The 68684-nt window shown below is 50.3% G+C and overlaps 5 protein-coding genes across 13 annotated transcripts; 3 read left to right on the top strand and 2 right to left on the bottom strand.

The window, feature by feature from the left end:
- Positions 1 to 8991: 8991 nt before the first annotated feature.
- cd109 (CD109 molecule) lies at positions 8992 to 21810 on the bottom strand. Of its 3 annotated transcripts, none has more exons than XM_041069646.2 (34): positions 21658 to 21810; positions 20166 to 20294; positions 19890 to 20059; positions 19778 to 19806; positions 19204 to 19434; positions 18962 to 19087; positions 18830 to 18869; positions 18637 to 18718; positions 17185 to 17278; positions 16985 to 17114; positions 16799 to 16908; positions 16450 to 16716; positions 16221 to 16322; positions 16071 to 16133; positions 15799 to 15972; positions 14772 to 14921; positions 14414 to 14482; positions 14030 to 14102; positions 13865 to 13946; positions 13654 to 13777; positions 13460 to 13573; positions 12900 to 13118; positions 12490 to 12631; positions 12236 to 12412; positions 11827 to 11908; positions 11521 to 11749; positions 11017 to 11197; positions 10682 to 10872; positions 10307 to 10462; positions 9971 to 10036; positions 9747 to 9883; positions 9514 to 9670; positions 9341 to 9443; positions 8992 to 9243 (listed from the first exon to the last, which is right to left on the bottom strand). In XM_041069646.2, exons 2-34 carry the CDS (start codon positions 20234 to 20236, stop codon positions 9056 to 9058), a joined length of 4329 nt encoding a protein of 1442 aa, XP_040925580.1. In that variant the 5' UTR covers positions 20237 to 20294; positions 21658 to 21810; the 3' UTR covers positions 8992 to 9055. The 3 variants fall into 3 exon arrangements, 2 of the variants coding, with proteins under 2 accessions (XP_040925580.1, XP_028997654.1); XM_029141821.3 differs by having other exon boundaries at positions 13865 to 13949; XR_008693851.1 differs by lacking the exon at positions 9514 to 9670 and having other exon boundaries at positions 9212 to 9243; positions 13865 to 13949.
- A 225-nt stretch (positions 21811 to 22035) lies between these two features.
- On the top strand, positions 22036 to 24258 carry naa20 (N-alpha-acetyltransferase 20, NatB catalytic subunit). The gene is made up of 6 exons (XM_029141961.2): positions 22036 to 22176; positions 22735 to 22759; positions 23027 to 23117; positions 23329 to 23464; positions 23574 to 23719; positions 23923 to 24258. Exons 1-6 carry the CDS (start codon positions 22124 to 22126, stop codon positions 24006 to 24008), a joined length of 537 nt encoding a protein of 178 aa, XP_028997794.1. The 5' UTR covers positions 22036 to 22123; the 3' UTR covers positions 24009 to 24258.
- Positions 24191 to 29278, bottom strand: crnkl1 (crooked neck pre-mRNA splicing factor 1). The gene is made up of 14 exons (XM_029141860.3): positions 29094 to 29278; positions 28452 to 28604; positions 28156 to 28247; positions 27881 to 28039; positions 27578 to 27744; positions 27269 to 27447; positions 27008 to 27178; positions 26644 to 26835; positions 26271 to 26330; positions 26087 to 26167; positions 25571 to 25810; positions 25370 to 25471; positions 24990 to 25238; positions 24191 to 24716 (listed from the first exon to the last, which is right to left on the bottom strand). The coding sequence occupies exons 1-14, from the start codon at positions 29139 to 29141 to the stop codon at positions 24339 to 24341; spliced, it is 2271 nt and encodes a 756-aa protein (XP_028997693.1). The 5' UTR covers positions 29142 to 29278; the 3' UTR covers positions 24191 to 24338.
- Positions 29259 to 54247, top strand: cfap61 (cilia and flagella associated protein 61). Of its 7 annotated transcripts, XR_008693852.1 has the most exons (26): positions 29259 to 29319; positions 29592 to 29739; positions 30053 to 30203; positions 30324 to 30400; positions 30607 to 30674; positions 30755 to 30875; positions 31129 to 31261; positions 31849 to 32046; positions 32233 to 32330; positions 33043 to 33082; positions 33233 to 33369; positions 33588 to 33714; positions 34190 to 34267; positions 34411 to 34617; positions 35668 to 35796; positions 43258 to 43385; positions 46541 to 46633; positions 46947 to 47115; positions 47689 to 47866; positions 49575 to 49867; positions 50141 to 50468; positions 51259 to 51341; positions 51526 to 51737; positions 52705 to 52798; positions 53031 to 53240; positions 53358 to 54247. XR_008693852.1 is itself a non-coding variant. In XM_029141836.2 (25 exons), exons 1-25 carry the CDS (start codon positions 29271 to 29273, stop codon positions 53169 to 53171), a joined length of 3480 nt encoding a protein of 1159 aa, XP_028997669.1. In that variant the 5' UTR covers positions 29259 to 29270; the 3' UTR covers positions 53172 to 54247. The 7 variants fall into 7 exon arrangements, 5 of the variants coding, with proteins under 5 accessions (XP_028997669.1, XP_028997670.1, XP_055362343.1 ...); XM_029141836.2 differs by having other exon boundaries at positions 53031 to 54247; XM_029141837.2 differs by having other exon boundaries at positions 32236 to 32330; positions 53031 to 54247.
- Positions 54248 to 55503: 1256 nt separating this feature from the next.
- insm1a (insulinoma-associated 1a) lies at positions 55504 to 57983 on the top strand. The gene has a single exon (XM_029141898.3). It carries the CDS (start codon positions 55767 to 55769, stop codon positions 57084 to 57086), a length of 1320 nt encoding a protein of 439 aa, XP_028997731.1. The 5' UTR covers positions 55504 to 55766; the 3' UTR covers positions 57087 to 57983.
- Positions 57984 to 68684: the final 10701 nt, after the last annotated feature.

Raw genomic sequence — 68684 nt, forward strand, 5'->3', positions numbered from 1 at the left:
TTGGAGCCTACTCCCTCCTCACATAAGGAACGCTGTGTTGAAGCTACGTGGTCGTTCGGAGGAACCTGATCATTTATTATGTGGGTGAAGCACACATAATCAGCTGATCAGCTGATCCTGATCAGCTGATCAGCTGATCCTGCGCCAGCGCAGTGAAACGGGCCTCAGTGGTTGGAGAGTCACCTCCTAAACTAGTCCCTGCTCATCAATGGGCCTCAGGCACTGCACAGACCTCCAGCAGAACCAGGACCAGAGCCGCCTGAGGACCCATCAGCACTGAGCACGGAGCGGAGGAGAAAGGAGGAGGTTTGGAGGCTGCTGGTGTCTGTGGTGCAGAACAGCTTCGCCACTAACAGTGGTGCTTTAAATCTAATAAGAGTCAGGGAACATTTCATCTGTGAATCCAGTTAAAAATGAAACACGATGATCGACTCGAATCCTCCAATCAGCCTCCAATAACAAAGCTCCAGACAGACACCTCCACTGGTCCCACTGGTCCCACTGGTCCCACTGGTCCCAGCGGTGACAGCGGCTCAGCGTTTACATGCATACGTAGAGGCGTAGAGCAGTGTGTGAGTGAACAGCTGCCTCAGATGGTTCAGACGGTGTGATGTGAACACACGTACACAGACACGAGTCCCGATCGGAACCAGAACCAGAACCAGAACCAGAGCTCACCTCGCTCCACCTGATGATAGGAGCATCAGCCGAGCCCCGCATCAGCACCACAGCAGTCACAGCTCATATCAATACTGACCACAGACAAACAGATGAACGCCATCGCTTTCTAATAAAGCAGCGTCGCGATGACAGAGGAATTCGACTGACGTGTCGTTCATTTAGAGGCCAATCAGCTGAAAGCTGGTGCTTTCATCAGACACTGGAGCTTTTATTGTGTTTCAGCTGGTTTAATAAGAACACGTTGTTCCTGGGAACCCGCTGGCTGCAGCTCATGATGGTGAGACTGAAGCTCCTCCACTGCTGTGGAACCTGCGGGACGGGTCGGAACCAGCTGGAGGCTGAAGTGGACCGGCGTGAAGCGGTTCTGGAGCTGCAGGTCGCACTCAGACGCTCAGACCTGTGGCCCACACTTCATCCTGACCACGGAAGCGGAGGCTCCTTCTTCTACTTGTCTGGACGTGACTGACGTCTGTCAGCGCTGGTGGGGAGGTTCTGTTGCTGGCGTGGAGCATGTTTCAGGCCCACAGCGCTGGCGTCCTGTCTCCTGACCTCCTTTCAGAGCTATCGTCTTTCCAGATGCCGTCGCCCGGAGGTGAAGTGTGGTAGTGGAAAAGTCTTCCCCACCTCACCTCATCAGCTCCGAGCAGCGAGAGGCGAAGAGCTGGTGGAAAATGATATCGCCGCCCCACGCGCCTCAGAGAGAGCTCTGCCGACCCCTAACGGCCGAGCTCCCCCTCCTCCACTCGGACCTCGCTTCGTCCCCGCACTGACGGGCGGAGCCGCCAGACGCAACGCCGCAGGAAAGAGCAGCCACGGGAAAATGTACAGGAAAATGTGTGGCAGGAAAGGCTGTTTCCATGGAAACAAACAACGGATGCAGCTGCTGCTGTTATCTCAGGTACGGGTTCCCTCCGCTCTGGATCCAAGCGTTCTCCACATCCATGGGAGCGTGGGGGTGGTGGGGTGCAGCTCGTCCCCGTAACCATGACGACCACGCAACTAAATGTTAAGTGGAAAGCGTTTGAACACATGCACACGCATACGAGTGGGTCCCAGATGAAGCAGAGTCTGAACCGTCCTGCTTCAGTGGCTTCTGTTGAGTCAAGCCTCCACCTGCTCCACTGACTGGAGGCAGCCACGCATTCATTCATCCTGGATGAGCAGCCGGGCCGGAGGCCTGGAGGCCGTCATGAACATCCCAGAGTCACAGCTGGAGCATCTGTGATCAGCTGACTGTCCTTCTGCTGCGTGGAATCAGGTGCTGCTTTCTAGGAAATGCATATCTAAATATCACATCACGTAAAAGGAACTTTCATATAAATCAGATTACTGTGGAGTGTGTTGAAATGATCGACGGCCTCTGTGACAGAGACTAGAATGAATTCATCAGTTCTGTTAGGTCCTGGCTGGTGTCAGACGAGCCATAAAGACGTCAGAAGGTTCTGTTTGCTTCTGGTTCTGTACCCTGGACGCACAAAGCACCACAAACACTGCTCTCGGCCGTCTCCTCTGACCCTGGATCTCATGGCGTTGGGAATCAGCCGTTCCAGCTCCAGGAACCTGAACGCATCAGTCAGGCCCGGGTTCTGGGGAGCGACTGGGGCCCTGGAACCGTCCGATGCTGCTCCGCTTCCTCACCTTCTTGGTTTTAGAGCCTCAGTTCATTTTTCCTGACTTCTTCACGATCAGCTTTTACTTTTAAAGTTCCATTTTACAGTTCCAGCCGTCGTGTTGCCGTCAACATCTTTGCCTTTATAGGGTTTAAAAGCCCCAGAAACGTATTTTGTAACATAGTGGGAGATTAAAAACCAACAACAGGATTAGCAGCTCTTAAAAAGCAACGACAGGAAGATCTGGAAAATGTTAGAAAACAAATAGGTCTTAGTTTGAATGAGAAAACCGCCTTTGGAAGCAAACAATCAAGAAGTCGCTTGAATAGAGAAGAGCTGCAGCGTTAGAGGCATGAGATGATGCTGAGAACGGACCTGGCAACCATTTAACATCACCCAGCAGCCAAACTCAGTCTTTAAAACTTCACCCAAATCACGTCTGTGAGAAAGAATTCGTTGACTCCAGTATCATTAAAGGCCATGCAGGTTATAATAATGATGATGATGATAATAATAATAATAATAATGATAATAATAATAATAATAATAATAATAAAAATAATAATAATACCAATAATAATAATAATCATAATAATAATAATAATAATCATAATAGCACGTTTACAGCCTTTTGATCCTAAAAGGATGATTTGACTTGTTTTACTGTTGATGTGGTTTCTTCATTCAGAGGAACAGGAAGCAGACGCGTGATCGTGGCAGAGGAGGATCTTATGTGCGGTCGTTTATGATAATGAGCCGATTAGAAGGATTTCAGGCTTCCACTAAGTGGACATAACACAGTCCAGTGCTGTTTAGCAGAGCCGCTGAACGCTGACCAGGGTTATGAAGAGGATTAGGCACAGAACAGTGTTTATGGAGCTGGACTGGAAAATATTCCAACACCTCCGGCAGTTGGAAAACCCCAGCGTTAATAAAAAACATGGCTGGCGACGAGCGCAGCCTGAGGAAAACGTTTGTTCTGACACCATTATCTGCTGATCACAGGAGAGCGTGTCTGACATGTCACAACAGAGAGCGATCGGGCCGAGACGATGACACGTATTGACTGTCATCAGAGCTGCCTTCATGCCGGTCGTATCTGATCCCAGGCCGTTTCCAGTGAAGCAGAGCTCAGTGCAACCTGCAGCCTGACGTGGGCTCCACTCTGTGCCCTGAGCATCTTCTCCTCGTATGCAGCTGAGAGGAACAGGGTGAAGGTCCTCGGTGTCTGAGTCACGGAGCGGATGCTCGTTTCAGACGACTCTGAGCTCAGAGATGTTACACAAAGTGCAACGCAACCTTCACCATCAACACCAGTCACACCAGTAAGGGCTGCTTGTAGGTTTCCTCCCAGTCTGAGCCTGTTGTCAGATGTCATTAACAGGGTGAAGCCAGTGTTAAATGATGACGGCTCGTGAGCAGTGACGGCGTGTGTTTTCTGCAGCTCAGACTTCGTGAACGTTGTGGATCTGTGTGTTTGAAGGCAGCCATGAATTCCTCAGAGCTCATAACTCTGTCAGCTCTGGATCCTGATCCGTGCGCCACCTCCTGTAAAGACGCAAACCTGCTGGAAAAGCGGCGGCTCCAAAGTTCCGTCTTTGATTTCTGACAGTCAGTCATTTTGCGCTGAGTCAAAGCAGGTGGATGTTTGAAAATCATCACAAATCACCCGAAAACCAACACAAAGCTGCCAGCGTGACCGCTCACCTTGATCACATTCCTACGGGTCTGAACCCACGCTCGCCTGCAGACGGGTCTGAACCCACGCTCGCCTGCAGACGGCGGGTCAGACCCGTCTGCAGGTCCCACTGTACTGGGTTCAGGCCCGTCTGCAGGTCCCACTGTACTGGGTTCAGGCCCGTCTGCAGGTCCCACTGTACTGGGTTCAGGCCCGTTCCTCCACAGATGCTGCTTGTTGCAGCTGAAGGCTGCAGCACCGGCCCACGTTCCTCAGTGACAGACATCTACCTGCTGTGGTCCGGGCCTGTGGTTTAAATAGTTCTGGAGCTGACGTCAGTACTCAGGACATGCGAGCTCGTCCTCCTCAGACCCTTAAACTAACACGTGTCAGCTTATTGATACCATTTGTTTCCATTAGACTTTTAAAAGGTCACCAAACCAATGAAATCTAATTGCTTTCAACGCATGTTTGTTCCAACGAGCGCCTTGTTTCCACATTGCCTCACGTTTGATTCATAGAACGACCCTCGCCTCAGGTTCTTCACTCAGCATCTGTCGGTCCATCGCATTAACACGTGTGGGGGGGGTCCATCCCGACCCTCTCCCTGCACAGGCAGCGTCAGGCACCTGTCTGTGCAGAGCTCCAGGCTGAGTCTGATGGAGCTCGTCACGGTTCATCCTCCGGTGATGTTTAGAGAGCGTCTCATCAGATGAGAGCAGGTCCGACGCCGTGTTATATATTAGAGCTAAAGCAAACAGTGGAGCCGCTTCAGGCAGCGTCACTAAATCAGCCGGCTCCGTGTCCCGACTGGCTCTGACCCCCTGCGGAGCCGTGGCTCCAGGTCAGCGGTGACTAAACGCTCCTCGTTTTCTGCCGTGCGTCACTTTCAATAGGACGAGAGCAGCATGTTCACATCATACAGTCACACTGATTTATTGCTGTTGGGTTCGGACGAAGTAGGAACACTATTAATGCTGCTTCTGGGAAACCAGTAGCTCACCTACATGAAACCCTGTTTATTCAACTGCTCTGATTCAGCTCTGTAGCTTCTGCTGGGCCTCAAACCAGCTTTGGTCGGGTGGATTTTCTCAGTGAATGAGTGGAGCTGCAGCTGAGAATAGAGATTCTCCACATTGGTCCGTTTGTTTTCACACTCACACGTGTGCTGGTGACACGTGCCTGCAAACAGCGCCTGCTTCTCATTAGCAGCTGGTGATCTGGTAACTGTGCCAGCTGCCTGCATGTGGACCCATGCTGTGCTCAGGCCCAGCACCAGGCAGCTCTGCTGTTATTAGACATTTGGCCCGTGTTTCCACAAGACGACAGACGTTTGCACTGAAACAAGGTAAAGTGTAGGTTGTTCTCACAGGTAGAGGGACATCTGCTGCAGTATCACAGTGTTTACTGTTATATTTCTACCCATGTGACCTGGTGCTCAGCAGAGGTCGCTCCTAGGGCAGAACCCGCCCCATTCTCCATCCAGCATGTTCTGTACTCGTCTGGGCCCGAGAGAAGAATGAGCCAAAGGTTTGTGAAGCACCTGATTAACATCCGCCGGCATCGGGGGTAAAGAGCAGACGTGTGTGACATGACGTTGTCCTGTACTGGAGGTCAGACAGACCCGTGCTGCCGCCGAGGTCCAGTCACAGCCGTGGACGACGCAGACACTGGACCGGACTGCAGGGAGGCAGTCCGGTCCAGTGGAGGAGAGGCAGACAGCAGCGCCGACCAACCGTGGAGCAGCTGAAGCCTTGTGCTCCCAAAGAACGGGCAAATGTTCCTCTTGTAAAACGGCAGCAAACAGTAGCCTGAGCCTCCAAACCATTAAACAGCGTAATTAGAAGGAACACATTAGTAAATATTCCCTTTTTACCAGTTTTCCTGAGCACACTGTGGACGTCAGCACTAGATTCTCTTATATCACAGCACGACTTGGAGTTTTGAGAGCTGAGTTAAAGCTGGATGGTTCACTAGAACAGAATGCAGCAACTACAGACAGGCTTTTAAAGGTCTGGAAGATGTCCTTCCCACTCACAGACGTGGAACTGACAGCGCTGACAAACATGAAATGTCCTCATCTGTGTTAATCCAGCCAGCGGCGCCGAGCGATCGGCCTCCACTCACCTAGGCAGCGCTGGGTTCTCCTGTGGCCCTGAATGCAGCACGCAGTCAACACCACAAGTCAGTGAAATATCTCCCAGATTAATTACAACAGCTGTGTCCATCGTTCCAATGAGGCTGCTTCTTCCACTGATTGACACCAAATAAAACAAAGCGTGGAAATGAACGCTGGGAACAATCAGGCCGGGATCCCGGTCCTGATCGTTCAAACTCCCACCAACAGATCAGTGCACTGCGCTGGTCTGCTGGCGTTCCCTCTGAAAGGACGTCTACAGACTCACTCCCCAACGTGGAGCTTGGCCTCAGGCCTCCTCTGTCTGTGGCTCAGATCATGAACAAGTCACATTTGGAGATCGACTCCAGATATGACTCCAAAGTCATTCAAAGCATCAAATCAACTCTTTTCCCCAACAAACAGCAGGCATCCATCTGTTGCCATGGCGCCGCTGGCTGGAGCTCATCCCGACGCCCCGTGGACACACTGCCTGTGTGCTGCAGGCTCACACCAGGAGCAGAGCCACGCAGAGGGGGCGCCAGCCAAACAGACCGCTGGTCATTTATTTCTGTTGTCACGTTAACAAAACCCCACTCATTTACAGTCAGTCCAAATTGGCCGGGCCTGACGGATTCCAACATGCGCTGCTTTAGCTGTTTACCAACCTAGAGACAAACACCTGGCTGTGAGAGCGTTAGCGTTAGCATTAGCCCTGTTAGCCCGTGGCCCTAACAAGGTAGAACCTGCTCCAGGGGCCCCTCAGACAGGAGCCCAGAGGCTGAGTGTGTGACCGGAGGTGCTGCAGAGTTCTTGGTGCAGGACTTTGCAGGTTAAAGTGGTGCACGGTGGCTTTTCACTGCCTGTTTGCTGCTAAACAGTGAATTACATGGATAATTAGCTGTGCTGATTCATACAGATGATGGCAAATGGCTCATTGATCTGGTTTTTCAGGTGCTGAGCATTTTCACAGCAGTGGCGCAAATGGAAAGTTTAAAGGCTCATTGAAAGTCGATAGGTTTGATCCTGAGGGCAGCGTAAATGTCTGGAGCCTGTTTCACAGCCATTAATTGAGTTGATAGGATGAATCAGCCCAGACCCGGTACCACTTCCTGTTAGACAGTGATCCGAACCGTTCCAGCATGAACCGGGTTTTAAGACTTCAGCTGCGCTGGTTCCTGCGGTGACTGAACAGAAAACGGACCGTCTGGGTCTCTGTCGTCTGTCAATCCAGGGCTCGTGTTCTGGTTCTGGTTCTGGGTTCTGACCTCATCCTCTCTGGGGCCAGATTATGGACCTGTGCCCTGTCAATCGGACTCCGCATTCATTCTGTAATAAAGTCACTTCACACACAACCACCACACCTTAAAGCCATTGCTTCTTGGAAACTTGACGACGGTCCTGACAAAGAGCCTGTTGTTCTCAAAAGGAAGATTATCGCCTTTTATTATTCTGCAGCTTCACAACATTTTCATATTTTATTCTCCATGAATCCCTGAACCTCTTTTTCATAGGCTCTAAATGTCAAGCTGCATTATTCTGAGAGGAAAAACTGGCTCAGCTCCTCCTCCGTGTTTGACAGCGACACAGCAAAATATACAATCAGCATCCAGCCCTTTCTTGTGTGAAACCCCAGCTGATTCCATATTTCCCTCATTAGAGAGCGCGGTGCCGCCAGGTCCATCTGCCTCCCATTAACAGTGGCAGCCAGCGAGGCTCGACTCGCACACAGTCTGACGCAGCTCCGTGAAACCTTCCCGTTGTTACCTTGTGTCATGGAAAGTCGTCGTTTCAGGCAGCGTCTTTTCCCGGCGCGACAGTGACACCTACCGGTGGAGGTGGGAACTGCACCGGAGCTTTTCTAATCGATTCAACGTTGCTACCTGTAGTGATCCCAATGCGCGCATGGATACACAACTCCCATCAGAACTGAATGACAGCTTTGTAGTTTGGAAAGAAGACATTTAGACAGGGACGCGTTTATACCAGAGGATCTACGTGACAAACCCAAAGCGACAGGACTCAACAGTCAGGACGTCACGGACTCTAGCATTAGCTGCTAGCGGTTAGCAGCTAGCTACTCAGTGCTCCTTTCCCAGTGCCTCCTCTTCTCTCTGTGTAGCTGTAGTTTTTGCTGTAATTTTGCTGTTGTAGTAACAGTAAAATAGAATTTTACTAAACTTAACTGCACTAATGACAACGCTAAAGTTGCCGTTGACGCTGTGATTTAATTGGTTTCCCTTTTCTCTGGCTAATCACGGCTTGCCAGGCCCATGACGTCACACGAATTTGATTGGTGAATTGTTCGCTTTCGCCAATGGATGTCGGCCTCTACCTGCGTCCTCTTGGACCTTAAGTCGTGGACGGACTGCAGTACCGCGTTTGGCCACGTCTCGTGGGGGCGCTGTTTCGCGTTCAGACGTCTTCACCCTCAGGCGCTTTGTGCTTTAAACACAATACGGTAACACGTGACACTGCAGCAGCGTTTAGGTTCAGACAAGGTCTGTTTCACTGTCTCGAGCTGTGAGTCAATCCTAGATCCACTGCGTGTAAATCCTGCGTGGACAATGCGGATTACTAGGGATGAAATGTTCTGTTTTTATTGAAGCATTTCTCATTTGAAGTATGCGGCGCCTCTGGACCAGGTCTCAGTGTGACACAACTTCCCGTCCGGACTTTGGTGACCAACCAGTCCCACATGTTGGGAGGTTTCACAACTGTTTAACTGCGACCCGCGCTCCGTCAGCCGTGGACGCGGCCTTTCTTCCTCTCTGGCTGCTCGTCGCTCCAGACACGTGTGATTGATTTTACTGGAAGCAGCGTTCTCAGGCTCCTCGCTATCACAGTCCATGAGAACTGCTCCGACTTTGTTTGTGGCTTTCACACTTCGACAAAACACAGCATTTTACAACTTTAATTGATGCATGAACTCCACAGTAAATGAAGTCAATCACGCGTCAAGGACGTCTTCTAGGCGCTGAAGGCAGCGATGAGCAGCGCCGCTACTAACGCGCTCGGCGACAGGGTTCTGACGGCGTGCGACGCAGGGTAGAACCCGTCATCGTCCTCTCTACAGTCACTGCAGCGCTCGCCACAGAAGAAGCAGACCGACGCGTACCTCCTCCAGTAGGACTCATACGTCCTCACCGTTCGTCGCCCTGACAACAGGAAGGTCACAGGTCAACATCAGACCAGCGGGCAAAACCAGTAAGGTCCAGCTGCACTCACTGGTGCAGCCCCTGTAAAAGGACTCACTGGGTTCATAGTAGTCATAGAGGACAACAGCTGCTTCCTGGACTCGGGCCACCTTGAACTCCAGGAACAGAGGAACCGTCACACACGCCTCCTTGGTCGTCACCTGCAAACACGCTCATATTGTATCTCCTGACAAAGCAGCGGCGGCGTCAGGACACATTTGTGCGGCTCACAGAGTCCAGGTACACGATGACCCTCCCCGGCGGCGCCTCCACCCTCTTCACGCCGCCGCCCGCCCGCACGCCGCTCGGCGCCAGGCTGAAGCCGCTCTGCAGCCCCACCTCCAGCACGGCCATGCCCGTGGCGCTGAGGCCCACGGCCTCCGACAGGCTGCGGAGCAGAGGGAGCGTCACGCGCCCGTCGCCACCCCCCCCCCCCCCCCCCCACGGTCAACGCGCTTCATCACCTGTAGCAGACGAGCAGGCGACCTGAGCTCAGCTCTGCGTCTTCCAGCTGGACGTCCAGGTCGAAGGCTTCACCGGCAGTGGCCTCTCGCTTCCTCCTCATCAGCGTCTCATCCCTGATGTTGTAAAACACGTTGAGCTGAGGAGCGGAGGAAGAAGCTGAGTGGCTGCTCATGAACTAATGTAAACTCTGTGCAGTGCCTGGTTTCACCTGGTCTCAACACACCTGACACACGGCGAATCCATGACCCGACGCCTTCATCTGGAGCTGCAGCTCTTGCGCCGGCACGAGCTGAAACCAAACAGAACCACGTGACTCCTCCAGACCCCAGATCAGTCAGGTGAGTGGGACGTGGGGTGAATGACGCGGGAGCATTTCTTTTCCACGGTTTCAACACTGTCCTGACGTTTACTGCACTTTAGGGACACAAACCAGCTCCATTTGGACGCATCAATCATTTGTGGAGCCAATCAGCTCCCAGAGGATGAACCCTTTAACAGTGGCTGCGCTGCTGATTGGACTCCTGCATCAGTGTGAAGCTGAACCAGCCGGCGGTGGTACCTCCTGGCTCTGGGGGAGCAGGTAGTTGTCCGGCTGGATGTGGAAGGAGGCCACGGTGGTGGAGGCGTCGGCGTTGACCGTGAGGCTGACGTTGAGGCTGTTCGATTGTCCCAAAGCTGCCAACGTGGACAAGGCCTGCAGAGCCGTGACCGTGTCCTGGAGCAGAAACCAGAGTCACGACTCCACTCACATCTGCTCTGAGACTGTCTCACAGACTGATGATGGCGAGGAGCTTATGGCTCATTTCCTGTTTACAGCTGTATGATGAATGCGTCTGTTCATGCAGGTAAAAGGAAGGAAGGATACTGATGCTGATTGACTCCACTATGTGCTGTCAAGGTCATTGATGGTATGTGTTGTGGTTGACGGTGGGACCTGAGTGCTTCCGAATCCTCCCATGTGGTTTCGCTGTTGGCTGAGCCACTTCATGAGGGCGATGCCGTCGAGGATGCGGCCCAGTCTGTGCTCAGACAGCAGCACGTAGGACACCATTTCAATGTGTGCGGAGCGAGGCTGCCACGACGGCGACAGGCCGCGCTCTGGGAAGCGCCACACGGGCACCGCGTCTGAGGACCAAACAATGGAGACGGGAGAAGGCCTGAGCTGTGACGTCTGTGGAAAATCACAGGCGTCCTGCAGCCGGACACAGCGGAGGCGCCGGTGAGGCAGGCGGTTCCCTGAACGCTCACACAGGCCCCGCTGGTTCGTACCCGCCTCCGCCGCCGGCTCCGCCCGTCCCAGCAGGGTGCCGAGGGCCGCGTTGGCGTTGGCGCTGCCATGCAGCGCCAGCGCGTAGGTGAGCAGGCTGAGGCTGTAGTTACCGGACACGCCCAGAGCCAAGCGCGTCTCCAGGAAGAGCAGGCCCGATGACACCTGGCTCCGATACTGCGCCTGACAGACAGAGAGCAGGGCATCGTTCAGCTGCAAGGCATTCGTGAGCTCATAAAGATGCAATGTGATGAGGCAACAACTCTGGAACTGAAAATGTTTGTCTTGTTAGGATGATTTTTAAAACCCCATCTGTGGCCACTTTGGTCTGTCCACATTTCACTTTCATGTTTTCACAGAAAGCTCATTAAATCAAACTTTATTGATCCCTGTGGACAAACAGAGTGTAAGAAAACAGTCCAACAACTGCTCTTCCTTCATCCACGTGCTCAGACAGCGAGGATGTGGAAGGCTTCATGTTGTGTTGAATGTGCAGAGCCTCTGACCCTGATGTCGCTGTCCTCCAGCAGGGCGATGAGGACGTAGGCTGTGAGAGCGATGGGCCCATCTTGACCTCCCTGCAGCTCCGTGTGGATGACGCGGCCCGGCTCCTCGAACCTCCCGTCGCTGCCCTGCCTGGACGCCAGCCAGGCCGCCGCCCGCTGCAGCACGCGGGCGTCCACGCCGACGAAGGGCCGCGCCTGCAGGAAACACCTCAGCACGAAGGCGGTGAGCCTGCGGGAGGGAGGCGCTTAAAGCACAGCGTGCGTCTGAGGGGCGGAGACTGATCACGTGGCAGCGGCAGAACGCACCAGGTGCTTCCAGACGCGTCCTGCTCTCCGAACGCGCTGAAGGAGCCGTCTGCCCGCTGGTAGGAAAGCTCCCGCTCGTAGCCTGAGAGAAGACGAGAGGACGTCCCAGGTGGTTCATGAGGAACCCACGCTCTGAGCCATCGCATCCGTTCCCTCAGACTCCCTCTAATCAGGTGCCAGCTTCAGACCTGCACATCTAGACTCGACTCACTCTCACTGAAAAGGCGGCCATTTCTCCCATTTCTCCCTTGACATGAGCATACAGTATATCAGATGCTCCAGCTCCATCTGTGGAGCGGCACACGCTGGACACTAGGGGGCAGCGTCGCTGCACAGAAATAACAGCTGCAGCTGTTTAGATTTATAAACAGAAGCACTGCTGGTTATGACCAAGTGGTTCTGGTTCTACCTTTCATCATGTAGTCTATGGCCCTGGTCCTGATGTCCGCGTCCAGCTGTCCAGTGGCGCTCAGATACTGGAGGATGTAGATGTTTGGTGCAAAGTTGATCATGTTCTGTTCACCGCAGCCATGAGGCAACTGGATCAGAGAGTCCAGACCGTGGATGGACGGGCCCAGAATGTCCCCTGTGACCATGGAAGCCAGGCAAATCAGGCCCCGAGCATCAGAGAGGTGCACGTGGGACTTTGAGCTGTTTACGTACCGACGGCCGTCACTGAGACTCGGCTGCTGCCCTCCACAACGTCTGCAGGAAAGGAGAAGGCCACGTCTCTGGAGAGACTGGGCTGTGACGACGAAAGCTCCAGCAGCATGGAGGAGGAGAAGCTCTGCTCCAGTCCTTCAGCCTGCACACGATGGGAAGCGTGATTCTACATGATGATGAGGATCAGGAGGCTCAGAGGTCACCGAGCAGCAGCTCAGAGGTCACCGAGCAGCAGCTCAGAGGTCACCGAGCAGCAGCTGGAGCCACAACTGAACACAGGAGGCATCAGTCTGAATGTGGGAGGTTCTACAGTGGGACGGTTCCGTGTTCCAGGGGGCTCTAAAGCGTATCACACGTTCCCATCTCAACCCCTGGGTTTAAACCCGCTGGTGATGGTTTGTTTTCCTCACCTTGACAAGCAAAGTCCTGCGGACGAGCTCAGACCCCATGGATGACGCAGCCTCTACAGAGAGCAGCGTCTCCCCCAGGACCAGGGGCTTGATGGGAAAGAGGACGGACCGCTGCCTCCCACTCTCCACAGAGACGCGGCGGGTGCCGGGGACGGCGGGACGCTCCACTTCTGAGAAGTCCAACTCAAAGGCGTTGCTGTGTTCCACAGTCACAGTTACCTGACAACAAAGAGGGAGAATCCGCCCAGATCACATTCAGTGCAGCACAAAGACGATGGACGAAACTAAAGTAGCTTCTTGTAATGAAATATCAAATGAAGCTCCAGGTTGTTTGGACCTGGTTTAGTATTAATGTCACATGTTCGTCCCCATGTGTAGCACAGTTCTGCAGCAGCAACAATAGACGTCCCCTGAGCCTGGGAAGCTCATGCACTTCACCTGTAGCGTCTTCTGTTCTACTAGTGGCTCACACAAACCCAGCATCACAACCCACAGAACTTAACATCTGTGCTTCTCGTGTCATGAAGAGGACGCTCCTGTGCAACGCGCTGAGCACAGACCTCCAGGTTCAGCGGGAGCTTGTGGAACAGAACCACCTCCAGCAGCAGCACCTCTCCTCGGATCACGTAGGCCGGTAGATTCAGCGCCAGGAAGAGATCCCGAAACACCGTGAGCTGCAGGAACCAGGAGGCAACGTCAGCGGGAAGCACAGCTGATCCCAGACCTGCTGCTGGAAATAAAACGCATGCAACACCTGAGCAGGTCTGTCGGCGAAGCCCAGGCCCAGGTTCTCAGACACCACGAAGGCGGAGGCGGTCCACACGGCCCGGCCCACGGTGTCAGGGACAGTCACAGTTACCTGCGCCCGCTTGGAACCACTGTGAAGAACAAAGAGCAAACATCCAGATGACATCAGCGCTCTGCTGCTTCAGGGCTCATTTAAACAGCAGCAGGCGGCACATCACCCTGTTTTAACCTCCATCCACAACCAGGTCTCAGGGAAGTTCCAGCGCTCACGCACCTCAGCTGCAGGACGCAGGTCGGACGCTGCTGTTTGAAGGAACAGCGTTGGTGCTGACAGTCAACACGCGAACACAAGCGAAGAGCTTCAAAAGGCGTTTCACACTTACTCAAAGGAACGGGACTCAGGTCACTCACTACACGGTGCAGACTGGCATCAGTGAGAACCAGGAGACCACAGGACTGGATGAAGACACCAAAGCAACAACACACAGACACAGACGGACAGACGCACAGACGGACGGACGCACAGACAGACAGTAAGACACACACACACACACACACACACACACACACACACACACACACACACACACACACACACACACACAGATAGACACACACACAGACACACACGGACGGACGCACAGACAGACAGACAGACACACACACATACACACACACACTGTATTACACTGTGTCCCATGTTTTACTGTGAACGCTGTAAATACTGGACTTCGTGATTGTTGTTGGATAATGTGTGTATCTCTAACCTCAAAGATGGCGTACGGATCTGATCTCCCCTGTGTGTGTCCAGCAGGATCCTTCAGGCCCTCCAGCACCTGTGAATCAGCACCAACACTGTCAACGGCCTTTTCTTGTTGAAATCCGGTTTGACAAAGCTGAAATAAAACCGCTCATGATGAGGATCTACTGTTGGAAAAGAATAAAGCTTCTAAAGTTACAGAAGGACCAAACTCGTGATGGGCTCATGTGTAAATCCTGTCTGTTGTCTAAAAGTGTCACCTGATGCTGATGAAGCTGCACTTTATTTTGTTGTCAACCTCCATGAACCTGCATTGGAGGTGGAATCAGACCGACTGAGGCGAAGCAGCGAGGCGCCTTCCTCACCTTCTCCTCTGTGATGTCGTTGGATCCCATCCACTGCGTGAGCGTGTCGACCACCAGGATCCCGACCAGAGAGCCCGGCTCCGCCACAGTGATGCTCAGAGTGACGTCATCACCTGGTCTCCTTGAAGGCGTGCTCCATCTGAGAGACACCTGGCAACACAGAGCACGGCCCCGATCACACAGCTCTTATCACACAGCCCCGATCACAGCCCTGATCACAGCCCTGATCACAGCCATAATCACAGCCCTGATCACACAGCCCTGATCACACAGCCCTGATCACAGCCCTGATCACAGCCATAATCACAGCCCTGATCACACAGCCCTGATCACACAGCCCTGATCACACAGCCCTGATCACAGCCCTGATCACAGCCATGATCACGGCCCCGATCACAGCCCTGATCACAGCCCCGATCACAGCCATAATCACAGCCCCGATCACAGCCATGATCACAGCCATAATCACAGCCATAATCACAGCCCTGATCACAGCCATAATCACAGCCCTGATCACAGCCATGATCACAGCCATGATCACGGCCCTGATCACAGCCATAATCACAGCCCTGATCACAGCCATGATCACAGCCATGATCACACAGCCATAATCACAGCGCTGATCACAGCTATGATCACAGCCATGATCACAGCCATGATCACAGCCCTGATCACAGCCATAATCACAGCCCTGATCACAGCCATGATCACGGCCCCGATCACAGCCCTGATCACAGCCATAATCACAGCCCCGATCACAGCCATGATCACGGCCTTGATCACAGCCATAATCACAGCGCTGATCACAGCTATGATCACAGCCATGATCACAGCCATGATCACAGCCCTGATCACAGCCATAATCACAGCCATAATCACAGCCATGATCACAGCCATGATCACAGCCCCGATCACAGCCATAATCACAGCCCTGATCACAGCCATAATCACAGCCATGATCACAGCCATGATCATGGCCCTGATGACACGGCCCTTCATTGTCCCAGTGGTTTAACGATGACAGCACCTGGTTCTGAAAGGGTGGTGCGATTGGCAGCTCGATCGCGTCGTTGACAACCTCCTGGCTGGAGGTCACTGTGTAGACGAGGACCGAGGCGAGAGGAGACCAGGAGGCCTCTGGGACCAGCCTCACGTCATCGGTGCTCTTCCCAGCAGAAACCACCTGACCTCCAGACTTCACCTGGAAGGAAGGAAGGAAGGAAGGAAGGAAGGTGAAGATCCAAGCACCCTTGAACAAGTTGCATCTTGCACATAGAATAGCACTTATTATTGTCTTACTATGTAGTGAAGCACAGCATTTGGGAAGTTCCTTTCAACGTGCAGCCGGAAGGGAGAACCGATCTGACAGAAGAGAGGGCAGAACATGTAGTTGTAGTGTCTTACTGAGGTAACGGCTGGCCCAGGTTTGACCTTTGACCTTCGGTTTACCTGAGCAGCTGTGGCCGGTTTCTGGATTTGCAGGTAAAAGTCACCGGGGGACGTGTAGGTTCTCTGGACCTGCAGGGTGTTCTGGCTGTCCTCAAAAGCAGCCTGAAAACATGAAATGAGCGGTGTTTATTCACAGAACCTACATAAAAGCAGGGGCAGATTCCCAACGGGCTAAATGTGATCATGTGTCTGTGTGCGACCCATTGATGACTGATGACCTCTCACTTACATCAATGATGAGGATTCCAGTGCCGTCCTGGACGAAAATGCTGAGAGGTATGACTCCATCCGCAGGAACCTGGAACCAAAGTTCTAGAGGTCTCGGCTCGTCTGGAGGCGACCAAGAAAGACCAGACACATTTGGACTAAACAAAGCCTGGTTCTGGTTCCCTGCCCAGGTCGACACACTCAGCTTCTGCTGCATCACTGACACCTGAACAGTTTTCTGTTGGTCGTCCAGTGACAGTGGTTGGTTGTTGTACGTAGACAGCTTCAACTGCAGAATAAAACAACGTGGTTGTGAAAGAACCAACAGAAGAAGCTCATTGCCTTAATGATATAATGGAAGGCTTCCTCACACGAGCAGTGAAGTTCAGGTTGGGCCTTAAAACCTGAGGAAAGTCCTCGAATGAAAGTTTATACAAATGTTTTGCCACAAACACTTTTGTGTTGCTGCTGCATGTGAAACCTGAAGAATTGGAGTAGAAAACATCAATAATAACTAATATTAATATCTAGAAATGAAGGAGGTACAAATGAATTACCTGTGACGTCTTCAGTCACATTAACTTCAATAGTCACAAACTCATCTTGCAGGTCGGTGAACAGCTCCACAGATTCCTCCAGAAACGAGTAGTCGGCGTCTCGGAATGAGAACCCGGCTGTGCCGTCGATCTGAGTCAAGGGAACACGGTGACGGTGACCTTCAGCTGCTGGAGTTCAGCCTGAAGCCGCCGGTACCCACCTCTCTGTGTTCTTCATAAACCTCCACGCTGCTCCAGGAATGCAGGCGGAATCGAATGCTCATGCTTCCCTGGACGGGCTTCCTGTACGAGTACCTGGAGCAGCAGAGAGCGTTAGATGAGCCGTTAGATGAGCAGAGCAGCGTTAGAGCAACGTTAGAGCAGCATTAGCGCAGTGTTAGATGAGCAGAGCAGCGTTAGAGCAGCGTTAGAGCAGCGTTAAAGCAGCATTAGATGAGCAGAGCAGCGTTAGAGCAGCGTTAGAGCAGCGTTAAAGCAGCATTAGATGAGCAGAGCAGCGTTAGAGCAGCGTTAGAGCAGCGTTAAAGCAGCATTAGATGAGCAGAGCAGCGTTAGAGCAGCGTTAGAGCAGCGTTAGAGCAGCGTTAGAGCAGCGTTAGAGCAGCATTAGAGCAGCATTAGAGCAGCGTTAGAGCAGTGTTAGAGCAGCATTAGAGCAGCGTTAGAGCAGCGTTAGAGCAGCATTAGAGCAGCATTAGAGCAGCGTTAGAGCAGCGTTAGAGCAGCATTAGAGCAGCGTTAGAGCAGCGTTAGAGCAGCGTTAAAGCAGCATTAGATGAGCAGAGCAGCGTTAGAGCAACGTTAGAGCAGCGTTAGAGCAATGTTAGAGCAGCGTTAGAGCAGCGTTAGAGCAGCGTTAGAGCAGCATTAGAGCAGCGTTAGAGCAGCGTTAGAGCAGCGTTAAAGCAGCATTAGATGAGCAGAGCAGCGTTAGAGCAACGTTAGAGCAGCGTTAGAGCAATGTTAGAGCAGCGTTAGAGCAGCGTTAGAGCAGCGTTAGAGCAGCATTAGAGCAGCGTTAGAGCAGCGTTAGAGCAGCGTTAAAGCAGCATTAGATGAGCAGAGCAGCGTTAGAGCAGCGTTAGAGCAGCATTAGAGCAGCGTTAGAGCAGCGTTAGAGCAGTGTTAGAGCAGCATTAGAGCAGCGTTAGAGCAGCGTTAGAGCAGCGTTAAAGCAGCATTAGATGAGCAGAGCAGCGTTAGAGCAACGTTAGAGCAGCGTTAGAGCAACGTTAGAGCAGCGTTAGAGCAGCATTAGATTAGCGTTAGAGCAGCGTTAGAGCAGCGTTAGAGCAGCATTAGAGCAGCATTAGAGCAGCGTTAGAGCAGCGTTAGAGCAGCGTTAGAGCAGCATTAGAGCAGCGTTAGAGCAGCGTTAGAGCAGCGTTAGAGCAGCGTTAGAGCAGCGTTAGATGAGCCGTTAGATGAGTCGTTACATGAGCAGAGCAGCGTTAGAGCAGCGTTAGAGCAGCGTTAGAGCAGCATTAGAGCAGCGTTAGAGCAGCGTTAGAGCAGCATTAGAGCAGCGTTAGAGCAGCGTTAGAGCAGCGTTAGAGCAGTGTTAGAGCAGCATTAGAGCAGCGTTAGATGAGCCGTAGATGAGCAGAGCAGAGCCTCACACGTCAGCAGAGCGAGCCTGAACCAGGGCTCACCTGGCCGTGACGGAGCCCGACAGGGTGTCGGCGACGTAGACCACGGCCGGAGCATTAATCAGAACTTCACATGCGGGCGTCACTGCAAGGAGGACACACTTCAAATATGACCAACACACAGACGCTGTGCGGCTACTGAGACCTGGGTTCCAGTTAGCAACGACTCATTCATCCACACAGAGGAAGCACTTACCGGAATGAGCCACGGTGAAACGCTTGCTACTGGAGACGTTCTGCAAACAGAGGGAGCAGCGCATACACAGCTCCATCAGTTTAGTAACAACACATGCTTTGAGCCTCGACATCCTCACGTAACCTGACTCACGTTACTTGTAGCAACAATGGTCCAGTCGCCTAAAGGAGGGTTTTCAGACAGCTCAAACTCTCTGGAGACGACTCCGAGGTCTGCGTTAGCAGCCAGCCACTGTCTGAGCAGGTTCCCTCTCGGGTCCTGGAGGAGGGAACGACCTTGAAGAGGACTCCGTCTGGACTTTACAGCGCTAAATGACTGATCATAAGATGATGATGGATCTAAAAGCCGTTTGCACATTCGGGTGAGGCACTCACGCTGACGGTGACGTCCAGTGGACGGCTGTAGGGTTTCCCATTGGGGCGGACGGACACGGCTCTGATCTTCACCACTTGGCCGGGCCGATACTTCTGTTGGTCTGTCTGAATGAAGGTGGAGTGGTCTTTGGGGTCAAAGTGCAGCTCCGTTACGTTGGAAAACACCTGAACCGAGCCCACGTAACCGCTGACATTCAAGCTGAAGGGGAGACTGGACTCGTTGCCATGGATCTGCACATGACAGCAACACAGGAAATGAATCAGCTCAACACCAGTCTGAGACGTGCGTGACTCTATTTGTTCCTATATTATAGCGTTTGAAGTTCGACTTGATGGTCCTCTTCATATACCATTATTTAATATTACTATTATTATTATTAAGAAGAAATACACGATGATACATGTTGCCCTAAACAGCATCGATTCATGCATCACTTAAACATTACTCACTTTTATAACTTAATTGTGCTACAGCTGTTCTAGACATTTAGCCCTTAAACTGAAGGAATGTGACTTTTTTAACAAAATGAATGTCATACATTTTAGTTTGTTCTGAGCTGTAAAACATACTTACAGGTGGAAAAGTCAACAGCTTAGTCGAACCTTTAAACACAGAATTTGACAGCATCATTCAAATCATTAAGACTCAGAAAACAGTCGCTCCTTGATGGCAGCATTTGATTTACCTCCTTTAACTGTGGCAGAGATGGAGGCCACAGGCTGCGTGTGGTGAACAATGTTGGCTTTTACAGTGACAGATGAGCTGCTGAGGATGGTGACAGACAGCGACGGTGGAACCCCGGGTCGCAGCACGCTGGGAGCCAGCAGCAGGTAGGAGGGTGGAGGAGGGCCACGGCTGGAAGCAACAACCAAGACTCAGACAGAGCAGCGGATCGCACCATCAACAGCAGTAAATACAGTAAATACCGGCCAGGAGACGAGGACAGAACCTGAGCCTTCACCTGTGCGTCATGTTCTGTGCCGCAGATAGAACGATGAGGCTGAACCATCCCCCCACGCGCAGGAGCTCCATCTGTGCGGATGAAGCTCGCTCAGCTGGCAGCAAGTCAGCGGAGCCGTAGCCTTCATACCTGCCAACCACACCCCCATTATTAGAATAAGACCAGGCCACGCCCACTCGGGTTTATATGAGCTCAGAATGGGTCCTTCCATTCAGCCAAGGGCCCAAAGAGATAACAGATATCTATTGTATCAAATAAAACCTTGAAAAATAAAACCCTGTTCTAGTGTTTATATACTGTGAATGACGGGAATTCTGCCCTGAACGCACAGCTTTGTAATAACAGCAATAAGAAATATTTAGCAAGTCTTAACTTTCTACATCATTTAATGTCAGTTGTGCTGATTCCAACAAAGGAGAGAACTTCCACCACATCTATTTTTTTCCAATGAAGCGCTGAAGCTGCCCAAAATTCGAGAAACACCTCAAACGCTATTTTAATGTTGTCATTGAACGCTGTTCGAGGGAAATCAATGTACAACACCCATTGTGCAAAATTCTATTTAACGCAGGTAATAACTTAGTGCTGTCAAAGAGAACGTCCCTGGTCAGTGTAATACACTTCCTGCTCAGCATTATGGGGTGCCTCTTATTTTTCATGTGTCTGAGCAAACACACAAACCCCCTGAGCAATCGCTTGGACCACTGTGAGCGACATCAGACATGTACACTGTGGTCCCACCAGCATTGCTTCCATACAAATTGCATGGTTTATTAACATCAAATTACAGCATTTACATTAGTGTTAGAATATCAAGAGAAAGACAATATAAACTGAATTTGAAGTGGTTAGGTGAGGGATTAGACCTCAAACCTCCTCTTTCAAAAACCAATGCACACTAGCTGAACTAACGGACCAATAACTGCCTGTTCTGGCTCCTCCTTAGCTCTGACTCTCCCTCTGCCTCATATTGAATGAAGGCAATTACGTGCAATTTCATTATTACTGCTGTACGACACACACATGGAGGCAGAAACGTCCTAGACAAGGGAACTTTTGAAGACACGACTATTTCGTTACTAACTAAAAAAACAAAAGCTCCGGGACCGAAGTGAGCAAATGTCAGACTGACAGTGGCTCATTTGCCCGCGGTTGTCATTTATGTAAATCAACTGCGTAAATTTGTCTGTGAATCGCATCATTGGCTGTAAATGTAAATGTTAAATGTTAAGTGTAAATGTTAAATGATCGCAGAGAGCAAGACTGAATATTCATGAATGGGCAAGTAGACTCCACCCCTACCCTCAAACAGCGCTGGTCTCAGATCAGAGACTCAAACTCAAACACCTCAAACAGTGCGCGCAAACCCCGCCCACATCTGATCTGGAAACCTATTAAACCTGTTTATAGCATGGCCGTAACTTCGACTAGTAAGTATAGTTAGCCAACTAATTCTCCACCGGCGCCACAGAAATATTCTATTTAAACCTACTTGACTCCCCATTAATGGTGTTTAGGACAGAACGGCAGTTTGAAGCGGAGCCTCAGCCCGCACACCTGCCGTTACAGCCCGTTCAATCTCCCCCAACGGGAGGGAGTCGGAGCTGGCGGCCATGATGGCTTCGACTTCAGGCTTCTCTCCAGTATTGTCGTGCACCGATACATTTATATTTAACATTTACATTTAACATTTTATTTAACATTTAGATTCAACATTTACATTTACCATTTACATTTATATTTAACATTTACATTTAGACTTTTGCACATTTAACTAAATGTAAGAAAACATGTGTCATTTAGTTAAATGTGAGAAAACTAATTATAGGCGCTCCTTTTACATTTCGCACCCCATACAGCAGGCGTCGCTGCTCTTTTTCTTTTGGCCTTTAGAAGAAGCCGACTCTGCTCGCCATAGACCCCGGTCAGAGGTCAAAGGTTACTGAGCAGCAGCGGCGATGACAACGTTACGACCGTTCACCTGCGACGACTTGTTTAAATTCAACAACATGTAAGTGAAGCCTTATCACATGAAGCTGCTTGTTGTGTTTGACCCGTTCCTTCGGGCGTGTGTTGTGCTGTGTAGCACCGTTAGCAGGCTAAGCTGACAGCGAGCACCACACTCCGTAGGGAAAACGCGATTTTTGGGAACGTCCTAATTATTAGCAAGAACTACATCCGCTTCAGAACGTGATCTAAACATAATGTTAATCGTAGTGTGTTATATAAAACAACGGCACGTATCTAGTAGTCATAAATCTGTTATTCACGTACACTCTTTATAATAACAATATTCATAGCTAGCTAGTTAGCTACTATTAGCGTCACATCATTTAAACAGCACAGATACGTTGCTAGTTTCTTTTTTTTACTTATGCGTTTTGGTCCGAGTGGGTTCTGCCGAATTTATCTATGAACGGTAACAAATAGAAGTCATTATAATCCGGCAGTTTACGTGAAAATTAACACTGAACATACGCGTTTGCCAAGAAATCGTGAAACAGTTAGATGTAGTTTGGATTCTTTGATTTGTTATTAAGAAACTTGGATTTGATTTTTTTTCCAACAGCAACTTGGATCCGTTAACAGAAACTGTATCCTTCCACATTTAAAGCTAGCATCAGCTCAATGTTAGCTAAGTTGTAATTTTTGTTGTTTTGTCAAGTAGCCGACAAGCCTCAGTTTATTTCAGCTTAATGATATTAATCTCAGTTACATCATCTTGAAAGTAAAGCAAATCATTATCAAGACAATGTGAGGTTTATGTTTGATTTATATATAAATTATATATCACATTAAATAAAATAGACGAAGTAATATTTCGTAAGTAGAGGCACTTTTCTTTAAGCTTTGACCTGCAGTATGGGATCCCATTTTACCTCCAGTACCTCGCTCACTGGCCTGAGTACTTCATTGTTGCTGAGGCTCCTGGTGGTGAACTGATGGGTTACAGTAAGTTGTTCTGCTCTCACCAGCTTTAATATTTGATTCATCTATTGTCTGTGTTAAGTTGCAGCTGAATCTTAAACATCATGTCAAGTTATTTTTAGCGCAAGATGAACATATTAAAACTCATCTAGGCCAAAGAAAAGCCCCGGCTCTGTTATGATGATCAGTCATTACTGGTCATCCTGTGTGCTCACGCTCGTGGCTTTACTCGCAGTCATGGGGAAGGCAGAGGGATCTGTGGCTCGTGAGGAGTGGCACGGTCACGTCACTGCTCTGTCCGTTGCTCCAGAGTTCAGAAGACTCGGTCTCGCTGCCAAACTAATGGAGATGCTGGAGGAAATCTCAGAGAGGTTTGTCACTTCATCCTTTGGCCTTCGTGACCTATACTGGACGGTAAAGTCTATATCCACACAAATGGCACAACGTTCCAAACTTGTAACCGTGACTTTAATGTTGCAGGAAAGGTGGATTCTTTGTGGATCTGTTTGTGCGAGTGTCGAATCAAGTGGCAGTGAACATGTATAAACGTCTGGGATACAGCGTCTACAGGACAGTGATAGAATATTACTCAGCGAGCAACGGAGAACCGGATGAAGACGCTTATGGTGAGATGAGTTCATAAACAAACATTTGTCTCAAGAGTATGATATTAAACGTTCAAGCTGGTTTGACCACCCTTTCTTATAAGTGTACTTCAGCCAGAGAAAATGTCTCTGTATATTTTAAAGCCTGAACAAATAAGTAGAATTGATCATGATACATTAGCTGGTCAAAGCTCAGTGATTGACACGTGGCTTTTCCTCCACAGATATGAGGAAAGCTTTGTCCAGAGACACAGAGAAGAAGTCGATCATCCCACTGCCGCATCCTGTCAGACCTGAAGATATTGAATAACAGTAGACTGTGGCTCTCTGACGCGCTGCTCCCTTTAACCTGATATTCATGTGACAAGCCCTGCTCAGATTATACTGTACATAAATAAACTGTTAAAGGCCACTTACTCTTACTTATAGTCAGAGAGTCACTGAATATGAATTAACACTTTGCCTCTTGTTGTAAAAAACACAACACGCCAGTTTGAATTGAATCATGTAATGACACAGCTGTAAAGAAAACCTGGTTACACAATAAACACTGCTCATGAGCTGGTTTGTTAAAAAAATGAAACAGTAGAAAAATCATTTCAGGATCAGTGTTCACACCCCCATGTCCCAAATGTGTGGTCTAATCTTTATCTTCCTCAGTGATTCTGCTCTCTTTCGCCGCCTCCTTGCCCTCATCATCCTCACTGTCACTCTCGCTGCTGCTGCTGCTGCTGCTCTTCTCGTCATCGTCTCGGTCGTTGTACGTGTTCTCCTGTTCTGTTTCAGGTGCAGAGTTTTTATCCAAATCCTCTTGGTTTTCTGGAGGAGGTGAAGCCGTGTCAGAGGGCGGCAATGTATCCTCTTCGGCCACAGATTCTTGCTCTGAATTGTTCTCGCCTTTGCCTTCAACCTGCTGCTTCTTCCACATCTTGGCCATGGCCAGCAACTTGAGGTTGGGTTGGTTGGCAGAGTCCTCTGGAAAGATGTAGTCGTAGTACTCCTCCCAACCTGCATCCGACTACAGAGAAGGCAAGAGAGACAGCAATTAATACCTGCAGCTGCAACTAATGACCTTTTTAAGATAAACATGTTTCAAAAGAAATGTATACAAAGTAACTAGATTAGTTCAATCGATTACTTGAAGAACTGAGCTTTTCTTTCTTTACAACACATTGTTTTTCTCTTTGATCAACAATGGTTTCACAATTCTGTAGTAACTACATGATATATAATCTAGATTAGATTACAGAGCTGCATTTTAAACTGTTACAAGCCAGTGTTCATTTCTTACCCCATCCTCAGCCGTCAGCTTCCTTCTCTTCTTCACCTTCTCTGGCAGCAGCTTCCTGACTCTCTCCCTGGTGCTGTCAGAGCCAAACTCCTTCTCATAGTCCCTCCAGGACTCCAGCAGCATGAGCCGCTCCTCCTTCTCCTCGCAATTCCTCAAGCTCTTGTTGGCATCCTCATAGATCTGACGGCACTTCTGTAGCCGCTCAAGGCTTTCGACTGACAGCTCGAACTTAGCGAAGCTGATCCAAACCTGCAAGGGCAGATGCGAACCAAGATTCCAACTTTTATGGGCAGAATTGCGCTAAATGTACTTCATATCAAATATAGTTACAGCTTTAACTGAATTGCCATGATTATTTAAGCAGTTTAGGGGCCTGTCACCTTGACATGCTGGGTGCGCTGCAGCAGCCGTTTGTAAAGGTCTCTGGTGTTTCCATACTCCTCTTGCTCGATCTCAAAGTCAATGTAGGACTTCCACAGCACCTGAGAGATGAGGCATAAGGAGATATTCATATTATTTACTTATGTGCAGAGAAATGTGTGTTTTGTGCAATCTCTTTTGTATAAAGGACAACAACTGACCTCAGGCATGTCAAGGCGTGGCTGTCCGATTGCAAGTTCAAAAATGGCACGGGCTCTGTCGACGTCTCCCAGAATCGTCTCCAGTTCTGCAAACTTGATCCAGGTGGTGCAGTTTTCTGGACTGAACTCCAGATATTTCTCATACAGCTTCCTGCAGCGGTCAAACTCTCTAAGCTGAAGCTCCAGCTCAATGTAGCCTTTCAACAGTTTATTCTTCGGACACTTGCCAATCGCTGTGCCCTGAGGCAACAACAGATGATCAGTTACAGCTTCAAGCGAACTGAGCTTTGCCTATTATTTTACTGTTACAGCTATACATCTGTAGAATGTAACAATTGTTTTGGCACTTTTTTTCTTTAAAAAAAATAAATTTTAAGCTCTAAGGATCTAATTTAAATGTATGGTTTGAGATGGAATACAGGACATGTCAAATTAATTCACCTTCAGAGTAATCGTGTTATCTAATCTACATGATAATCATGTTTAAGAAGAAATCCTCCTTTTGCTGAAACTTACCATGACTTTTCTGGCTCCCTGGAGGTTCTTCTGTCGGATCTCAAACTGAGCGTAGAGCAACCAAATTTTGGCAAATGTAAACTGTAATGACATTGTTATAGATTATTAAAATCTGGTAACATCAGTAGCAATACACATTTATAATTAATGAATCAACAGTGACGGAGGGAAAATACATCATTACTTTTTTGTGAGGGATAAGGTCCAGACAGGCCTGGTACACCTGCCGTGTCCTTTCTGGGTCCTAACAGAAAAAAGAGAACATTCATTCAGCATGAATAACACAGAATAAGGCTGCATTTGCATTTAACTGGCTGAGGTTTAAACTGCTATTAACAGCCCTCTACCTCTACCATTAACATGCTGATCTATAATTAATGAGGGTCACAACACAGGGTAAATGTCCTGAAGCAAGGAAATGTTTTTTCTGCTATGTTAAAAATTTTGTTTGGCATTATCAACTGCAGCAAAAACAGTAATTGCTCCAGATGAGATGCATGTAATTTATGGGAATATTATCCACTATACATTGTTGTAGCATTTCTTCTGTGACTGACCTTGACCTCCAGCTCTTCGTACAGTGCATAGTTAATCCACAGGTAGATGTATCGTCTCCAGTGTCTCTTCTCCTGGATGGGAGGAATGTTGGCAATGGCTCTCTCGTAAATTTCTCTCACCGTGTCAGGCTCAGCATCACTCTCCACCAGACGAAGATAATCAAACCATGCGTCGTAGTTGTGTGGGTTTGCCTATGTGGAAGAGGCATGAATTCAGCAAGATAATTACACACAAAATTTACTGTCACCCTTTAGATCTTTGTTACTAACATGGATTTTAAATATTTAATAAGGATTAAGGTGTAAAGCAAAAAGATTTAAAGAAATTCAAGCCTCAGTCTTAACATTAGTTTAAAATATGAACCTTGACTTCCTCTTCGTACTGGAACCTTCGTTTGCTGACAATGACGTCCTCAATTCCCCTTCGGTCTCCAAACTTCTTCTCAAACATTGTGTAGTTCTTAAAAAGCTCCTGTGCCTGACTTTTAGGGATTCTGTCCAGAGCATACTTGTAGATCACTCGAACACGTTCAAACTGTAAAAAGGACAACGAAGTATTGTTTAAGAATTTAAGCTGTAAGAGAGACTAACCACATTCTTGAATATGTTATCCAGCTGCACAAACCTCTTTTTGTGTTTCTTCAAATTTGGCAAAGGCCACAAAAAGGTTTTCTTCCACATGTTCCTCCCCAAAAAATTCTACTGCCCTCTCATACACTTTTCTGCCATGTGCAATATAACCATGCCTCTCTTCAAAACGGGCATACTTAATCCAGTTCTTCACTTCAGGGTGAACAATGACAAGTGCAGTGAAGTTAAGGAGACAGCAAACAAATATGTTTATAACATTACACAATTAAGATAGGACCAACAATTATCTACTCGTGGCTTTGTCCTGATATCAGATATCCAACTTCTATCTTATAAAGGATATATCGCTCATAAATGGTGCGAGCTTTGTCCACTTCCTTGTAACGCAGTTCAAAATTGATGTAAGAATGCCAGGCCTGTTCCTCAGGTTCCCACTCCATCCAGCGCTCAAACACCTGCCTGCAGCCTGCAACATTCCCCACCATCTCCTCCATGTAGGTGTACTTATACCTGTGAAACATTAAAAAAATCTATTACTTTAGTTAAGCGGTATTATTGAAAAATCACATATTCCACTTATTTTAAAGCAAAGAAATATATGCCCTTCAGGAATATCAACCTGCTATACAATGCAGGTAATTCCTACCAGAACTGGTTGACTCGTGGGAGGATTGTGATTGCTCTGTCCCAGATGTTGCGAGCGTGGTTCACCTGGCGACTCTTCATCTCCATCTCGGCGTACTTCAGCCATAGAGTGACATTGCGGTGATCGACATCCAAAGCTCGCTCGTAAATTGAACGAGCCCTGTAATCATAGAAAGCAGAATTGAAGGAACACACAAAGTAAGAAGAAAATAAGATTTTATGAAACTGTTTTTACAGCTGGTTTCTGGTGATCAATGTCACAAATAAAGATAATACCTCTGGATCTCGTTTAGACTTTCCTCCCATTGTGCATATTTAATCCAGTTACTGATGATGGTGCGATTTTTCCTGATGTTGTCTTCAAATCCCTGAAAGACAAACACAAATCTGAGGTCTACTTCTTTCCCTACAAATAGACAATAAAGCTACAAACAGCACAGAAATTATAGGATGCTAGTATTACTAGGAATTCTTAGGGTTATAAGTCAAAATAAAATTGAAATAACTAGCAGGTCGCAGTGACATGTGTAAAGACATCACATTTGATTTTAGATTGTATTATACCAGCTTACCTTCCTTTTCCGCAATTTGTAATCATTCAGCTCCTCCTTATCTGTGATCTTTTGTTTCGGCGGTGGCGGCAGAAGTTCAAGCTCTCTCTCTTTAGCTTCCCTCAGTAGCTGCTCAGCCGTGATCTGCACCTCTGCCGGTGCTTTATTTTTCACCTGTATCACAAGAGAACATGCTTTAATATGACAAACAAACTTCAAATCCGAGGTCCACAGATGCACTGGTCATAAACATTTTATTTTACAGACTCAAAACACTAAAGCCTCACATTAGCTTTAGGCACACATCTGTCCCATTAAATGAGTAATCACTGGACACCATGCATATTCCACAACTGATATAAAACATCAGTTACTGTCCACATGTACATCTCTGATCGTGTGCTTTAGTAACGTGTTCAACCTTACTCGTATTAAAAACATACTAACGTGGTGTCCGTAAACAAACGCACCTGAAAACAGTGGCTACCAGACATGTTTATACATTAATGTATGATTGTTACTTTAGGAATAAAAGTAATCATACGCAACGTTATTTGGCGTCAATCCGGTAGCAATAAGTTTTTCTCCGTTCAACTTTGCCGCTGTCCGTTAGCATTAGCTGACGTTAGCTCATGTTTTGTTCACTGTACTTGGTTTTCTTACCTTCGCCACCTTCGGTATCCGTTGTTTGCCTGCCGCGGTTGAAGCCATTTTACCAGCAGGGTTTGGTCAAAATTACTTTCCAAAAGTGAATTCAATGTTTCCACAACAATAAAAATAATTTCACGCAACGCAACGTTTCAGTGGCATCCAGTGTTGGCCGCCATGACAGTACCCAGCATGCTCTGCGAATTCCCATATTCCCCGTGTGCCGCGTTCCGTTACTATGGTAACAGACATTGGTTAGCTAGCTGTTTAACAAACCGGAGTTTTACTATAGGTAACGTTGTGTTAAATATAGTTTAACTTGTACGTTCACCTACTCAATAATAAGTTAATTTATAAACAAATGCGGGTTCGGTAGGTAACAGTAGTTTAGACTAACTAGTAATGCTAGTTTATAGTTTAGGTAACTATTCCGCTGGTAGCTCCTGTGTGCTAGCTTATCTTTTTACGTCATCTTCGTCGTCCTGACGTTTCATGTCTTTCCACTAACGCCAGTGACGATGAGGACCATAGCCTCAGCCAGCGGGGAGCAGGAGACCGTGGCCGTGAGAAGGAGTGAATCAGCGGATGCTCAGGGCATCGACAGCCTCATCAGCCCCTCCACTCAGGCGGTGTTTGGAAGAGTCAATGCAATTCATCTTCTGTGAGAACAGGATTTAATGCTTAGAGTGTCGTATTCAGACCGTGATAATATACCATAACTAATGAAGGTTAACGTGATTGTTTTCTATTACTCGTTCACTTCATGCTCACTCAGACAAATATTTACTTGTAATAACACACTATATAATGCCACATAAGTGTAGAACATGGCACACATATGCATAGGCTGTGGAAAGGTGGGTCATTTATACTACAAGAGAATTCTGATAGTAATTCCTTCCATAGTGAAATCTTACTTTTCAGTGATTTCAGAGTTCAGTGACTCCCCACGTCTTGTTTCTTTATCCACCCAGAGAGAAAGCCAACCTGGCTGTCACCCTGGCTAATGAAAGCAACCACGTCTTGGCCCACGCTTCCTTTTACGATCACCCTGTTGGAGATTTGGTGGATCAGGCTCACTGGGAATCCTACTTGAAGAAGCACTTCAGCACTCAAAAATGCACAGTCTGTTTCATTTATGATTAGGATTTCAGATAATTCCACAAAGGCCTGCTGATGCCTAGTGAAACTGAACATGTGTTAGAATAAGAATAGAAAGCAAACTGACAACATTTTTTCTTCCAGCCTTTGAACACATTGTTCCTCCACCTTTTTGTGGCACAGCTGAATTTTGCCACAGCATGTGTAAAGGAGATAATGAGGTATGAAAAAGACTAAACTAAACTAGTTCTGCCGTTCCTGGGGTTTTGTAATGTTCAAACTAGCATTTTGATAAAAAAGCTTTTTTTTAAAAAAAACATTGTTCAACTCAAATCTGTACCTGATATGAAAAAAAACGACTTAGACACAACCAAAGAATGTATATTTCTAGAGGCCATGTGATGTCTTTTAACCTATGTCTTTACAGGGCAGTTTTTAATGCCATTGCAGAGCTTGAGTACATCTGTCTGGTCACCCCACACATTGGTGATTTAGGTAGTGAACTGCTTCGAAATAATGCTTATGTTTTCTTTTATTTAAATGTATTGACTGTGTAAATTAAACTCTTCATCCAGAACCAGCGCTGAGTGAGACGTTTGAGCCTCTGCAGTGCCTGACTGACTCTAATCCACCATGCTTAGCACGGATCTGCCACAGATACGTCCATTGTCCCAGGCTTCACGTCCGCCAAGCCAGGTTTTTGCCACTGATCTCTTAATACGACATGTATCTGTATGCACCGTATACTAAATGCCTAAAACGTATACTGAAAAACTTATATTGTACTTATAATTTCTTTTTATAAGAACACAAACATTCAGTTTTTCTAAAATGGGATAAAAATAATCGAGCACAATGGCAAATTAATAACCCCAGAACGGACTGACAAAGCCTCAGCCAGGGCACATTATGCCACTGAATTCATACTGGCCTCTTTTCTCTTTCACAGAGTTGAAGATCATGACGACATGATGTGTATATCTGAAGAGCAGGGAAACTTACCAACAGTTGTGGACCAACCATACTTCCTCGCACAGCTCATTAAAGATCAGAGCGAGAAAAATCACATTGCTGTTTGTGAGGTTTGTTACATTTTAGGTACATCTTTTATTTAAAGCCGTGACAGGATCTGTTTGCAGTTTTGATAACTGACTCAGAGTCAGCAGTCTGAAGCCTTACCACTAGGTGTCACTGCATTTCCCTCACTGCCAATTTAAACGTTTAATATTAGGGGAAATAGTTCACCTTCCCAGTCTCAGCGCCCAATTCATTTCTGATTTGCTGTTCCAATATAAAAATAATGCATTAGCAGCTCTGCGAGGATCCTTTGACTGGCTGATAGAAACCTCGCTGGGACAGATTCCCCTGAGACCTGCGGGACGACAGATCCTCTCTCCCCTCCCCGCTTGTTAGGGTTGACATGTGTTCATGGCAGCATATGGCAGATGCGAGCTGATACTTGGCCAAGACATGCTCTCACTGAACATATTGTGTCCAGACATCTGAAGCATTTTGGGCTTTTTGTCTGAATATGTTTAGCACTGGGAGAACAAACAGTGCAGCTTTGCCCCAGAGGGCTTTGCTTTCCAATCTGCTGCTGTTATATGCAATTTAAAATATTTTTATTGTGGAAATGGAACCTTCAGCATGACTTTTTGTTTCCCCATAGGTTGATGGTGTGATTGTTGGCTTTATCAGTCTTTCTGCTGATGTTGATCTGAAAGAGCTGCACAATAGTTTTGACTTCAGTGAAGTTAATGATTTGTACAAAGTGCAGCATATGGGACACAATGAACCTGCTTCTCCTGCTGGAGCAAGAGACGAAAGTGAAAAACCAGGACAAGTCCAAACCTTTGCTTCACAGCAGGTTCCACCCTAAAGCATGAACACTTACTCGAATCTCATATAGTGACTGATTGTTGTGTGGTTTTATTTTGACATGTAATGAATGCAAACCAACATATTAAATCCAGTTACTTGAACTGTGAAGTCACCAGTATTGACCTCTCCTCAGTTATTCTTGCTGTTTCTGTTTCTGTCACTCTCAACTCAGCAGGAGGAGCCACGATTAGATGAAGCCGGAGAGATTTCAAAGAAACCAAAAGTCTTTCGTTTTGAGTTCTTGGTTATTAGGAAGGATTATGAAATGAGGTAAGATTGTTTTATTGCTGCTGTCTAGGTTGATTGTTGTTTTTTGTATTTTCTCATTTTTTATTTTTTATTCCTTATTTTTTATTCCTATTTTTCTCCTTTTAACCTTTGGGGGGAGGGGTGTCTGCTGCGTTTTGTATGTGTGATACAAGTGCCCTGTAAATTTAGATTGAGTGATTGATTGATTAAATCATAAATGTATCATTAACTAACTCAATAATAGCAATAATGTTTTTAGCAAAATGTTTGTAATGTTGAGCTAAACATGTCTTTGTCTCCTAAATCTACGATACGTATCAGAACCCACAGAAGACATTTTATTGCTGTGTGCTGAAAGTTCAAACATTTTTGGAGCGAGTGCTCCTGCAGCACCGGTGGCAGCCGTCCAGAGCCACATCAGTCATATGCTGTGTTAAAGCAGGGAGAGTGACTGTTAGCTGGCTCCTGCTGTGCTCCTCTCACCACCACCTTACCTCCCAGCTGTTACTGAATATGGAGTCGAGTCGCTTCCTGCAGAGAGTGAGCACGTTATTAATGAGAGCTGCACTTAAAGTGACAGGGAGTTGAAGGCGAGAAGTTGAGCTGGAAGTAGCGGGCAGATTGACGGGCTAGTTGTTTCACCACACTGATTACTGGTACCAACTTGGCTCTGGTTGTGAAGTTGGCACGTGTACATGTACTTAACTTGTGCTTTCTTTCCCTTCTCTTTCAGATCAGTGGACTTTATTCCATATGTAATTAAATGCTTCCCTGTGAGTATACATGATACACTGACACCACTGATGTGTTCTACACACATCACTTGCTATTAAATAAACATATTTAAAATTCCCTGAAAGTTAAACAAACTCCATTTTGATCTACGGTGAACTTGTTGTTCTCTTTGGATTTATGAATGTCAGGACTTGGATTTCTGCACCATCACAGTTCCGACCCTACTCCCTGAGATTCCACTGCTGCAGAGCCTCCTCAGGGTGCCGCCCCGTGCCACCAGTTTGTTGCTTCAAGAACTCTATGTTTTCCACCCCATTGGTTTCATGTGAGTTTCCCTTTCAGCAGCATCAATACTTCACAGTCACATTAGTGTGTTCACAAATGTGTAACTGCTTATGGAGGAGGTCTGGACACACATGTCCCAATAGCATCACATTTAGATTATTTAATTAACAAAACAACAAAAATCCGTCTACTCAGATTCATGTTCTGTCTTCTATTACAAGATTAACCAGTGTTTCTCTATCTTTGTTGTTTTCACAGGCCACTAGAGGTGAGGGCAGCTCTGGCTGAAGACCAACCGGCTATCTCTGACCTGGTGAAGGGTTTGACACTGAACACGTCCCTGTTACAGGACCTGGACCACTACTACGAGGCCCGCAGAGCTCTGGTGGGAGATTTAGACACTTCTATTACGTGAATGTTTTTTCAGTGCACCAGGGAATGATGTGACAGTTACACTAGTTTATTTAATCTTGCTAAATACATTTTTTCCACTCTTAACTAGTTTTCTCCTTCAGTGGTTTAATCAGCACAAACAAATTTCAACTTGCTTTAACTTAAAAAATGAAATAATGGTTGATTTGGACCATCAAGCGTGACTTGAGCTGATACCACGATTGTCTTGGAATAGTGAGGAGTACCGCTCGTATGCCAGGGAACAGATTGGTAAGAATTCAGTTGAACGGATTTGCCTCTCTGACCGACAGCCCAGCTGTCACTACCTCAGCTCCAAAACTGATAATTACTATTATGAGAAAGCAGCCACTTCATGTGAATGGATGGCACTGGACTCAGCTCGTATAGGAAGGTATACTGAGCTGCCATTTGTTTTAAATACTCATTGCTTGTTTGGTATTTGTTAGAATGGGACGCCTCTGCAGGCCTTTGTGGCCCAGGTGAACAGCCAGATTGTCGGGATCCTGGTCATCAGAGATGAGCAAGTACGTGCAGTTTTCATCTTTCAAAAGGTTTCCTTAAATAACTTAGCTTCACCTTCCTCTCAGTGCAGTCTTTAAGATTATACTTACAACCTGTCTAATTTTGACTGGTTGACACCTCTTGGTGCCTTTTGTTTGTATATTAGGACATTGAGTACATCCGCGCCCACTACAACATCGAGAACTTCATCTATTTTAGCCATCACCCTCACGAGGAGCACGCTCAGATTCGCCACTTTGTCCTCAAACCGTCCTTCCAGCACGTCACCAAACACTTGTTTAAAGAGGTCCTGCGGCTGGCTCACAGATCCTGCCTCTACCACAGGATCTACCCCCCCTACCACAAGCAGGAGGTGGGTGCACAGGGACCCGAAGGCCCACAGTGGCCTCATGACTGGGCTCATTCCAGCCTGTGAGCATGTCTGCTCAGATACACAGTGTCATTAGTCTAATGATGCTCAGTGCACTGCAAAAAATATCATTCACAAGTCATAAGTCACTGAAGCAGAAATCCCTTGCATTTATTGACATGACGGTTTTACTTGTCTTAACACTTGTTCATAGATCTAAACTGATTCAGTTGGAGTTTGTGATAGTTTGATGGTCAGACATGATAATTACTCATTTAATTGTACAACTTTCAACAACCTTGTTTTTTCTGCTATCACTACTATAAATATAATTCCTAATATATACGTCTATATGATTGACTTATAAGAAATTAGAGGCCTTACTGTTTTTTATTTAAAGCTGTAGCAAGTTACCTGTAGCTAGAGTGAAATAAGTGTAAAGCCTGTTTTTTTAAGATTAGCTTTGGAGGTCTTATAGATCATATTTGATGTATTTGGACAATAAAATACACCAGTGCTCTGTGACCACAACCTCACACGGTTATAGGGGAAGAGTGACTTTAGGTTGTAGAAAGAAAGAACCTGTGTTTGTAGACGTGACAGATGGATTGTACACGTAAAACTGTTGTAGCTTTAAGCTGCTCATTTTTTGCAGAATGTGGCCCTGAGCACACTGATGTCCCCAGGGTCGGGGCAGCAGGTGCCGACTGTGCTGCCAGCTCCACCTCTCGAGCCTGTAATAAGACATTTCCTCGACGTGTAGAGGCCTCCACTTCCTCTGCTAATTACCTTCCACAAACAAGCACCAGATTGGGAGATGATGATGTGCAAGTAGAATAATGGCATAAGCTAACCGGAGAATTAGCTCAGTTCATGCAGTGGGTGATGCTTTCCAGTCCTAATCAGCTCATATGACTGGTGTAAACTTTGCATCACCTAACCAACCCTGTTCACCAGAGCTCATTAGCACTTTGCCTCCAAAGACACTTCACTGATGCTGAGATTCTCTCACTCTGAGTTGACTGACACTGTGCCCTCTTGTTCTGCACTCAGAATTCCTGCATCCACCATCTGGATTTCATCCTCAACTGCGCGGTCCCTGTTCGCCCCCGTCGCCAGATCATCTACCCGCTGGAGGAGCTTGGCATCAACGCCCCGTGCAAGCAGATCACAGAGGAGCAGGTGGGCACAGCAGCAGCTGGCTGGCACAGAGCCGCCTGCCAGGGAATGTAGATTAGCTGCTGATGAAGGGACTGCAGCAGCAGGGTGCCGCTGTGACCACTAGTCTGAGCTGTTTCATAAGTTATATGCTCAGAGAAACTGAGTGTGCCTCACTTAAAGATGTGGAAGAGAAAGTGCAGCACAGAGGCATTAAATCAGTTTGATGGAATGAGCATGTTGAAATTTAGGTTCATTCTTATGTGTTATGTTTGCTTCTAATCAGTCATCTCACTTTCACAGTTAGGTTCTGTCACGGAACGGCAGATGAACGGACCCACATGCACAGCGAGGACTCGGTAGACAGTGGATATGATTAAAGAAGTATTTAATGACAGAATCCAGGTCACAAAACGGTCCAGGTCATTCACAGGAAGGCACAGATTAATAACACCACAGGGGTTAGGCGAATTCGGGTCCGAGGACAGGCGGGAGTCAAAACCAGAAAGGGCTCAGATCACAGGAACAGAATCGACGGGCGTAGACAGGTCCAGAAACGAGCAGAGTCCAGTAACAGAGTGACTTACGAGGGTGGTCAGGATCAGACGAGAAGCAAAGATCAAAAACGTAACAGGGTCGATAACGGGGTAAGCTGAACAAGACGAATGCTGGAGCGTGAGAACAAGGAATCAGTAAACAACGATCTGGCGGAGAACTGATGTGACAGGTGGTGGTTAAATACACGGAGTAGATCACTGATACAAAACAGGTGAGTGTAATGAGGACCGGGAGTGAAGCGGGAACTGCTGTGGTGTGATGAGAAACGGAAGTGCTTACAAAATAAAACCGGAAACTGGGATCAAAAACAGAAGAGTCCTTTCAAAATAAAACCAAGAACGAAAACCTGACAGTACCCCTCCCTCTAGGGCGTCTTCCACGGCGCCCACGGAAGCCCCCCTCCCCAAACCAGGGCGGGCGGAGGGCGGTCTCAGGAGGAGGGACCGAATCCCCCTCCCGCAAGGCAAACAAGCAGGGTGGGCGGAGGGAGGACTGGAGGAGGGTCAAAACGAGAGTCCAGGGGTCCCTCACGAGGGTGGTGGCAGGAGAGTCCACCACGACGGCTGGCGAGGTCCGGGAGAGCAGAGCTGAGCCCAGCCCCCTCCCCGACGGAGATGCTCCGGGGATCCCAGTATCGCGGCGGACGACGACGGCAGAGACCGCGCCATCGTCGCGGCAGGAGGGGACGTTCCCCAGGCGAACGGCCGTGGCGGTGGCGGAGTCGAGGCGGACGGCGCCGGAGGAGGCAGCGCCATCCAATCACCAGGAGAAGCCGAGGGCGAGGCCACCAGTCCGGCAGCCGAGACCAGGACGAGGCAGGAACCAGCGGCGTCCTCCTTGGACCACCGTGACGAGGAACCGATGCAGGTGCGGCCAGAGCCGAGCCGCCAGGAACAGATGCAGGTGCAGCGGGGGCTGCGACGGGCGCGACCCCCTCCTGGAGGTCCGCCGGGACTGCGACGGGCGCGACCCCCTCCTGGAGGTCCGCCGGTACTGCGACGGGCGCGACCCCCTCCTGGGGGTCGACAGGAACTACGACGGGCGCGACCCCCTCCTGGGGGTCCGCCGGGACTGCGGCGGGCGCGACCCCCTCCTGGGGGTCCGCCGGGACTGCGACGGGCGCGACCCCCTCCTGGGGGTCGACAGGAACTACGGCGGGCGCGACCCCCTCCTGGGGGTCCGCCGGGACTGCGACGGGCGCGACCCCCTCCTGGGGGTCGACCGGAACTACGACGGGCGCGACCCCCTCCTGGGGGTCGACAGGAACTACGACGGGCGCGACCCTCTCCTGGGGGTCCGCCGGGACTGCGGCGGGCGCGACCCCCTCCTGGGGGTCCGCCGGGACTGCGACGGGCGCGACCCCCTCCTGGGGGTCGACAGGAACTACGGCGGGCGCGACCCCCTCCTGGGGGTCGACAGGAACTACGGCGGGCGCGACCCCCTCCTGGGGGTCCGCCGGGACTGCGACGGGCGCGACCCCCTCCTGGGGGTCGACCGGAACTACGACGGGCGCGACCCCCTCCTGGGGGTCCGCCGGGACTACGACGGGCGCGACCCCCTCCTGGGGGTCGACCGGAACTACGACGGGCGCGACCCCCTCCTGGGGGTCGACAGGGACTGCGGCGGGCGCGACCCCCTCCTGGGGGTCCGCCGGGACTGCGGCGGGCGCGACCCCCTCCTGGGGGTCCGCCGGGACTGCGGCGGGCGCGACCCCCTCCTGGAGGTCCGCCGGGACTGCGGCGGGCGCGACCCCCTCCTGGAGGTGCGCGGGGACTGCGGGTCCTGTGAGCTGCGACCTCAGTCCTCCTGAGGTGCGCGGGACTTCGCTTGGCGCGACCTCCTCCTGGAGGTGCGGCGGGGGACTGCGGCCGGGCGCGACCTCCTCCTGGAGGTGCGCGGGGACTGCGGCTGGCGCGACCCTCCTCCTGGAGGTGCGCGGGGACTGCGGCTGGCGCGACCTCCTCCTGGAGGTGCGCGGGGACTGCGGCTGGCGCGACCTCCTCCTGGAGGTGCGCGGGGACTGCAGCTGGCGCGACCTCCTCCTGGAGGTGCGCGGGGACTGCAGCTGGCGCGACCTCCTCCTGGAGGTGCGCGGGGACTGCAGCTGGCCGCGACCTCCTCCTGGAGGTGCGCGGGGACTGCAGCTGGCGCGACCTCCTCCTGGAGGTGCGCGGGGACTGCAGCTGGCGCGACCTCCTCCTGGAGGTGCGCGGGGACTGCAGCTGGCGCGACCTCCTCCTGGAGGTGCGCGGGGACTGCAGCTGGCGCGACCTCCTCCTGGAGGTGCGCGGGGACTGCAGCTGGCGCGACCTCCTCCTGGAGGTGCGCGGGGACTGCAGCTGGCGCGACCTCCTCCTGGAGGTGCGCGGGGACTGCAGCTGGCGCGACCTCCTCCTGGAGGTGCGCGGGGACTGCAGCTGGCGCGACCTCCTCCTGGAGGTGCGCGGGAACTGCAGCTGGCGCCGCCTCCTCCTGGAGGCCGGCGGGCGCTGCGGCTCCGAGGGTGACAGAGACTGGAACGGCCGCAACATGGCCGACAGAGACTGGAACGGCCGCAACATGGCCGACAGGGACTGGAACGGCCGCGACATGGCCGACAGGGACTGGAACGGCCGCGACATGGCCGACAGGGACTGGAACGGCCGCGACATGGCCGACAGGGACTGGAACGGCCGCAACATGGCCGACAGGGACTGGAACGGCCGCAACATGGCCGACAGGGACTGGAACGGCCGCAACATGGCCGACAGGGACTGGAACGGCCGCAACATGGCCGACAGGGACTGGAACGGCCGCAACATGGCCGACAGGGACTGGAACGGCCGCAACATGGCCGACAGGGACTGGAACGGCATCTACTTGGCCGACAGGGACTGGAACGGCATCTACTTGGCCGACAGGGACTGGAACGGCATCTACTTGGCCGACAGGGACTGGAACGGCATCTACTTGGCCGACAGGGACTGGAACGGCATCTACTTGGCCGACAGGGACTGGAACGGCATCTACTTGGCCGACAGGGACTGGAACGGCATCTACTCTGGAGCTGGCATGGCTACTTGCCGCTGCCAAGCTCGACGGAGCAGACGTCGGGCCTGATCGGGTGTGCATGGCACCTGTACGACAGGTGGTGCCCTCTGGTTGGGACACGACCTGCGCGTGACCGGACTGAACTGGAACCTGGACAGGAACGTGACCCGACTGAACTGGAGCCTGGACAGGAACGTGACCCGACTGAACTGGAACCTGGACAGGAACGTGACCCGACTGAACTGGAACCTGGACAGGAACGTGACCCGACTGAACTGGAACCTGGACAGGAACGTGACCCGACCGAACTGGAACCTGGACAGGAACGTGACCCGACCGAACTGGAACCTGGACAGGAACGTGACCCGACCGAACTGGAACCTGGACAGGAACGTGACCCGACCGAACTGGAGACTGGACAGGAACGTGACCCGGCTGGACTGGAGACTGAACTGGGCTCGGCTGGACTGGAGACTGAACTGGGCTCGGCTGGACTGGAGACTGAACTGGGCTCGGCTGGGCTGGAGACTGAACTGGGCTCGGCTGGGCTGGAGACTGAACTGGGCTCGGCTGGGCTGGAGACTGAACTGGGCTCGACTGGGCTGGAGACTGAACTGGGCTCGACTGGGCTGGAGACTGAACTGGGCTCGGCTGGGCTGGAGACTGAACTGGGCTCGACTGGGCTGGAGACTGAACTGGGCTCGACTGGGCTGGAGACTGAACTGGGCTCGACTGGGCTGGAGACTGAACTGGGCTCGACTGGGCTGGAGACTGAACTGGGCTCGACTGAACTGGGCTCGACTGAACTGGGCTCGACTGAACTGGGCTCGACTGGACTGGGCTCGACTGGACTGGGCTCGACTGGACTGGGCTCGACTGGACTGGGCTCGACTGGACTGGAGACTGAACAGGGCTCGACTGGACTGGAGACTGAACAGGGCTCGACTGGACTGGGGCTGGAACCTGAACGTGACAGGGCTGCACTAGAGCGTGAGCGTGGCGAGGCTGAACGGCGACTGGAGCCTGAGCGGAGCATGACTGAGCTGGGGACTGGGCAAAACACGACTGAGCTGGGGACTGGGCAAAACACGACTGAGCTGGGGACTGAACAGCTCGCGTCTGAACTGGAGACGGGGGACCGCATGAATGCAGGGAATCCTCCCAGCGGAACAAACATGGAGCTGGGCAGGTTGATGCAGACACAACGGTCCGACGGGGCGGGGAGAAGGAAACCGAAACCTTCGGCGGTGCGACCGGCGCTGGCGTGGTGCGGAGCGCGTCGCTTAGTTCATCAGACCTAGCGCACAGTCGCTCATAGAGGCGACGAACACTGGGGCGCTCTAACACACTGTCATCGTCCTCCAGCGTCAATATCGCCACCTCCACGGCGCTGCGCTGGTTCTTCGGGGTAACCGCCCGTCGGTAATCCTCCGCGAGGATCTTAAAATAAACTCGTAGCTCGCTAGGTAGCTCGGCACAGGTGAACTCCATGCTCCCTCGGGTGGATTATACTCGCCGTTAAAAAAAAAGGAGCGAGAAAAACAGTCACTGACCTGACCGGAGGCTGAGTGCTGGCTGGGTCCAAGTCTGGCCAGATCGTTCTGTCACGGAACGGCAGATGAACGGACCCACATGCACAGCGAGGACTCGGTAGACAGTGGATATGATTAAAGAAGTATTTAATGACAGAATCCAGGTCACAAAACGGTCCAGGTCATTCACAGGAAGGCACAGATTAATAACACCACAGGGGTTAGGCGAATTCGGGTCCGAGGACAGGCGGGAGTCAAAACCAGAAAGGGCTCAGATCACAGGAACAGAATCGACGGGCGTAGACAGGTCCAGAAACGAGCAGAGTCCAGTAACAGAGTGACTTACGAGGGTGGTCAGGATCAGACGAGAAGCAAAGATCAAAAACGTAACAGGGTCGATAACGGGGTAAGCTGAACAAGACGAATGCTGGAGCGTGAGAACAAGGAATCAGTAAACAACGATCTGGCGGAGAACTGATGTGACAGGTGGTGGTTAAATACACGGAGTAGATCACTGATACAAAACAGGTGAGTGTAATGAGGACCGGGAGTGAAGCGGGAACTGCTGTGGTGTGATGAGAAACGGAAGTGCTTACAAAATAAAACCGGAAACTGGGATCAAAAACAGAAGAGTCCTTTCAAAATAAAACCAAGAACGAAAACCTGACAGGTTCACAGAAATGAACAGTTGGCCTTGTGCTCATGTGACATTTGTTATGAACTAGTAAGACTTTGAACGCACTACAGCCTTCATGTCAGCTGAGAGTTTAGTGTCTGTCTGTCTGTCTGTCTGTCTGTCTGTCTGTCTGTCTGTCTGTCTGTCTGTCTGTCTGTCTGTCTGTCTGTCTGTCTGTCTGTAGCGAGCCAAGTCTCACTCTGAGCTGTGAATTTCATTTTCAATAACAATGTTGTTCAGGTAAAACAAAGCTACAGGTGAATAATAACAGTCTTGGCTGCGATTGTTTTCCCTGTTGTTGATAATGTACTGTGTGTCATGTGTTCTGGTCTTAAATCTCCTGAACCTGCCTGATATTAATGTGGCTGTGATTTATTTTAATGTCCTGTACCTCAAATATTTATTTTAGACCCAAGGCGTCACTGTGTACACTCACATATTCATTTCACTCCATCAGAGCCAGTCTGCACCTTTATCTTGGTAACACGGCAGGCTACCGTGCAGATAAGAGCTTTGCCTCTGAGCTTTGTCTGTCCCACCTGATGTTAGCCTCAGGATGATTAATCAAATCTAAAGCACCTGTTCCCTCTCTGTCAATACAGGATCATATTACGTAGAGCTGCTGTGTGCGTAGGTAAAGATGAGGCATCTCCTACATGATAAGAGCTGCTGCACCTGCTCCTGACATCTTGGGCTTTGTCTGATTACCTCATGTGCTTAATTCCTACAGTATTCAGATGGATGCATATAGGCATTTAATTTTTCCTCTCATTCGTAGTGAATGTCTGTCCTGTTGTTAATACAGACCTCCAGACTGAAATGTATTACATTACCTCCCACATTCTGAAGTGAAACGTCTCCAGCGTTCTAGGTTTAATGAAGATAACTGGATCAGTTAAGTGGTTAAAAGTATCTTTACACATTAATACCTGAGTCATAAGTTACTTTAAAGGTATAAACAGTAATTCCCAGAAAAAAATGCAGAAAACTTTAGTGTTAGGTTAATCTGTTGCTGATACATGCATGCATGAAGTTTGTTCTTTGTATCTACATGTTGCTTTCATTTCCTGTTATGGTCGACCCCGAAGACACTCCCTGTATGTGGCAGATGTTCGACACACAGGCCCCTGTGGAAATTATTTGAATATTACACAAAGGTTAATTCCACCCTCAGGTCTCCCCCTTATTTGCTCGATGCTGTTTTTATCTAACAAGGTGCATTGTGGGGCCAATCTGCCTAATTATAGATGATGAAGGAGCCATTAGCTGCCCCAGATTCACCGGGCGAGGACCAGAGATGCTTGGCAGTGGAGAAATTGGGAAATTGGAACACTGTGTTCTGCTAATTCCCGTGGGAGCCTTTTGTAATTATTGTGGAAAAGTGTTCCTTAACCGTCAGGTCCCACGTTTGGTCGTGAATTTCTTCCTCATTAGAATCTGCAGCTGCAGCAACTGACAGAGGCTATTTTAAAGCTGTGTTTGTTTGTTTAGGAGCATATGAATGTAGAATAAACATTTAATTAATAAATAAACCAAACATGAGGAAATTAATAAACAGGGATAATGACTACATCTGTAATAAAACTGCCATCTGTGGACAATGCTCAGAGTTAAGTGTTGATACCTGATAAAAACATGTGATCTTAGTAAATCAACCCTGACAATCTGCTTTCACCTCCTTTCTCTCAGGCACCGTTTGCTCTCAGCCTCCTCAGCAGAAAGTTGTCCATGGAGCCAAAGGTCACAGTGAACGCCAGAGTAGTGGTGGTGGGGGCGTCAGACACCGCTTTGTCTTTCCTCGAGGTGCTTTGTTTCTGGTGAGTCTTCCTCAAAATAAAATCTTCTGTGTCATGTGTGTAGAGTGTCCTTTTTCTGGACTGGTAGCAGCAGTGACTAATAGTGTCCCAGTGTTTCTCTGCTGGATCTAACAGGGATGGATTAACCTGTTAGGGGGCCCAGGGGCAGAGATTTGGCCTCACTCCCCCTATTGACTCTAGACATACACACACCTCTCACCATCTGTGCATTGTGCAAGTAACCTATCACTGCCAAGCTTCATCAAGCAGAGTTCACACTATAGGCCACACACAGCAAGGTTTGATCTGCCAGGAAAGCAGCCAGACCTCAACTATCTGACAAATAAATCAAGTTAGTTTGAAATCATTTCTCTGTTCTGCAGGGTCCACGCTGTTCTTTACCTCATTACTTTAACACACGTCTCATGAACAAACACTAGACCGTCAGGCTGATGCTACAGTAGCTGACAGCTTAAAAGCACTTTGTCACTTTGATACAGGACAGGATCAGATTTCATAGTCAAACCTTATAAATGAAGCAAGAAAACGCCAAACAGAAACCGCAGAGAACCAGTGAGCCAATGCCTGTACGTAACACCAGCACAATGATATTCAAGCACTGCTGACCACAGACGAGTGGCTTCATTCTAAGTAGAGGAGCCTCCTGTGAAGGGAGACGGTTCCTGGGCATAATAGACGTCTGGCAGCTGTCACCATACAAAATATTCACACGATTATGTTTATCACTAATTCTGTGTGCGTGAAACACTCTGCTTCCAGAAACCTTGAACCTTAGCGGAGCTTTTATTTATCATCTTTTTTTCCAGGAATCCAATCTCAGAAAATGTCACTTGACTCCGGGTCGGATGTCTTGCATGTTTGCCTTCGCGCCCGCTTTGTGAGATTAACTGCTCCGGCAAATGAGAAGACGCGCAGGCCTGCTGATTCCGAGGCAGCCGATAGCTGCCAGGCAACCAGGCAACCAGGCTCCGTGCTTGTGCGAGCGAGTGAGCGAGCGAGCGAGCGAGCGATCTCATAGCTCACCGCGCTGCGGAGGCTGGCACGGCGCTGGTGCCGGAGCAGGCGCACGCACACGCAGCTGTCTGAGGCCTGGCATTCAGCTGGGCCAGAACCGGCCCCCTTTAATTAGCCACTCTACTGTTTCCCCTCGTCAAGGATCTGCAGCAGCGATCTGTGTTTGCTGTCGCTAATGACTTGACTAATGAGGCAGTTAGTGTCCGCTGAACTAATGGCGATGCGTTGAGAAGGTGAAGGATGGGGCAGTTCTGGCCCGATGGGGTCCCTCTTATCACACCTATCCAAATGTCCAGCCCCCCTTGGGCTCCTCCACCCCAGCGCAGCTTTCCATGCGTTCACTGAATCCAGCCCAGCAGCACCAGCAGAACCCTCCCAGCCCATTACTGGCAGGGACGGGGTCAGGCAGATAAAGAGCTCTGTGGCAGCTCGGCCCTCCGCTCGCTGTGGTCCGGCTGCAGGGTCAGCACGGCCGTCTGTCACCGGCTGATAACAGAGAAAACCCAGAGCCCCTCAATCAGTCGCATTCACACTCCCATAATGGGTCTTAATGCCTCAGTGCTGTGCCACAAATCCACCTTCTGGCACAGATTAACCAGAAAACTTTGACTGCTCTCATTGTCTGATTCTCCTCAGGATTCTGATTATTATAATTTGTGTGTTTAAACTGAAATGAAGCTTCAACACAAAGCTGAGAAATGTGAACTCAATATTTACTTGTTCCCCAATGAATGCCGAAACAATTGTCTTTTTAGTTAAACAAGCAGAATATTCAGTAATGAAGGCAGTGTCTCTGCCACGTCCCCAAACACATCCAGCCCGTGTGCTGGTGTTGCTGAGGTACATCAGTGAGATGAGAGCAGAGCTGGAGGTGATCAGAGAGGTCAGTGTGATAAGGCTGGACACCGGCTACACGCTCCTCTATTCACTGAACACAGGAGCCGGAGCTGCTCTTATCAGCTGCGTGATGTCAAAGCAGGTCATTTACATCACAACAGATGCAGTTTCATTGTAAACACACAAGAAGAGTTCGTCGAAAGGAGGCAGAGAACTTTGACTTCTCAAACACGGATTCATAAGAAATGTACGTGTTTGAAATATAGTATTAGGCAGTATAGTGTTGATCGATTGATCTATTTATCAATCATAGATGTATCATAGGCCTATGATTGCTCTATTGATCTATCATATATGTCTCTGGTCGCTACTGCACCTCTGCCTTTGCTTTTAATATGATCCTTTGCTGCCTTTGCTTTTTCTCTGCAGCTGCTTGCTCTCGTTCCCTCTGATCCACCAAGCTTTGCCTCGGTTCCACTTCCACTGACCCCTCTCACACACCTGTTCCCTCATCACTTTTTTCTCTTTGCTTCTGCTCTTATCACTTATCACAGCCAACCTGTTTGCTTGTGGTTTTCATTAGTAAAGTTACTTCACTGCACCTGCCTTCCTGCGTTTAAGGCCTCCCCTGTGCTCTGTAAACAAGTCGTGACAGTTGTTTGCCAAATGTTTGGCTCTTGTCCCATCACCATGCTGACTAACCTAAACATGTGAACAGATTCAGTAATTAAAGCGACACATAAAAGTTGGCAATGCTGCAGTGAACTGGAAAACTTAAAGTCACACAAGTGACAAGTGTTTGGACTTCTGCATCCAAGCGCAAAAAAACAAGACAGAACCGTGGTCTGATATAGTAACGTTGGCTTCTAGGTGCCCAAAGTTAGAAGCAGTCCACATGTATCATATGAGAGGAGGTAGTAGTGTCTGCATGCTGTGAGCTGTTCATCCAGGCTCCATAGGCTTCACCGTGTTCTGAGGTGTTTGGGAGCAGTGTGGCTGTATTAGACAGAGTGGGCCTTTGTGCTGCTGCTACCAGGCCTGGTGTTGGAGCTGACAGCAGTAGAGTGGCCCATTCCTCCGCTGTGTCCCACACATTTTTGTGCACCTTCTGTGTGAGGACTGTCTGCTGTTCATACTGCTTCTTAACATTACTTTATTTACCTCTTGACATGTCTAAATTACTCTGGCTGTGGCATATTTGTGGAAAACAGTTGATGCAGAAATGAAAGTTGTCCTTCCCCAGAAAACATTCCTGTCGATAGGTCCTGTATGCATTCACTCACGCAGCGTTTGTTCTCTCACAGCCCTCACCTGAGGTTCAACAACCTGACCCTCATCTCGGCGCACGGTTTCCGTGGCGACTACAACCACGAGGACACTGCATTTCTGTCCACAAGGTAAGCAAATGTATCAGCATTGGATATAACCCTTTAAAAGTGTTTTCATATGTCCATCATGGGAATGTTAAGAAAATAAAAACCTCTGATTGGTTTAAATTAAATTAAAAACTATTTAATTTAAAGGAACCATTTGCATTAATGATGACAACTAATGATGCTAATGCTAGCTTTAGGTTAAGTCATAGTAAAGTGGCATTTTGCATTATTGGGTCACAACATTTGCAAAAAACATCCAGATTTTGTGAAGTTTGAGGTGAATACAGTGAGTCAGTCAAAGTGCCAGAACGCTGTTATCTGCTTCCCTCTGTAGTCACGCGTACAGCAGCAGAGACGTGGCTCAGCTCCCTCTGCATTCCTGTGTCAGCGTGGTGACTGGGAAGATGGTGGGCATCAACAGGAAGTCCAAACACGTCCTGGTGTCTGGTTCCAGGAAGGTGCCCTATGATTACCTGGTCCTCTGCACAGGCCTGCAGTACCAGGTGAGATAGGAGGCTGACCGAGGAGTCAGAACTCACCAAGTGACAGCCTCTGCTCACTGCGTTAAACCTGTATCACTATAACCTGCTTTAGGCCAGCGGTGCCGTATATGAAACACGTGTCACGCTCTGTGAACAAGGTGCCAGATGTTGTCCCAGAGCCAGACTCATTCCAAATGCAGCGGAGGGGTGTATATCTACGTTTGTGCATGTCCAACACGTTGCTGCAGGTTTACAGGATTTACTCAAGACGTTATTATTATTTTGCACCAGATTTGTGAGCATTACTGTTAAGCTTGATGGACAGGTGTTGTGTCTGGATGAGGACTTGTTTGTTTGCTTAATCAACACTTGACAGATTCTAAATTTAAAAAAATAGATCAACATTGTTCCTGTCTCAGTATTTCAGATTTAGTAATTCCTTACTTTAAAATGTATTTAGTTACATTAAACAGCCTTTGAAATTCCCTTTGTCTGACAGCTGTAATGTTTTGGTTTCTAAATAGAAATTGTATTTATTCCCAAGGCTGTGCATCTGCCGTGGTTCCTTACCTGAGCTCCACTTGTCACATGTAGATGCCATGTCCCACTGGAGTGGATCTGAGCCAGCCCGTCACTAACAGTCAGCTGCCGAGCCAGTCCGTTCATGGCAGATACACTGGGCCCATCCCCTCCAACCTCTTCACCCTCAACGACCTCCACGACTGCGCGGCCGCTCGCCGCTGGCTGTGTGCCAACTTTGTGGAGCTGGAGGGTAAGTGAGCACCTCCCCCATACACACTCACAGAACCTTAAATTAATCTGTAGTAGTATGTCATTACTCAGCCAGTCAGCGCTGAAGTACCCGGGTATAATTAGCAGCTAATTAGCTGCAGAGACATCTTTCATGTCTGTGAATCAGGTCATCCCCTTCCATCCATTTTCCATTATCATATCACTTTCTAAGAGCCGGGCTTTTCAAAGCAGGAAAGAATACAGTGTCATTAAGCAAAATTAATCTGCTCTCTGAAGGAATTGTGCAGTGATCTAGAGTGAGGCTTTTATACATCCTAATTAGTTGATTCCAATCATAAAGCAAAATCATTAATAAATGCAAATTGGTGATGGTGGACTCCTGCAGATTCATGTGGATTTCCATATTTTCAAACCACAAGCAAAAGGAAACAGATAGAAAATGCTAATTTTAAGCAGTTGTTTCTTCAGTTGACGCCTGCGTCAGACAACGCATGAAAATAATACAGGCTCATTTATTAAACGGGTCTGACAGTGTCGCATCCACTCAACAACAGCACCCTGAGGTCAAAGTGTTTATGTTGCTGAAACACCAAATCACCCAGCGTGTCAGGATGTTTCAGCTTCGGCCTTTAAGGTTCAGCACCACGGACAGAGACACTGATCTACTCTACTGTGCTCTACTCATCAATGTGTGAAAATAGGAAAATTCTGTTGGAGACGGGTTCCAGGTTAATAGACCCATATTGTTCTGGGGAACAAACCTCCTGCATCCATTCATCATGGTTAACAGGGTAGATTGTCACAGGTTTTAGGAAAGTCAAAGTTTCTTTGACAGAAACGCTGATTGTGTATATATTAGATGATACATCTGTTTTTTTCTCTCTGACACCAAGTCAGATCAAACCTTTCCTGATTTAGGTCAGATATAGGTATATAGGTTATCAACATTATTTCTATTCGCTAAATGCCAGAGTTATGTTTATTATTTTCCCAGTTCTGGATGGTTTCTGTCGTCTAAGAGCGTTTTTGAAACTCTGAGGCTGGTAAATCTTTGATTGAAAACAGGAAATGATTTGTGGTTCTGTGCTGAAAATGACGAGCTCCTTTGTTAGCAAGTTGCAGTGCTTCATCGTTATCATTCAGTTCCTCTGAATTGTAGAGCTTTGTGTTTGAAATATTATAATTATGTAGGATGAACATTTCCTGTGCTGACAATCACAGGTAAAAGCTGAGCTGAGAAAAATGAATCTACAATTGATCTTTTTTCAGCCAATGTGTCATCAGTTTTCTTTTGTATCTTATAGTGTATGACTGTCTAAAACGTTCTGTAATTATGTTTCCCATCGGTTATTCATAAACCAACCGCGCTGCAGCGTCATTTAAGAAGTAAGGTATCATTTTATTTTATCCTCCCCGATGATCTCAAACTGAAACACCAACGTCATGCCTCTTAGAAATATGGACCTGCATTTAATAAGCCAGGATCTGTATTTTAAGATAAGTGTTAATGTGGAAAGTTGTGTTTACAGTTTATAGGATCTAGAAATAAAAAGAAACAGAAACTAGAACCAAAAATGTTCTGTGATGTTGAAGCTCTGTGTCCTGGATGCATTTATGCTAACAGGACTGCAGACACAACATTAGCATTCTCATGATGAACAGAATTAGGGACTTTCCACAGCAACGTTTGTTAGACTGATGCATGCTCTTGCTTCCATCTATTTCAGATGATGCTGTCGTCTACGGAAGCAGCATGGACGTCTACACCACTGTGCAGGCCCTACTCGGCCTCGGTGTCCGGGGATCTCGTATTCATCTAGTTCTTCCGCCTGCTGAACCCGGCGCCTCCTGCTTCAGTGACCCGGCTGTGGAGCAAGCGGTGCTGGCAGCCGTGGAGCAGGCGGGGGTCAAGGTCCACTGTAACTGCCTGCTGGCCCAGATGAACGACGGCGAACACCCAGACCCTCTCTCACGGGTGTCCTTCACCACCGAGGCAGAGCCCCTCCGTCTGCACTGTGGAGTAAGTCTACAGCAGCAGCCACAGATTCTAAACTGGCCACATATTGATGTTCTCCAACGGAGACAGTTAGAGACCAGGGGAAACCTCCACTAGACTCAGCAACATGTGCCTTTTGGTTGGTTGGATGTTAGTTTGTGATGGTGTGATTTTGTTGTCACACAGTGTTTCCATGTTTGTTTTGTCTCTGTTTGTGGTGTATGAGATAGACAGGGTGTGGTCTCAATTTGAATCCCCCAAAAACAGGAAACATACTAATGTTTGGCCTCCTTTCAGGTGTTCATCAACCTCTCCAACAGGAGAGTGGACTATGACGCCTTCAGGAGCATCAGCGGCTCCTTCCTGGTCTTCGATGGCAGACTTGTCATAAATTCTGCTTTCTGCACCAGTGATTCTGCCATTTACGGCGCCGGGCCCCTCACCAAGTTCTCCTGCAGTTACCGCTCAGAGGAGTGGTCGCACGCCAGCTTCAGCTCCAGGGAGGTAGGCCGAGAGCTGGCGGCCATCTTGCTCCCTCTCTTCGACCCAACACTGGCGTCCTCGGACGAGCCTGCGCCTGAAGCGGATCGTCTTGTTCCACAGTACAAAGAAGCCGTGGTCCGAGGTCAGTTCTGGGTCATGAGCTTTGTGGGCTTTTCTGAGAACGCTGAGATGCTTTTCTCTGCTGAATGTCTTCCCTGCTGTAACCTACACAACACTCAATACAGGAGCATTTCACATGTCCCTAGGTTGTTTTGCTTTAGTTAAGTCCTTGAAACGTGAGTCACGTGATGTCGTCTGAATGGGAGCCGTGAACGCGTCCACTCCACCGTGTGAGCTTTCCTCAAATCATTTAGTAAAATTCCTTCACATTGATCAGCAGATCTCAGGTTTGTGTGTTTTACCTCGATGCTCCGCTGCGTCCTTCATGTTGTCCGTGCTTCTGTCCGCTTTTATCAGCGCCGGTATTTTTTTCATGGCGCTTTTGTGAAATATTTTCCAATCTTTCACCCACCCGCCCACTGCCGATGTCATTGTGGCCGACACTCAAAGCGTAGCTGGCCACAACAATGCGCCATTGTCCTGCAGCGCATGCACGGAGCACCCAAGGCCGCTCCACAGGTTACACAAACACTGGCGCCATTCTGCTCCGTCCTTCTCACGCACATGAAACATGCGTGAACTTTTCAGAGGGGTTTCGGTGTTCAGGGAGACACGGATGCCATATCACAGTCTGCTGCTGAATCCACTGAGCTCTGCTTTTTCCTGTGTGTGGACTGTTTGCCTTGTATCAGTCCCTGTGATGCATCTGTGCATTCAGCTCAGTACAAACTGTTGTGAATGTAGCAGCTCTCTGCTTTGTTTGATTGTGCTTCACTAACGTGTCCTTCTTTTACTCGTCCCTCCTTCGTCAGGAGGGAAGTTGCCTGGAGGATATCACTACCTCCACATCAGCAGACCCTGTGCCACCAGCGGGACCGCTCCCCCTGTTAAATATGTACGTCCTCCTCTTCTGTTACGGGACGTTTGTTTTTCATGCTGTGGTGCAGATATTTTGCTGGTTTTATTTGCTGTTTAAAATAACATCGAATCGTTTATTTTACGATTAACTGTGGACAGATGTGACTAATGTTGTTTTTCCATCTGAACTGACTGGAGCTCTTCCCTCCATTGACGGGAAGTTGCAGGACAGAGGGCTCATCACTGGACGAGCGGAGACAGGGAACTACTTCTGTTTGCATCTGGACTGCAATGAGCTGGTGGAGACTCTCACCTGCTGCTCTCTGAAGCCCCTCGCTGTCTCCAATTACCTCAGTCTGTACGGGAAACACCAGCAGCTGCTGGGACAGCTGCTGAGCCGCTACCACCGGGGTCTGATTCATGACCTGTACAGGTGGGACCTGCAGCACAGCCACGTCAGATGAATGTTTGCCTACAGAAATGAAGGAGGAAATGTGTGATGAGTTACACTTCTTCATTAGAACTAGAACCAGCCTCAGATTCAACGTTAACAGACACAGAAGCATCAGAATTACACACGAGGCAAAGCAGCAGCCTCCAACACAATAGATGCAGAGACGAGCAGTTTGTCGTTTCACAACAAAAAGCTCCAGAGCGATTTTATGCTCCACGTTAGTGTGGTTCAGCAGACGGCGGGTGGTCACGTTTCACAGCTAGCTGCTCCGCTCCCACTGTGGCTGGTTCTGTAGAGGCTTCAGGTAGGACGTCTCCATCATTCATGACTGCCCTCGTGTCAGAGCCGGCAGAGATCTAGGTCATTAGAGTCCTTTGTCCTGCTGCCGTGTGTGTGTGTGTGTGTGTGTGTGTGTGTGTGTGTGTGTGTGTGTGTGTGTGTGTGTGTGTGTGTGTGTGTGTGTGTGTGTGTGTGTGTGTGTGTGTGTGTGTGTTAGTCAAACAGTGGGTGACCTGCTTCTGAGGTTTCAACACGAATGACCCCCAGACATGAGCGCCTATTGTCCCACCTCCTAATCTGTTTATGCAGCTCCTCGGTCTGTCTTTGTGGCCGGTGGAGGACGAGACGAAGCCAGAAGCCGCGGTGCTGCAGAGGCGATTCCTGCTCACCCGCTCACAGTGACTCATAAAGTCACTGTGAGCGGGTGAGCCGTGACAGTAATCTATGGAGCGTGTGTCTGGGGCTCATTCCACTCACTGTATTTGGAAGGATCAGTTGATCCAAACTGTACGGACGCGTCCTCTGCTCTGTGAGCTTTGGTGAATGGGCAGTGATGCTCAGGTGTGTGCAGGTATTTAGCAACAGGTCACGTGATGAAGAGCGCCTGCACGTCCGCCGATCTGTGGGCTGCTCCTGTTTCTCTAATCGCTTTTCTGTCCTGAAACAGTTTCTTCAGTCAGAGCTGGTGTTTGGCCATTTACCACGACAGGTTCTCTGATCTGCAGCTGGAGCTTCAGCAGCTCAGCGCAACCTGTCTGAAGGTCTGACCTGCCGTTACACTCAACCTCAGAGTGGGTTTTAAACGTGCCTCTGAAGCGTGTCCTCCTCCTCCTCCTCTTGCTCCTGCTCCTCCTCCTGCTCCTCCCCCTCCCCCCCTCCTCCTCCTGCTCCTCCTCCTCCTGCTGCTCCTCCCCCCCCTGCTCCTCCTTCTGCTGCCCCCCCCCCCCCCCCTTCCTGCCCCCCCCCCCCCCCCCCCCCCCCACGCGTATGCAGGACAGGACGGGTGACATGGACGACGTCCTCCCTGATGCTGCCCTTCGAGCCACCCTGAGAAGCAGCGCTGTCAATTATCTGACCTTCAACCGGAACCTGCTGCCCATGTTTGCCAGCGTGGAACCACCGCAGCACAAGTAGCTTCACCAGGTTCAGGCCGTGCTCCCCACAGTCACAGAAGCAGAGTTGAACCAGACGCGCATCGTCACTGTAGGTTTCCTGGAGACGCTCACGTCTCCTGGTCTTTGTCAGATCATTTGCAGCCTGTTTTCATCTGTCCTTTCTTCCGTTGCCTTTGTTGCTGTGTTGCTATGTCACCACCTCCAGCTGTGCTTGTGTGCACAGTACAAAGAGAACAGATCCATCAAACCACACTGCTAGTGACCAGGATCAGCCCTGGAAGTGGAAGTTACACCGATTCCTGGAGATCTGAAACCTCAGTGTCGGTCTCCAGGTGTTCGGCTCATAGACACACAACTCAGTTTCCAAGACTTCTAACAATTCCTTCAATACAAATATGCGTTGCTTAAAAACATACGATGATGATGCTGATGTTATTGCCAAGTTCTGGATGTATTTTCTTGTTCTTCTACCATATTGTGAGGTCGCTGTCAGATGCTGTTTTGTCCTGCTCGTTTCCAACACTTCACTCCTGTTGAAACAGGGTCAGTGGAAAGTTAGCGCGGGCGCCATAACTGGCTAAAGGCTCCTTTTCACCTGCAAAGGCAGCGTCACGCAGCACGAGCCTGTGCTGCAGCGTGACCAATCACTCAGCCCGTACAGCACATGAAAGTGGCTGTGTGGCTTTTAGGAGGCGCGGGAGCAGGCGGAGGTGGAGGGTGTCACTTTACAGCTGTATGCTAATGAGCTGAGCTGAAGCCTGCGGGGAAAATAACCGCACACACAACAACATATGTCCACACCTACAAACAACCCGCAGGCTCACAGGACACAAAGTACAGATTAAGTTGCATTCGTCCGCAATTATGCAGCAGTTAATATTTAAATCTAGCTCCGTTCTGCTGTTTTATGCAGCTCCTTGTTGTGGTTAATGCTCTTACACACGACACAGACTGGATTCTTACAAGGACGAGGTTTCTTTGTGTTCAGCTTCTGGTTTTCTGTGACTTTATGGTTATTGATGATTAATAGTGGCTTCAGTGCTGGAATAAAGTCTGCAGAATTTGCAGCAGAAAAAGCAGCAGTTTGTTTGTTTCTATCGTTGTCAGCTTGTCTTTATTAAATTTACTCACTAATTCTGAGCTTCCAGAATTTACAGGAATTTTGTCTGAATTTAGAAAAATATGTTTATCAAGATAAAACTCATCAACAAAGTGATTTTTAGGTTCCAAAAACACAAGACGTGTTTTTTATATTGAACCAGCTAAATTGAACATAACGCACCAAGTCAGAACGAACGGCAGAAGAGGAGGATTTGGGCCGTTAGAATGGTTTCAATTGTCATCGATCTGCTCTCAGTTGAGAAATGAGCAAATCAATAGCCGTGATCCTGAGCTCCTCTAACCGCCCCGGGCCATTCATGCGCGTGAGACTGGGCTCCAGCTCCGCTCCGGCCCATCTGACGGGACGGACCGGGTCGGCGCTGACCTTTAACTCGCAGATAATCTGGCTTTGCCCCATTTCGAGACACAGAAGCGCGCACTGATTACGCACAGCACGCGCCGACGGTATCTGGGGGCCAGATTGCTTCTGGGGCCCCCACTCCTTCTCCCCCGTTTTATTTTTTTACTGTGCAATTTCCTTTTCAATCACGGCGGGTCTCCAGCTTGCACAAGCGCCGCCATTGTGATGCAAAGGAGAGACCCCTCCCCTCGCTATTAATTATGTATGCGTGAAATGACGGATTCATATGTCCGGAGTTAACTGTCACGCCAGCGCACATGCTGCCGGCTCGGCTGCTACTGTCCTTCAAACCTCCACTTGTTTTTCCTCAGGTCTGAGTGGAATGTTTTGATCCACGTCTCCGTCTGCTGCTTTTTACGCGTCTCAAAGTTTAATGTTCTCATTTCCCACCGACGACCGCGCTTCCCTCTCGGCTGTCGTTCGGTGCTGACGTCTCGTCCTGACGCCGTTATGTGGACGGATGTCTCCGTTTTGGAAATCCCCCCCCCCCACACACACACCTAAAAGAGAGCACACAAAGCCGAGGCACGTGGAGATTTCTATACAAACTCATCAGACCGTAAAAGCAGGAGGCTCCTGGCGTGTGCCCGGGTCGAGACGAGCAGGAGGCGGAGGAGAGAGAGCGAGAGAGAGAGAGAGAGCGAGAGAGAGAGAGAGAGAGAGCGAGAGAGAGAGAGAGAGAGAGCGAGAGAGCGAGAGAGAGAGAGAGCGAGAGAGAGAGAGAGAGAGTGGAGCGGGTGAGACACAATAAACCCCTCAGGTAAATCTGCTTTGCGATCTGCAAATCCTCCCCCATCACCCCCCCCCCCCACCAGCCTCTCCATCCTCCCACACCCACTCCCCAAATCCACAGGGTCCTCCGCGCCTCCTGATTGGTCGGGGATGAGGCAACAAGGGGGGACGGAAACAATGTCATCATGTCGCCTTAAAAAGAGTGCAGCTATGTTGTGGAGAAAGCATCTCAGGAGGACAACGGAGGATCTGTAGCAGGAAGACGCAAACAAACAGGCGCATCAGATGTTTGTGCCCGCGAGCAGCTGAAAGTCAGTGTCTTCTCCTCCAAGTGCCTCCAGCTCCGCGTCCAGCGCGAACATGCCCAGAGGGTTTTTGGTGAAGAGGAACAAGAGAACCAACCCGGTGTCCTACCGGGTTCGGTCGGACGAGGTGGACGTGGAGCGAGCAGCGCCTTCCTCCTCCTCCTCCTCCTCCTCCTCCTCCTCGCTCCCCTCCGCGCCGGTGCGCGCACGGACGCCGACGCCCACCTGCGGGGCGGCGGCCACGGCTCCGGAGCCGGACGCCAGGCCGGTGCGGTTCGGGAACCCCGAGGCGCTGCACCCGGCGCTGAGCAGCCCCTCCCGCCCCGTGAGCCACGACCACGACCGCTCCTACTTTGACGCGCGCTTCAGCCTCGGGTCGCCGGTTTCCGCCGAGTCGTTCCCCACGCCTGCCGCGCTCACCGCTTTGGACCATCTTTTCGCCCCGGTTGACCTGAAGATCGTCTCCAGCAACAGCGGCCGCACCGACACCGCTGCCGCGTGCGCCGGGACGCTCCCCGCCGCCCGAACCAAGCGTCCGTGCGGCGACGCCGAGCGCAAAGGGAAACCCGCGTCCAAGAAAACCAAAGCAATCCGGAAACTGCACTTTGAGGATGATGTCACCACGTCCCCGGTTCTGGGGCTCAAAATCAAAGAGGCGCCGGTGGAGCAGAAGCCGCCCGGAGCGGACCACCCCCCGCTGGGCGAGTTCGTGTGCCAGCTGTGCCGCGAGGCGTACGCGGACCCGTTCGCTCTGGCGCAGCACAAGTGCTCCAGGATCGTGCGGGTCGAGTACCGGTGTCCGGAGTGCGACAAGGTGTTCAGCTGCCCGGCCAACCTCGCCTCGCACCGGCGCTGGCACAAGCCCAAGCCGCCGAGCGCCGCGCACGACGGCGACGGCGACGGCGACACGGCGGCCTCGTCCAGTAAAGCGGCTCCGGACGAAGCCAAGGATCCCGGCGACAGGGACACGCCGAGCCCCGGACCGTCCGAGTCCGGCTCCGACGAAGGCTTGTACGACTGCAGCCACTGCGGCAAGAGGTTCAAGCGCGTGGCGTATCTGCGCAAACACGCGGCGTCACAGCACGGCTCCGCGAGGCCGGAGGAGCGCGAGGACGCGCGCAGCCCGGCGCCGCTCAACCTCAGCGCCTCCACCCCCCCCGCCCCCCACCCGTGCCCGGTGTGCGGGGAGAGCTTCGGCACCAGGGGCGGCCAGGAGCGCCACGTGCGCCTGCTGCACTCCCAGGCGTTCCCCTGCAAGTACTGCCCCGCCGTGTTCTACAGCTCCCCGGGCCTCACGCGGCACATCAACAAGTGCCACCCGTCCGAGAACCGGCAGGTGATCCTGCTGCAGATGCCGCTGCGCCCGGCCTGCTGATGGGCCGGCCCGCTCACCCGGACCGCCGAACCGGCCGAGGAGCTGTGGTTGAAGTGTGAGTCAGGTAAAACACCTGAAGCCCTCATTTGAGGAGATATTCGGGCAAAAAGAGAAAATGGAACCTGAATGGTGTGTTTGCAGTGTAGCTCCTCGGTTTAGCAGAGCTCACACTGGCCTGCAGCAGGCAGGGAATCAGTGCCTTGCTCAAGGACACTCCAGCAGACGGCGGTGGAAGCACCTATAAAGCGTTAGACTGTTCATTTATTTTTCTAGCATCTCTGCACAAGTGCTATTAGCTTCTAGACCTAAGAGGGGGCGAGCGTAGCCGTACAGCCCGACGTCACAGCTCTGAGCAGACCGTGTCCCATCACTATGATTAGCTTTAACATAGCTTGTGGATCTGTGCATCAGTAGCTGTTGCCTGAAATCAGTAAAACTAGTGTAGCCGGTGATGCCTTCGGATTAGAACCTGCTGTAAAACTGCCTTAAACTGATGGGATTGGTTTGGATCACTTATTTATCATGACTATTGTCTCCAGAGCCTTCTGTGTTACCACTGTACCGTATTTTCAGCTCCTTTTCTATTTATTTATGTATTTATTAAATTATCTGTGTAAATTATTGCTCTGTGTGCTCAAACCTGTGATCTGTCACTGTGTTTTTCATGACGTAGCCAAATTGGTTTTACTTTGTTTAATTTATTGGAACCGGTGTGAGGATGCTGTGTTGAAGTGATTATAGCAATCAGTGAGTTGAATAAATAACTTAATGCAATCATCATTTGAATGTTCTCCTTATGTTCTGGGCTCTTTGTAAACCTCAGCTCTTACACTGCTTTGGATGTTTCTGCAGTTTGTTGCTAAATGTCCAAAAATAATAAAAACCAAAAATCACAAACTGGTTTTGTTTCCATCTTTTTGTGGCCACAATGTTTTTACAAGAGAAATATAAAGTATTAAAAAAAGTGTCTTAAATGATTTAGTTTCCTCAAATGTACTTTTAATGTTTACATTAAAATAAAAAAAAATGAAATTAAAAAAAGTTAAAAATGTGTATTAAAAAAGCACCAGAATGAATCCGTTTAGTTTGATGAAGTTTAGCGGCTCGTTTCATCACAGGCTCATTGAACACATAAAACAGGAAAAGCAGCTACAGCCTCTTTATGTCGTGACGTGTAGACGCGTGTGCTGTGTAACAAAGGTCAGAGGTCATCTGCAGGTCAGCGCCCGTTAAGGACGTTCCAGCAGGTCCTCCTCCTCCTCCTTCGTCTGAGCCACAGAGCAGCCGCCGTCCGACTGCGGCAGCTTCTTACTGTTCATATGAAATCTGCGGTTTGAAAGGAAAGGTCAGAGGCCATGAAGAGGTCAAAGGTCAAGCCACGGGCTTTGTACGACAGTAAAAGCATCATCTTCCTCAAAACAACAGTGGTGGTTGTTGTTGCTTCTTTTAATTTCAGCGTCTGAGGTTTTTATGTGTAAATTGAAAACGCACATGGAGAGAGTGACTTCGACAAAGTGTGAGGAGGCTGAGACTCGTTTGTGTTCATTAACATGAATAATAACGTCTGTGTTAGTGTGAGCGCTGACACCCGACTCTGCACCTCTGTTCTTCAGCTGCGACGGCCGGTGGTCCCATTTTTGAAGAGTCCCAACAATAATTGGACATTTGATAAATCAATTTAAGAACAAATAGTTTTTTGTGGAAACAAACGTCTGATGATATTTCAACATGCAAATTGAAAATGAATAATTCAGTTTCATCTCGTGTTGAATAAATGAGGTGTTTTAATGTAGCTTTCATTTATTCCATTAACTCCCGTCTTGGTTCTGTAACTGCAGCTCTGGAGCTTTTAGTGGGTCACATGGTCTTTGCTCACTCAGGCGCTGACCCGACCCATGGAGTTGGGCTCTGAGGAGCTCCAGAACCTCAGCAGGGCTGCGGGTTCCACTCCAGAACCCGCTTCCCTCCTTGCTGTTTGAGTGGAGCCGCCTCCTCAGCTCCGGCCTCGCCTCCAGCTTCTCCACCGGCGCCGACCCGTTTGTCCGGCAGGTGTGAGCCGGCTGGGAGCAGATAAGGCCCGCGGGCCGGGCCGACAGCACATCTGCGTGCAGCTGCTGCAGGAGGAGCCCTTCCTGTCGCCCGCAGGTGCAGGTGTTTCCTCCTCACGTTCCCGTCTAGAAGCAGGAAACCGCTGCCGACGGTGACGGTTCACTCGTCTCGCTGTGACTGTTTCAGGGTGTGATGTTCTGCTGTCACTCAGCCGTAATCGTCAGATCAGCTGCTGCTTTTGCTCCTTTTTTGTTCGCGCCACACGACTTCTTATCAGACATGAAAATGACACGGCGTGATTGGGTTTGTGAGCTTTAATCAGACGGCGGCTGCTGCGTAATGCTGTTAACACAGGACCCGGAGTAGTGTTACAGCCTGTCTGTCCAACCAGGGCAGCGCTCACCAGCACCGAGCCAGGACCAGCGCCGACGGGTCCACTCGGATTCTGAGCCTTTCTTCATCCTCTGCTTCACACACCGTTCAGTCCGTGTGTGAAGCAAAGGGCTCTTCTTCTGCTTCGTCATCGTCATCTGTTCACGCCTCCGTGCTGATATTAGTCTGCATCCTTCTCCCACTTACATGTATGGAGCTCAGTCAGGATCAGGCCTAACACAGTAATTACCTCCTCTGGTGCATTATTTGAATCTGAGAAGAGACACATGAACTCCTGATAAGTGGAGAATGACATCAGCTCCCTCTGATTCTGGACTCTGCTTGTTTCTCTGCACCTCCGAGGCCTCTCGCTGCCGCCGCCGCCGCTGCAGCTCCTCTTATCTTCAACAACCTCAAACAAAGAGGGGAAAAAAGAAAGTGGGCGCCGGCCGAGTAAACACGGCGTTGCCGGCGCGCGCGTAGGCCGAGGGGAGGCAAACAAACCTGCGAGACGAGCTCCAGGGCGGCAGGTGCTGGAGTCAGAGGCAGGCGAGCGTGGAGGGAAACAATCACACAACAGATCAGGACCGGCTGCTACTGGATCAGCGTTGCTGCCAGTCCAGGTCGAATGGATCTGAGGTTATAGATACAGAAGATGCACAAAATGTCCTTGAAACGATGCATCGGCTCAGTTCAGCGTCCCTCAAAACCTCCACAAGTGGGTTCTGCTGCCACTGGAGGCACCAGACGTGTTTACCAGCACACGGCCGTCAGAACCCGGAGCCACGGCCGCATTTCCAAGGCCGGGTCCTAGAGACGGCGCTGAGCGGCTTTCAGCCCAGATGCAGATGCTGTGAAACCCATGTCCCCTCAGATCAGCGGACCTTAATCGCCTTGTTAGCTAAAGTGGGAAAGCTCATTAACAGAAGCAGCCTGTGAACGTCCTCACACACAAACACACATTATGGGACAGGCGCAAACTCAGTGACGGCTTTGAGGTCGCAACAAAAGCTGGACATTCGTCACCTCTTTGTTTTCTGGACGTTCTCCCAGATCCTGTCTGCTGCCGCCTCCAGACGTGAACACACGGACACAAAGATTCACTCATGAACAAAACGAGCTTCAAGCTCAGCTGACAAAGAGTCGGATCAGAACACATCATTAGTCGAGACTAAAGTAAAACATAGCAGAACCTTCCAGCAGTTAGCTCCAGTAACCCCCCCCCCCCCCCGTGTGTAAAGCTGCTCGTCGCTGGACCGACGTGTGTGTTTCTACTGTGTTTGTGCTGGAAACACTTGTGTCATTCCTCCGATCCGCAGCACATCCCTGTGTCGGGCCTTTGTTCCGCCGGCGGAGGGAGTGGGTGCGGCAGGGGGTGATCTGTGCTTTGTGTGTGTGTGTGTGGGGGGGGGGTGCAGCTGATCCGAGTCCTGGCCAACACAAAGGGTTCAGGACCTCCTCCACACATGCACCACACAATGCCCCGGCCCTAATGCTTGTAAATCTATTCACACGTCCAGAGGCCAAAGATAATAACAAGCTGTTCAGAATGAATTTCTAATGAGCAAACTGAAGCCTCGCTGCTGGAAACCTGCTCCCGCTCCTGAGCAGCCACGTCGGCTCAACCTCAGGAGAGCGAGACTCATCTCAGATCGAGCGCTCGATCAGGACAAGGTGTGGAGCTAAAGCGGAGCTAAAATGAGCTTTGTCGCCATGTGTTCAGCTGAACACCGTGACACAGAGGAGCTTCTGGTTCTGGTTCAGTCCAAACCAGGCCCTGAGGTCCTCACCGGTTCTGGTTCAGTCCAAACCAGGCCTGGGCCCTGAGGTCCTCACCGGTTCTGGTTCAGTCCAAACCAGGCCCTGAGGTCCTGAGGGTCGGGTTCAGTCCAAACCAGGCCTGGGCCCTGAGGTCCTCACCGGTTCTGGTTCAGTCCAAACCAGGCCCTGAGGTCCTGAGGGTCGGGTTCAGTCCAAACCAGGCCTCGGCCCTGAGGTCCTCATCGGTTCTGGTTCAGTCCAAACCAGGCCTGGGCTCTGAGGTCCTCACTGGTTCTGGTTCAGTCCAAACCAGGCCTCGGCCCTGAGGTCCTCATCGGTTCTGGTTCTGTCCAAACCAGGCCTGGGCTCTGAGGTCCTCACTGGTTCTGGTTCAGTCCAAACCAGGCCTGGGCCCTGAGGTCCTCACTGGTTCTGGTTCAGTCCAAACCAGGCCCTGAGGTCCTGAGGGTCGGGTTCAGTCCAAACCAGGCCTCGGCCCTGAGGTCCTCACCGGTTCTGGTTCAGTCCAAACCAGGCCTTGAGGTCCTGAGCGTCGGGTTTGAGTCATACGCAGCTTGCTCTGCTGGGATCTGCTTTAGTTTTGGCTGAAGGTCCTGTTGCTCAGTGCTGCAGGTGAAGAAGGTCACCAGAGGTCGGAGCAGCTCGTCTCCACTGCAGGAAGCCAGAGATTTAATTATGCTAATGAGCCCGGCCCGTCTGCTTCATCTCTGGATACTTGTGAGGATATTCTAAACTTCAAGTAGGAGTGGAGCGTCTCCGCGCTGGTTCCTCCTGATGACTACACTTCATTGTCTATTCCGGTCCCCGAGGGGCGGGACCAGGACCCGTTGCCGGGGCCCACGGTGACCCGCGGCCCCCGGCCAGCCCGGCCCGACCCGGCCCGGCCCGGCCCGGCCGCGCTGAGCTGGCACGCGCAGACGCAGCAGCTCGGCTGAAGCGAGACCAGTCTGTGAAAGGAAGCGTCCCGAGGTCGGGACAGGAGCACCTGAGCCAGCGAAAGGCGGGTCCAGCACCAGAACCCACCGGCCGGACCCGGACCTGCTCAACAAAGAGCAGCGTCTCACGCGCCTCCGCTTTAAGTCACTGTGACTGAAGCGACTGAAGGAGAAACAGACTTTTCTTCCACTGAGGTCTGTGTGAGTGGTTGAAGGAGGCGGCGCCAGGACGGAGGAGGGTCCGGACGAAGTGGACCCGCCTCAGGCAGGTATTGATCCACGCTGGGAGGACCCGACTCACAACAGACAGAAGATGATTAAAGCAGCAGCTGACCTGAAACCAGCTGAAGGAACCGAACAAGCAGCAATTAATCAGAATTTAGAAAAGGGTCAAATACAGAAACGCGTGTGAACATTAGGTCCTTGTTTTGAGTCCTGTTTGTGTGGAGATTTACTCTCAGTCTCCATTGTTCACCTCTTCAGGCAGATGGATGGAAACGCGCTCTGACTCTGCGTGACCACGTCTCACAGGCTCCTGTGACTCTGATATTGATTATTGCAGGTTGAATCTTTAAGACTTCATGAATGATTTTTCTTTTCCAAATTGGCCTCAGTTCAAACGTCACACAACAATGACGGCATCAGTGATTGAAACATTACGACACCCCAGTGATGCGGCTCCAGGGCCGCGGTCCTTGGAGACCGTGTGTGTGTGTGTGTGCGTGTGCGTGTGTGTGTGTGTGTGTGTGTGTGTGTGTGTGTTTGTGTGTGTGTGGTGGGGGCGTTGAATGGACCTGAATCAATAAGGGTCAGAGAGAAAAGGTCTTCTGACGTCCCATAAACTGACAGAGGCTCCAAAGGTCCAGCCGGTGGCAGCTGAGGCTGGATTAACCCCCTCCACCACAGTTGGACAACTTGTTTCATTGGCTAATGGAGCTGCAGGCGGAGGATTACTGCGATGGCAGAGCATGACGAGACGCCCTGAGCTCAAAGAGGACCCAGAGCCCGGGTCTGTGACGGGCCCGGCTCAAAATGGACCCAGGGCCCGGATCTGTGACCAGCCCAGCTCAGAGAGGACCCGGTTCTTTGAGGGGCCCAGGACTCGGTTCTGTGACGGGCCCAGATCTGCAACGGGCCCGGGTCTGTGACAGGACCCAGGAACCAGCGCCTGGGTCTGTGACGGGCCCAGATCTGTGACGGGCCCGGGTCTGTTATGGGCCCAGGAGCCGGTTCTGTGACCGGCCCAGCTCAGAGAGGACCCGGTTCTGTGACGGGCCCAGGACCCAAGGCCCGGGTCTGTGACAGGACCCAGGAACCAGGGCCCGGTCCTCTGACCGGCCCAGCTCAGAGAGGACCCGGTTCTGTGACGAGCCCAGCGCCTTTCCTTACCCTTGAATAATGGCCCGTCGCGCTTCCAGAGCAGGAGGTGCCAGACATGGATGAGATTTCACCAGGGCACGGTGAAGTGTTTGCAAAGCGGGTCAAGCACCGTCGAGGAACCGCCTCCGCTCGCAGCAACAGATCTGTCCTTGAATCAAAGGGCGACTCACTCCGCGCCTCTCGAGCGGCGCCTGCTTAATTAACCCCATCAGCAGCTCCTCCTGAAGCAGAACCGCTGCCGCTCGCGGGCTCGGTTGGACCCGGACGCAGAGGCCTCGTTCTCGTCTTACTTCCACAATCTCCTGCATCTCGTCCCAGATGGCGGGGCGCTGAGATGCGCTCTAATCAAATTTCCATCTCCATTAGTCAAATAAGTGAGCAGATTAAATTTTCATCTGCATCCAGGGTTTAGGAAATTAAGACGGTGCTGTAACAGAGATGAGGCTAAATGGGCCCCGTTTCCCATGGATGCGTTTCAGTGATGGTGAAAATTGGGATGTTTTCCCCTGAAGTGCTTCATTATTCGGGTTCTGAAGGAAAAGATGATGACGTCATGACGTGTTGGGGTCCTCGGGTCCGGGTCCAGGTACCAGCAGGTCGTCCCGCCCGACGGCTGCTCATTAGAGCATCTCCAGCTTTGGCTCCAGCAGGCGGCTAATGAGGCCGAGAGGAACCTGTGGCAGCAGTAATTGAACCTGGGGGACATTCTCCCACTCTACATCAGCATTTGTTCTGATACGTGTGGCTTCATGCTGCAGCTCTGGGACCACAAGGTGCGAAGGTGCGTCCACACCTGAGGCCGAGCACTGGAAGCAAAGCCGGCGAGTGACTGCTCACACGACGTGAAGAGAACAAGCAGATCAACAGGTTCTTTAATGAGCACATTCCTGTGTCAGTGTTCTCTTGTTGTTGTTGTTGTTGTTGTTGTTCTGTTGTCGTAGTTGTCGTTGTTGTTGTCGTTGTTGTTGTTGTGTCAGTCGTTGTTGTTGTTGTTGTTGTTGTTGTTGTTGTCGTAGTTGTCGTTGTTGTTGTCGTTGTTGTTGTGTCAGTCGTTGTTGTTGTTGTTGGTGTTGTTGTTGTCGTAGTTGTCGTGGTTGTCATTGTTGTTGTTGTTGTTGTTGTTGTTGCTGTTGTTCTGTTGTTGTAGTTGTTGTTGTTCTGTTGTCGTAGTTGTCGTTGTTGTTGTTGTTGTGTCGGTCGCTGTTGTTGTTGTTGTCCCTTGTGTTGTTGTTGTCGTAGTTGTCGTGGTTGTCATTGTTTTCATTGTTGTTGTTGTTGTTGTTGTCATTGCTGTTGTTGTTGTTGTTGTGTCGGTCGTCGTTGTTGTTTTTGTTGTTGTTGCTGTTCTTGTCGTTGTTGTTGCTGTTCTTATCGTTGTCGTTGTTGTTGTTGTTGTGTCGGTCGTTGTTGTTGTTTTTGTTGTTGTTGCTGTTCTTGTCGTTGTTGTTGCTGTTCTTGTCGTTGTTGTTGCTGTTCTTATCGTTGTCGTTGTTGTTGTTGTTGTGTCGGTCGTTGTTGTTGTTTTTGTTGTTGTTGCTGTTCTTGTCGTTGTTGTTGCTGTTCTTGTCGTTGTCGTTGTTGTTATTGTCGTTGTTGTTGTCGTCGTTCCCCTATTTGTTGCTCTTGTCGCTGCCGTTTTCTCTTGTCTTCGCGTTGACTGGGTGTGAACACACTGGGCCCAAACGCGGACCTGGCTGAGACGAGGACCCGTCGGTGCCACGGCTTCCTGGCAGCGGCAGACAGAACCAGAAGCTGGGCCGTGCAGCGCGTCTGGCCCACAGATGGCTCCGGCCCGCTCTCCCTCTGTCCGCTAGCTGGACCCGCGTCCTGCGCGGCGTCTGCCGATGCCAGATCATCTCCACGACTGCCTGACTGCTGCTGGCAGAGCGCCGCCTCCTCGCTCGCGTCCTCGCTCGCGTCCTCGCTCGTCTCCTCGCTCGCGTCCTCTCTCATGTCCTCGCTCATCTCCTCGCTTGCCTCCTCGCTCGCATCCTCGCGCGTCTCCTTGATGGTGTCCTTGCTCGTCTCCTTGCTTGTGTCCTTGCTTGTCTCCTCGCTCGCCTCCTCGCTCGCCTGCTTGCTCGTATCCTCGCTCTGTTTCTGTAAATAAACAGCAACAAGAGGGTGACACCGGGCAGAACCCAGTCGGCCATATGGAACCTGCTAGCTGCAGGGGTCACAGATGGCTGAGCCCCCCCACCCCCACTCCCCCCGTCCCGTCCCACATTTTTCTGGGCTGCTGTGCTTTCAGGCCGTCCCCGATCACTGTCCGCCCTTTTTAAACACACTTCTGGTTGTTGACACAGGCTCAGATGCGTAAAGCACAATAGCAAATAATTAACCAAAGGGGCTGAATTAAAGGGGGCCGGTTCCGAGACGCTGCTGGATGACTCACTTTGCATTAGGCTTGAAGACGGTCCCCGGCGGCCGGCGTGGAGCATTAACAGCCTGAGCGTCTTGGCACCTTGCTCAGTAGAAAAGCAGGCGCTTGATGTGCGCTGCATTAGCGCTGAGCTTTGTTCTCCTGAGGACTGTCGAACGCAGCAACGACTCCCTGAGATGTTTACACATACATCCTCCTCACAGGCCGCTGATCTCCAGCCGCAGCAGCAGATCCGGTTCCACTGGACCGACAGACGGCGCCCGGCGATTCTGGGACGTCGTTACTGAACGTACGGAGTCGTGTGAAGTCAGGCCTTTCTGTTGTGTACGTGCACTAATCCTCTGCTGCCTCGTCCCAGAGGAGGCGGTCGGCCCCGTGGGTGGTTACCTGGAGGCCTGGTTACCTGGTTACCTGGAGGCCTGGTTACCTGGAGGCCTGGTTACCTGGTTACGTGGAAGCCTGGTTACCTGGAGGCCTGGTTACGTGGAGGCCTGGTTACCTGGAGGCCTGGTTACCAGTTACCTGGAGGCCTTGTTACCTTGTTACCAGTTACCTGGAGACCTTGTTACCTGTTACCTGGAGGCCTGGTTACAGTACCAGTTACCTGGTTACCTGTTACCTGGAGGCCTGGTTACAGTACCAGTTACCTGGTTACCTGGTTACCTGTTACCTGCAGGCCTGGTTACCTGGTTACCTGTTACCTGGAGGCCTGGTTACAGTACCAGTTACCTGGTTACCTGGTTACCTGGTTACCTGGAGGCCTGGTTACCTGGTTACCTGGAGGCCTGGTTACAGTACCAGTTACCTGGTTACCTGGTTACCTGTTACCTGCAGGCCTGGTTACCTGGTTACCTGTTACCTGGAGGCCTGGTTACCTGGTTACCGGGTACCTGGAGGCCTGGTTACAGTACCAGTTACCTGGTTACCTGTTACCCTAAGTAAGTAAAACAGGGCGACGCCTGTGACTGTGAGCGTGTCTCAGCCTGAACGCGTGAAGGCGCTCAGACGTGAGTCCGACCCGTCGTCGGACGGAGGCTCACGCTGTGACGTGTGGAGCATCGCCCCCTCCCCCTCTAATCACAGCTGAAGGAGTGTGAGCTGAAGTGGAGGGTGGGGGTCGGGCCGTGAAAGGAACGCTCCTCTGTGCCTGCTCGCAGCAACAGCTTTTCAAATCCTCGCCCCGAGCTGCACGGTGCACTGAAGCAAGCTCTCACACGGCAACAATTAGGAGGCTGCGGCGCAGCACCTGGTCCTCCCCATTCTGCGGCTCCGCTGGCAGCTGACGATGCAGCTCCCCCTGCCAGGTGGTGCCACTTCAATCACATTAGCTAGTCACTGTAGGGTTAATACAGAGCGGGACCCTGGCTGCTTCTGGAGACGCAGCGTTTTACAACTCCCTGAAAGTAAGAGCATTAAACGGAGGCCGGACGAGCTCCTTGGAATCCAGGCTCACGATGGAGCGGGGGCGGCGGTCCCCATCCGCTTAGCGCTGCGTTTGTACAAAGAGCAGGGGATCATAATAGACCTTTTCATGGACAGACAAAACAGATGGAGGCCAATTGAAGCGAGACAGGCAGGGAGACTGTACATATCTGCCCGGATACTGGCGATTGTGAAGGGTTTTACAAAAACGAGTGTGGAGCCAACAGCAGCGGCGACGAATGGCGGCTCCGCTCGTTTTGTTTGTCCCCAGCACTCCAAGCGTTATCACACTAAAAACAGCTTGAAAACCCAAACCTGCAAATAAAGGAGCTGGGTCCGAATGTGTCAGACGCACAATCAATAGTCATTTGTGTGCAGAGAAAGCAGATGCACGCGGTGACATTTAATGTTTCAGCTGCATTTCTCCACTCGCCTCCTGTTGCTTTGCTTGATTTTCTTATTTTGGGAGAAAAGTTGGATGCTTTTTCTTCTTTTCTCGCTTTGTGTAAATGTTAAACACTTTGATTGATTGGAGGACGATGCGTTCTTCACAGAAGCAGTCTGATTGAACGCTAAGGTATTAGTGTTGGTTTCCTCCTCACCTGGTTAAACCTGCAGCTTTGCTAAAGCGCGGGTTAATATCTACCGTGCGCCTTTTGTTTGTTTCCTTTCATGGACGGAATAAAAAGCCTCTTTACAAACCCTGATCTTACACATCTGAGTCCTTTTCTCTGGCTGCAGCCACGTCTGCCTTCCTCTGAAGCATCACGAGACACATCAAAGCCCCGAGGCCGAGCTGGAGATGGGGGGAGAGGAGGGGGGGGGGCAGCGCAGGATGCCCACACTTTAATCTTCTTTATCCGCTGATGTGAAGACAGACCGTCCCAAATTCCATTTATAAGAGAAATACTGATGCAAAAAGCCCAAGCGTGTCTTTATAGCAGAGTGAACAAATTGGGATGCAAATGCGCAGCCTTTGAACTGTGTAAAGTGGCATAATGGGAAGACCCATAAATTATTAATCAGTGTTGGCTCAGAGCTGAACTCAGACAACAGCTGACATCAAGAGTGTGATGAATATAACACGAGCTCCTGACTGCGGTTTCTGTACTCGGCATCAGTGAGACGACCGTGGAGCTGAGCCTGCATCACGACCCGCTGGACCTGATCCCACGTCTGCTGAAATGACTTTTTCTGCTTGTTTGCTGCCCTAATCTCCTGCTACCTGCTCCAGACTCTGCAGAGCCGCTGCCATTGTTTGGGAGCTGGATTAGC

Source organism: Betta splendens, chromosome 24 (genome assembly GCF_900634795.4).
Source record: "Betta splendens chromosome 24, fBetSpl5.4, whole genome shotgun sequence".
Lineage (NCBI taxonomy): Eukaryota > Metazoa > Chordata > Actinopteri > Anabantiformes > Osphronemidae > Betta > Betta splendens.

Bases quoted from the DNA above. Each gene is read 5' to 3' on its own strand.
- cd109 (XM_029141821.3), bottom strand. From the start codon at position 20,236: ATGGAGCTCCTGCGCGTGGGGGGATGGTTCAGCCTCATCGTTCTATCT. The intron at 20,060-20,165 runs GTGAAGGCTCAG...TGTTGCTTCCAG, and splicing joins GCACAGAACATGACGCACAG to CCGTGGCCCTCCTCCACCCT. The intron at 11,198-11,520 runs GTCAGAGGCTCT...TCTGTCTGTCAG, and splicing joins TGGAGGACAGCGACATCAGG to GCGCAGTATCGGAGCCAGGT.
- naa20 (XM_029141961.2), top strand. From the start codon at position 22,124: ATGACAACGTTACGACCGTTCACCTGCGACGACTTGTTTAAATTCAAC. The intron at 22,760-23,026 runs GTATCCTTCCAC...TTTGACCTGCAG, and splicing joins TGGATCCGTTAACAGAAACT to TATGGGATCCCATTTTACCT. The intron at 23,465-23,573 runs GTTTGTCACTTC...TTAATGTTGCAG, and splicing joins CTGGAGGAAATCTCAGAGAG to GAAAGGTGGATTCTTTGTGG.
- crnkl1 (XM_029141860.3), bottom strand. From the start codon at position 29,141: ATGGCTTCAACCGCGGCAGGCAAACAACGGATACCGAAGGTGGCGAAG. The intron at 27,745-27,880 runs GTAGGAATTACC...AATGTTTCACAG, and splicing joins CCACGAGTCAACCAGTTCTG to GTATAAGTACACCTACATGG. The intron at 26,836-27,007 runs GTTCATATTTTA...TCTTCCACATAG, and splicing joins AGTACGAAGAGGAAGTCAAG to GCAAACCCACACAACTACGA.
- cfap61 (XM_029141836.2), top strand. From the start codon at position 29,271: ATGCTCTGCGAATTCCCATATTCCCCGTGTGCCGCGTTCCGTTACTAT. The intron at 50,469-51,258 runs GTCAGTTCTGGG...CTCCTTCGTCAG, and splicing joins CAAAGAAGCCGTGGTCCGAG to GAGGGAAGTTGCCTGGAGGA. The intron at 51,738-52,704 runs GTGGGACCTGCA...GTCCTGAAACAG, and splicing joins CTGATTCATGACCTGTACAG to TTTCTTCAGTCAGAGCTGGT.
- insm1a (XM_029141898.3), top strand. From the start codon at position 55,767: ATGCCCAGAGGGTTTTTGGTGAAGAGGAACAAGAGAACCAACCCGGTG.